The sequence below is a fragment of the Geospiza fortis genome, unplaced genomic scaffold (genome assembly GCF_000277835.1).
Source record: "Geospiza fortis unplaced genomic scaffold, GeoFor_1.0 scaffold412, whole genome shotgun sequence".
In the NCBI taxonomy this organism is placed as follows: domain Eukaryota; kingdom Metazoa; phylum Chordata; class Aves; order Passeriformes; family Thraupidae; genus Geospiza; species Geospiza fortis.
The window spans coordinates 1,072,516-1,136,510 of NW_005054504.1; the positions used below are offsets into that span (position 1 = coordinate 1,072,516).

At 37.3% G+C, this 63,995-nt stretch overlaps 2 protein-coding genes across 6 annotated transcripts; one reads left to right on the plus strand and one right to left on the minus strand.

Annotated features, from left to right (window-relative positions):
* Positions 1-8,741: 8,741 nt before the first annotated feature.
* RBM11 (RNA binding motif protein 11) lies at positions 8,742-14,480 on the plus strand. The gene is given in 7 exon segments (XM_014310261.2): positions 8,742-8,843; positions 10,605-10,767; positions 11,611-11,689; positions 12,405-12,498; positions 14,190-14,260; positions 14,262-14,339; positions 14,341-14,480. Coding segments are annotated over 7 exon segments (720 nt in total). The 3' UTR covers positions 14,474-14,480.
* A 665-nt stretch (positions 14,481-15,145) lies between these two features.
* RPGRIP1L (RPGRIP1 like) lies at positions 15,146-56,535 on the minus strand. Of its 5 annotated transcripts, XR_004082532.1 has the most exons (24): positions 56,448-56,470; positions 54,859-54,892; positions 54,176-54,267; positions 53,265-53,409; positions 50,739-51,037; positions 49,455-49,554; positions 47,922-48,065; positions 46,568-46,673; positions 44,335-44,481; positions 43,162-43,235; positions 38,561-38,700; positions 36,233-36,339; positions 34,561-34,740; positions 33,772-33,889; positions 32,174-32,626; positions 30,980-31,131; positions 29,372-29,455; positions 27,006-27,177; positions 25,767-25,894; positions 22,813-22,996; positions 21,210-21,294; positions 19,127-19,260; positions 16,731-18,431; positions 16,273-16,397 (listed from the first exon to the last, which is right to left on the minus strand). XR_004082532.1 is itself a non-coding variant. In XM_031063416.1 (23 exons), exons 2-22 carry the CDS (start codon positions 54,258-54,260, stop codon positions 18,295-18,297), a joined length of 3,174 nt encoding a protein of 1,057 aa, XP_030919276.1. In that variant the 5' UTR covers positions 54,261-54,267; positions 56,448-56,535; the 3' UTR covers positions 16,292-16,397; positions 18,282-18,294. The 5 variants fall into 5 exon arrangements, 2 of the variants coding, with proteins under 2 accessions (XP_030919277.1, XP_030919276.1); XR_004082531.1 differs by lacking the exon at positions 54,859-54,892 and having other exon boundaries at positions 56,448-56,535; XR_004082533.1 differs by lacking the exon at positions 54,859-54,892 and having other exon boundaries at positions 32,204-32,626; positions 56,448-56,483.
* Between the last annotated feature and the right edge of the window lie 7,460 nt (positions 56,536-63,995).

The window sequence follows — 63,995 nt, forward strand, 5'->3', positions numbered from 1 at the left end:
AAAGCTTCCACCCAGTGGGTCGATTTGTCCACTATTACAAGCACGAATTTGAACCTTCCCACCTTGGTCAACTCAGTAAAATCAACTTGGATTCTCTCAAAAGGTCGGTACGCAATGGGGCAACTCCCCAGGATTGCCTGTCTCACCTTAGTCTTGTTAATTTTCTGGCAGATCAGACATCCCTGTACCTCTTGTTTGGCCAATTCATAAATTCCTCTGCACCCGAAAAACTTCAAAAATTGTTCACCTAGAACCTGAGCCCCCCACTGTGTTCGCTGGTGCAGTCTCCTTAAAATTCTCCTGGTAAAACCTTTAGAGACTAGTTCTCTCCCATCTGGCAATTTCCTCTTACCTTCCTCCAATTTTCCCCCTATTTTCTCATATCTTTCAATATCCTTTTGGGAGGGTTGAAGAGGGTTGTCTGGGACCTCGATCTCTTTGATCTCTGGGGTACTTACCATCATTAACGCCATGCTTTTGGCCTCCTGGTCTACCAAATTGTTTCCCTGCCTGATGCCCCTTCACATGGACAACCGAAATTTCTTCCAGCTCCCTTATCGCTTCCCGAATTTGCCGATCAATTCCCCATGCATCAGTCCCCATCCCCATATGTTGATCAACCCCCTTTCTTCCCAAATTTTCCCAATGGTGTGAACCACCCCAAAGGCATACCTAGAGTCTGCAAAAATTGTTCCCTTTTTTCCCTTCAGTCCTTTCAAGGCTCTCAGATCTGCATACAATTCGCAAGCCTGTGCTGACCAACCTGTGTTCAAAGGGCCTGCCTCTATCACTTTTCCTGTTCTCCCATCCACAGCTGCATATCCTGATTTCCTTTTCCCTTCAATCACCCTGCTTGAGCCGTCTACAAACAATTTTTCCCCTTCGTCCAATTCTTCTTCTTCCAAATCTGGTCTTATTTTTGTCTGCAATTCGACCGCTTCCACACAGTCATGGACTAGCTTTTCCGAGGCTTCCCCAAACAAGAGCTGAGCTGGGTGTTGCGTGGTTGTCTGCAATTCCAAGTCCAGTGAATGAATCAAAACGGCTTCATATTTCAGCAACCTAGCATCCGTGAGCCATTTATCTGCTTTCTGTTGTAGTATACCCTGCATATTATGCAGCATGAATACTACCAACGGTGCTCCGAAAGTTACCTTCTTGGCTTCCTCTACAAACAATGCTACAGCTACAATCACTTGCAAGCACGTCGGCCAGCCCCTGCTTACAGGGTCCAAAAGTCTAGACAAGTAACCCGCAGGTTTACGGACCCCTGCCCAGTCCTGTGTCAGCACACTGTGGGCTGTGCGACTACTCACATCCACAAACAGCTGGAATGGCTGTCTCACGTGAGGGAGGCTCAGCACTGGTTGTGCTGTGAGTGTGTCCTTGACTCCCCTAAATTCCTCCTCATCATCCTTTTCTGTCCATTTGATTCTGTCCATGGTGAGTTTTTCGTACAAAAACTTCACCTTCTCACTGTATCCTTCAATCCATTGCCAGCAATATCCCAGCTACCTGAACAACTGCCTTACTTCTCTTTTTGTCCATTGGGGTGGTAGGGCAATAATCCCCGCCACCCTTTCAGGATCCAACTTCTTTTTCCCTTTGGTTATCCAATGTCCCAAATATCTGACCTTGGGCTCTGTGAACTGCAACTTTGACTTAGACACCTTTAGTCCTTTTCCCCCTAAAAAGTTTAAAAGCTCAATGGTGATTGTCCTCATATCCTCTTCCCTTGGACCTGCAATCAACAAATAGTCTACATAGTGTAGCAATTTTGTTCCCTCCGTTGGTACAAAGTGACTCAGCACTTGTTCGAGCGCTTGCCCGAAAAGTTTTGGAGAATCAACGAAGCCCTGAGGCAACGATGTCCATCTGAGTTCTTGCTTTCTGTTAATTTCTGGGTCTTCCCAGAAATGAAACACAAAGTAATCTCTGCTGTGCTTTGCTAAAGGACAGGTCCAGAAAGCATCTTTCGAATCAATCACACTGTACCACATGTCCTCGGGAGAGATGTTGTTCAGTAGGGTGTAAGGATTTGAGACCATGGGGAACAGTGTCTTAGTCCTTTGATTCACAGCCCTTAAATCCTGCGCTAGCCTGTAGCTACCATCTGTCTTTCGCACTGCCAAAATCGGGGTGTTGTGCCGGGACATGCACAGCTCCAATGTTCCTTTGGAACTCTATGTCCAGTCTCCCGACCTCCCTTTGGACATACCAAACCTTCGGATTAATTTTCTCCTTATCCTGAGTGGCGAGTTGATACAATCTTACCTTGAGCTGGGAATCTTGCACTGCTAAACCGATTTCCAATGCCACCATCAAATCCCTTCCCAGGAAATTGAAGTCTGCATCTTTTATCAATAACATATTTCCTACACACTTTTTAGTTTCCATCTCTATTTCGACATTCTTTATGATCAGAATCTTAAAAGGCTCCCCCTTTGCTCCAATTACCATCATTGCGTCATTGCTCAGAGAGCACCCTCGTGGTAACTGCTGACCATGGTCCGCTCAGCTCCAGAATCTACTAAAACCAAATCTCCTGCCTGTGGGGTCCCACTCTCAATTTTATCAAGGGCTCCCTTGGCGTTCCAGACCCCAAACTGAAAAGCTCCTGACACGCCTAATCTTCCTGAAACATAGTTTCATCTTTGACCTTGTTGGCGCAATTCCTCCGAATGTGCCCTTTTTGCTTGCAGTAGTAGCACTCGAAGTCCTTCTTCTGGTTGTTTGAGCCCTTCCCTTGGGAAGGGTTTTGTTTCTTTGCTGGCGCTGTTTTTGCCGAGTCTCTGACCTGTTCCTGATTCTGTGCCTCCCTCACGGCAGCCACTAGCACTTTCGCCTGAATCTTTTGCTTTTCTTATCTCTTCTCGTGTAGATCTTCTGGGCTTCTTAGAGCAATTCCTGCAGTTCTCTGTCCTACCATCCATCTATCTTTTCCAATTTCTTCCTTATGTCTTCCCATGATTTCACCACAAATTGGGTCTTCAGCAAGACTGCCCCTATCAGAGATTCAGGGTCCGTCCCAGAATACATTCTTAGGCTCTTTCAGAGCCTTTCCAGCCATTCCGTGGGGGTCTTGTCTTTTCTCTGACATTCCCTGAGTACTTTGCTCATGTTCTGTCCCTTCAGCACCAGCTTCCTGATACCTTGTATTATCATATTTCTCAAGTTTATAATTTTCTGTCTCACTTCCTCCATCTGGGTGTTCCAAGATGGCTTCTGGTCCGGCCGCCTCTGATCTCCTCGCTCCCCCTGGGGATTTCTATGCTCCCAGTCCTTGATCGTGGCTTGTCTGATCATTTCTCTCTCCTCGTTGTTGAACAGCAACCTCAGGATTGCATTGAGATCCTTGTACGTGTAGGTGCTGATTCCTAGGAATTCATCTAGTCTTTCTGCCACCCCCAAAGGGTCGCCCATCAGCTTCCCCATCTCTTTCTTGAAAGCCCTCACGTCCCCAGTGTTGATCAACGTGTGTACAAAGCTGATAACTCCCAGTCTTTTCTTCCTCGTCATCACTACCTCCAGTGGTTGCCCTTCTTGTCCTCTGCCTTGTTCGACGGGCTGGAGGAGAGCCTGCTTTCTTTGAGGGAAATATCTGTTTCTCCTCAGTCTTGGGAAGGGTCGGTGGCTGGGGCTGCTTGCATGGGATAGGACGAGCCGATGCCTGCTCATGTGGGAGGAAAGGCACTGCGGCCAGCTCCGGTGGGAGCAGTGGCACCAAAGCCTCTCCCTGCAGGATTGATGCCTCGGGAGGCAACGCGGGCACCTGAAGTACCTGGGCTGGCATGGGCTGGGGTGGAGGGACAAGGTAGGGATGTGGAAGGTTTTCCAGTGGTTCCCACTCCCTGCCCAGGTTTGCTGAGCATCTGAGAGTTCTGATCGGGTATAATCCCGAACAAGCATATTTCCACATCTTAGCGTACTCAATTTCCTCAAAATCCTGCAGGTGGTGATCGACTACATGGTCGTACAGGGATTCGCACATCCATATCTCAAAAGTACCAAACCCTGGCCAAACCACGTATCTTGCTATCTCCTTTCCCGCCCCCCCCATACAAAAATGTATCATCTTTTCCTTGGATTTCCCCACCCTCCTGGGCCTGTCGTCCCAATGTTCCCACATCCACCCTAACAGGCTTCCCTTCAGGATTTCAAGCAAAACCTTCTCAAAACCTTCTCGGGATCTTGGGGAGGTTTTTCCAGGGGCTTTTTCTGGTACTTACTCTTTTTCAGTCTCATTTTCCCAAAAACCCCACTCGCTGTTTTTCTCACCTTGAGTCCTTTGGATGGGATTCTCAACGCATGTCCCAGGTCTGGTCTGGTATCGATTTCCTAAGTCTGTGAAACACCACCAGTCTACTCAGCCGCACAGAGAACCATTCTGTGGGTCTTTCAACTGGTATCGAGCTCTCTTATCTGCTTCTCCAGATCAGAAGGTGGACTGGCTGCCGAAATCTTTCGGGAACGTTCTTTCCCCTCCTGACCCCAACCGTGATCGGCCCCCTGAACTCCCCACGAGTCCCGGGTCCCACATGTAACAAGAAAAAGCACTCGCTTCCCCCTTGACTGACCACTTCCCTTGCGGGAGAGGGGAACTGCGATCTTGGGGTCCACACTCGCTTTGTGATAGAATCGTCTCACACACATGCTTGATCACACCCCACTCAACCACATGGTACTCACGGTTCCTTTTCCCGTGTGGATTCTTTGTGCACATTGATTTTCCGAGTGAAAAAAAGCACCGCAGCCTCAGAGATCCCTCTGTATCGTTCTGAGTTTCTGAAAGCTCTGAGCCCATTTTATCCCTCTTTGGCTGTGGTTCTGGCTTCAGTTCGGTGTTTGATTGGTTTCCCGAACTTCCAATCCCATCAGACTGCTGAAATCTGTGGGGCATCTCCTGACCAGAGAGGGGTCCCCAAACTCCAAATTGAAATCACGTTGGGGTCACCAGAATTGTTATAAATGATCAATCAAAAGCCAAATTATCAAAAACGCGAAAAGATTTATTTCTCTTTTTCTGTGACCAAAATATGGTCCTCAAAACCACCACAGCCAAAGAGACGGCGTCGAGCCCGAGTTCAGCTCTGGGTGAACCTGGATCCGACCTCTATCGCATCGGACCCTCCCCCCTTCACAAGAGCCACTTCTAGTGGGGATGTTTTATACAGTTTATTATGCCTGAGGCAAAGGAGTCCAAGTTTCTTTTGTAACTCTGCATATTCATAGTTGGTTCTTGCACTGTGCAGAGCTGGACAGTCGCTGTTTCCTGGTTGATAGCCAGCGTTGATCGAATCCAAGGAAGTCACGTATTCACATGTATCCTTCCTATGACTTTGCCTATCTTGATTGATGTTATCAACAGGGCGGTGATCGCTCTTAGGTGTCTTGAGTTGATGCTGTGCATTTCATGTGCTCAATTCACATTTATTCCCTGAGGCTGCTGATGAGTCAAGGCTTTTTTACTTTGATCCACAGAGGTGAAATATTCTGTCTAACAAGAACTTGGGCTCAGCTGGCACTTGGCAATGCAGCTCATTAACCAAATCATTGCTCTAATATTTCACCCTGGCACAACTCAAGCCCAGTCTGCCAGAAACAGCTCCTGTAGAGTTGCTATTCTGCTTCCTGTGTTCCTTTGTGCCTGAGACTTCCTTCTGGCTCTATGGTCAATGCAGTTCTCAGCCCAGCCCAGGCCTGTCAAGCAGGGAGATGCAGAGGTGCGAGTGGGCCTCCTGTTGTCTCAGCTGATGCCCTTCAGCAGTGTTTGCAGGTTAATAGGAGCTGGGAGACACCTGCTGCTTCATGCCCAATTGTCTGGGAGGGGCTCAGTGTGCCATCACTACAGAGAACAGAAGATGCTCAGGCTGATGTTCACAACAGCATACGACTGGTAGTGTTAGTGATTGATCTGGTGTTTCTACAAGAAGAAAGTGTGAAAAACACGTTCACTCTTCTGTGAAAATGTAAAGAGTTTAATAAAAGACAATGGGAGACAAAGAGAGTAAAGCAAAGATTACGGCCGGGTGCATCTTAGCACTCAGCCAAGAGCACCCCATCACCTTCGGGGATACCCCTTCAATACCTTTTCCATTACATTAACCTTGTGAAATATGCCAATCACTTGTTTTGAAATTTTAAAATTTTAACAGTAATAAAATGGTCATAAAATAATAATACAAATTAGAGCAATAAGAATTTGGATAATCAGGGTTAGGACAATAAAGGACAATAAAAGAAAGAATACGGACATTCAGATGCTTTCCTAAAAAAGCATGGCTTGCTAACAAAGGATTAACTCTTAAAAGCAATAGCCTGTTGCCTATTCATACATCTCATACATGATTCAAAAACTCTTTTCAAACAAAGGGTGCTTTCTGGTTATAATTCGAATTCCCCCCCTTCATCTTGTAAATCATGTCAGACTCCATGAAGTCTGCAAGGAGACTAGTTTTTCATGGTAAGGAGACAATAATTCTGTCTCTTTTTAATTTTAGTGTCTTGTTGCTATTATGTCTGTGTGAAGAATTTCTTGATTATCTCATCTTTTTCTTGAGCTAGTTAAAAAGTATCTTACCTAACATAGTTTTTATTTTAACATTATATTATAACCTCAAGCTATATTTAACACACTACTTAAGAAAATTAATACAGCAAAACTTTCTAATATAACACATATAGTATTTATTTTAATATTTGCAAAAAGACAATCATAAAATACGCAGTTTTCACAACCTGTTGCATATTCATAGACCCTCATGCATATTCATAAACTAGTTTACATTTTCCAGGAACCATTTAACATGGCCCCTGTTGTATCGCATCTAGCTGTCCCCTCCCCATTGGCATCCCATTGGCCATGGTCCTCTTTCCCCGCCCCCTCTCCCCTGGACAAAACCCCATAGCAGGCAGTCTGGGGTGCTCTTTCTTCACCTGGGTGGCTGCACCGCCTCACGTCCTGTCTCAAGCTAATAAACGGATACCTACACCCACGTGGAGGAAGAGTGCTCCTTGTCTTTTGTCCTTCGTCTGTGCTGGTTCTGTGCTGGGCTTGGATTCGTGCTGGCCGGATTGGATTCATATAAGCCCAGAAACCCACGGAACACAGCAGGCCCCTCCTCGGGTCTGCCTTTTTAGCACATGTGTGTTTCTTGGTTGTGGTTTTGGCTTCTCCTTGTTGCTTCCAATTTGGGCCTTTGTCCATACTTTCTTCGGATGGCAGATGCTGATAGTTGGCATATCAATAGCAGGGTCCTCATTACATATTCACTGGATGTTATCCCGACCAAACAGACAGTTCACCCATAGCTATCAGCTACCACTACTACTATGTCTATGTTTTTGTTAATAGCAGAAATAAAAGCAAAGTTATTTTAGCATTATGCATATAACATGCATCCTAGTAGTTGCGAAAAGCCAACAACATAATATGTATTTATAACAAAAGTTTGGATCAGGAATTCTCGGTGTGCGGTGATCTCTTCTGCCCTGCCCAGGGGCTGCTCCTATGGCTTTGGGTACACTCTTTTCCCCAGCTTTCTGCCTGTGACCGGCTGCCTTTGGAAGCCCATCAGGAGCAAAACTCTCTGTTCATTTGCCCAGCTGTGACTGGACAACTCTAGCAATTTATTCCAGAGATTAGGTCAGTCTGTTGTTCCTCCATGGTTTAAAATCACTCTGCTGTTCAAGCCAATGTTATTAATAAAGTGGACTTTTGTAGGCAGGGTTATGAATTGTTAATGATGTAATTTTATTCTGAATTGTTAATTAATTGAATAGATTGTGATACCTAATTTATGTAGTAAGTTATGAAGTAATAACTTAGAGTTAAATGTACTGTTGTATAAATATGTGACCACTTGAGGGGGGTGGTGGAATGAGTGGGGGAATTTTCTAGAAAGCTACCTCATGAGATTATGACATTAATATGAACTATGATTGGAAGACTAGCCAGCCAATGAAGCCTCAGAATTCTAGAATTACTGTCCAGGAATGCACTATCTTATGGACCAACCACCAACCAGGAAATGACCGATCAACAAGTGGATTGAAAGTGCAGCACCTGGCGTCTTTCTGCGAAACTCGTGTCCAAGGAAGCACCCTGTGTTGCACACAGTTTGTTAGTTTGTATCTCTGACTCTCCACGTAGGCCCCAGGCTTACCCTGAGGTCTCATCTTCAGTTGTCTTGATTTTTAATAAGCAGGCCCAAGCCTTTTAAAAGATCTTGGCCTCCTTTCGCCTGTTCATATCAGCCAACATTGTAACACAGTGCAGAAAGAGGTTTTCTGTAAGGCTGGCATGGATTTCTATCTGATAAAACCCTCTCTTTGCTCCTGAGCTGAGCACTTGCTCTGTTTGCAGCCTATGCTACAGTAAGGGCTCATTGCAATGGTAATAGCAGGAGTGCATGGTGTGAACACACTTGTGAATACTAGTCTGAGAAGGTGGATTGTTTTTCAGGGTTGGTCAGTTTTGCACCAGTCAGCCCTGCTAGAACTTAAGATTCAGTGGCAAAAATACAAGAGAAAACCTTCATGTTTGTATTTACCATCATTACTACACACTGAATGATTAAGTGCAGTGTCACAGATATTGGAGGTGGTGTCACAAACAGATGTGACATCTGCCCTCCTGCATTCCAGTATTGCCAGGAGCCAGCCCAGCCCCTCACACCCAGAGCAGCTTCCCTGCAGCTGGGACACTCTTCTCGTATTCCCGCAGGGCTCCCACAGGCTCTATGTCATCCCTGGGGCGGACCGAGGCGGCGGAGCAGACTCTGCTCGTGGGGAACTTGGAGAGTCGGGTCAGGGAGGAGATCCTTTACGAGCTCTTCCTGCAGGTAGCAGATGGGTACCCTTATATATCAGAAATGCTGTTCTAATGCTCGAGAAGGAAAATTCGACCAATGGGATGTTCGGTTAGAAAAGCTGGACAACATGCTCTCCAAAGGTCTCTTCAAACCCTGACCTTTCAGTGACAGTGTAGAAACACAAAGTAGTTGGACCTGTTTGAAGCCCGTGCTTAATTCCTTCCTGTTTTCAAGATTAAACAGTAGTCTGCTGCATAACTGTAAACTGTAAATCTGAGCTTAAAAAGTTTATCTTCTTAGGGGACATAAGTAATACAAGACAAAATGTAAAAGTGATAAAGATGGTCTTAGAACAGTTTTGCATTATTCTTCTGCATAATCTGCAACAGCCATCCAACTGCCAGCTTTTATCTGGGTCGTTAGGTCATCCCAGTAACTTGTCTTTCCCTTGTTATAAATAAGAAGCTTGACTAGGCCAATATTCAAGCAGCAATCAATTTATTATTTAATATGGTAAAGTATGAGCAATACAGCGCTGGGTACAGTGGGGGAAGTTTTCCCTCCAGTTGCACACCAATAATTGAGGATTACAGGTATTTATAGGGGTACTCATCAGTTTTTTCAGCAGTTTCTATTTCCAATGTTTTTTATTCATCAGCAATATTTGTTCCAAATTATTACATCACAATTCTATACACTATTGTGATTTAGTTTTTCTCAGGATGTGTTTTTAAAGGAGTATTCCCAGATGGTGGTGGTCCAATTTCCAACAGAAGGAAGACGAATCCCATCCGGTGCAGTCCAGCTCCCTAGATGTGGGTCCACCCTTTTAATTGCAGAGACTATAAATCTAATAACAGTGATGTCCAGCTTCCCTTGGTCGAAACCATAAACCCTGGAGGTGGTGTTCATCTTCCTTTCTCAAGCTGTTTTTCTTTGCTTCAATAGGGTGTGAGATAAGCATATTTCCTTTATATATTTTCCAAAGCTATAGTTTCAAGGATACAAGTAATATTCTAAAATTATACTTCAAAAGGTTATTGTTGCAGAGCTCTTTATGGATTAACTATAAGCAAAAAGCAACATCTTTAACACTTTAATTCCAATGCTCCTAAATCAACTAGGGTTAATTTCAAAGGCCTTTTTCCATGCTTCATTTTCCTCAGTTATTATTAGAATTCACAGCTCTCCCACTGTCGGTGCACTCACAAATACACACATCACCTGTTTGTACCTGACATGAAACACAGCTTTGTATTTCACACCCTTGTTTTATCTTGTTTTTATTCCCTTTTGCTGCAACAGCCTATGCTTCTCATTTTAGTCTTGCCCTGTTATTGAAAATATCCAGTTCAATATTCCTGCTATGGCATAGTTCTGAACATACATCCCTGACCTCTAGCTCTTCCCCTCCATCAAATGATGAGCACTCATCTACTGCTGCTTCTAAACTATTAATATTTTTATTTATGAACTGGAAGGTAACTTTCGCTATGGAGTCAGCAAATTATTCTTCCTCTTTGGGAAGCTAATTATTATGGTATGGTATTCTAAAAATAATAAAAATTCTGGTTATGAAAGATTAAACATGAATTGATGCTTGATTCCCTTTTAACATTTCTGGAGCTGATTTTTGTTTGTAGAAGGCTCAAAATTTGAGCTTTGGGAATGTGGAGAGACGTTTTCAAAGTAAGAAACTTACGGTTTCTGACTATGGCTGAAGAGAAATAATTAAATATTCAAAACATAATGAAGTGTCAGTTTCTCCTAAATAATAGGTATTTGTTTCAGGCTGGACCATTAACCAAAGTGATGATTTGTGAGGACAAAGAAGGAAAACCTAAGTCTTTTGGATATGTCTGCTTTAAACACAAAGTATCAGTGCCTTATGCAAAAGCTCTGCTGGATGGAATCTGTTTGTATGGAAGACCAATTACTGTGCAGTATTGGAGGGGTATGTTGTGTAGTCCCAATGGTAAAGTTTAAGTGTAAATGTTTATACTTCTTTAAGAACAGTTTTGAATCCTAAAGCCTTTTACACAGATAAAAAGTTGCAGTTGGAAAATTAATTTTTTTGTTAAGAAACAAAGACTTCTTGTGCTTTTACATAGGGAAGGATCCAGTCTTTGTATTTTTTTTGTTTGCTAAGAGAATACAATAGATTGGTTCAGAACATCATAACTTGCAAGCTGTGTCAGACACTGCTGTATGGAAAACAGCAATCCAGGTTTTCATGCCAGATTACATTTAGGAATTGGGGTGTAACTTTACCTTGCAGTCTGACAGAAAAAATTGATTCACTATGGCCAGCCACTATTGGACTCTTGGATAATTTTTAGACTAAAGCCACAGAGTTATCAGTGCTTTTGTTTTAAAGGTAAGAGATTGTAGTTCATATTATATTCTTAATCAGGCATTGTTTGCAGATATTAAGGACTCACATTCCTTCAGTGCTACTGCTTCCTTCAAAGGCTCTACAGAGCAGTTGCTGGGTTTAAGCAGAATGTCTGTGGTTCTTAAAATCAGAAGCATCTCTTGTGTCTGTAACTGGGTGACGATATTGTTCTTGATTACTTCAACAAGCCTGATTTGTGCTTCTCTAAGTGAATAAATGAGAAATGAACATTTTCAAGCTGTAAGATGATGATATTATCTGCCATAAAATGGCACCATACCTTTGTATACTACCTTATATTTACTAGGAGACTACAGATGACACAAAACACTTTCTGTGGTTTTTAACTGGTGAATGAATTGTCATAACTGAATAGTCTATATGCTCTTGTCTTATTTCCAGGGAGTTCTCCCTCACCACAACTAGACAGTTGTACAGATGGTTTTGAACACCATATTGACTTAGAGTCTTCTGCAGACAGGTAACAAAGATCACCTGTGAATGAACTTTATGATCCTTATGATCATAATTTTTAAAAAATTGTATAAAGAAAGTGAGTTGATGTGGTAGAGCAATTTCAAGGTTTTTCATCAAAACAGCATCTTGCTATTGCATCCTTACCGAGGACTTGGGACAGGTTGCAGTTAATTATAATGTTTGGTTGTTGAGATACTAGATGATTAGTTAGATTCAATTTTCCATACTTTGTTTCTGCAATACCCAGGACCATGAGAACATACTGAACCCTGGGGTTTGTACTAACAATGTTTTCAGTCATTGGGGAACTGAATCTGACGAGTATTTTTTTAACCCCACCAAGTTTACACCTGCATTTTTTGTGTGTATATGCACAAGCAGCTGTCATTTACATATGAATGCACAGTTATAAACCTGTTATAATGGAAGTCTGAACACCCCAGATTCAGTATTTAAGCTGAACTCCCATGGTGAAATCTAGTACCCTTTTGTGCTTGCTCATAAGAGGATTCCTCATTAATTAAACCTTTGGGTATATTTCATTTGTTTTATCTTTATTTTTCATGTAAGTCCTATTGGATATTGCCATTGGATATTACCATTACATCAATTGTCCTCTTGGATATTACCATTACAGCCCAAGAGTTAAGTCTCAGTACTCTGATCAGCAGTATGTGGTGGACATTCATCCTTTGTACATTGGCTTGTTTTTTCTTTAGGCATCAAGACCTTTCTGGAAATCCTCCATTTCCGGTTACTCCTTTGCCAGTGAACAACAGTCTACTTCATGATCACCCTGGCTTTCCAGAGGTGGTGAGTTAGTGTTAGAAGTTAAAAAATTTGGGAGTCTTTAAGAAACTGAATGCATTTTGCATTTCTGCAAAAACCAATGCTTGCTTTCGGTCTCAAAATGTGCTGTAAGCGCAATATTAGGATACTTCAGGATCCTCTAATAACAGGAATTTACCAAACCAAACTATTCCTGCAAGAATATCTTAAATGTATATAGGTTAAGAAAGCTAAAACCAGTGAAGTCTACGAAACTCTCTCCTGCACTGTGTTCCAAATGGTGGGACAAATTGACCTCATTGGACTACAACCATGCAAGCAACAGCGTCTTCACATATAGCTACCTTAGTTCTTCTTAATTCAGAAATGCCCACCAGAAGTTTAAAATGTGTTAAAACCTAATCTAAAACTCAGTGAATCACCAAGTTTGGGAAACAACAGTTTGAGGTTTTCTGGCCAAACCTTCACATGCCTGTGTAGGTCTCTCCTTCATGATTTACTTTCACAGCAATAGATGACAAGAACCCACACTTCACCTCCCCTCTACAAGACTCTGGTGCATCAGACCATTATCACCCTAAATCTCTTGTCTGAGATATTCCACAAAGCAAGGAAACTGGTCTCTTCAGGTGGAAATCTGTTAATCAAACCTACTCCCCAAACACATCATGAAGCTTCTGAATCTGATGAGTCTGTGGACTGATAGGACTGAAGAAACTCAGCCTTTAACGTGAGGTACCAACTTTAATGTGAGGTACGAACTGTGGACAGTCCTGCTCACTGAGTCTGACTGGGGACTGGCCAGCCCTTGGAACTAGAGAAGGGGAGCAGTCTGGATCAGTTACCCTTGTTGGCTGCAGTCTGAGCACAAAAATGGAGAGCATCTATTCTCCACCTGTGGGGTGGGGGCCTGCCCTCCCATCTTCCCACACTGTGCCCTGAGAAGAGTTCACTTGTATGAACTTGCCCATCTCCTCTACTCCCTTTTGAAGGCTCAAGTGCACCACCTTACCCTCTGTGCTTGCTGATGAACCTACTCCTCAGTAACAAGGCAGTAGACCAGCACACACAATCAACTTCACCCCATTTTCTGCTTGCCAGAGAGGATGGTATTCAAGTATGTTTCACATGATAGTTTGTTGAAGCATCAGCAGAAGTCTCTCATCACTAGTATGCCGCAACAAATCTACCTCACCTTACGTTGGCAGGTTGCCAGGCAGGTTGTTCACTTGGGAATCTTTCCATGTCCTTGTTGGAATGCTTTGTTCCACATTGACTTTAAAATTCGTTTAACCAGGTTTGAAGAACGTACAGATGTGTATGCCTTTACAGTACCAACAGGCACTGCAGTTACGAATATTTATCAAATAGAGATGAAGAAATGAAAGGAATACCATCTTTCTTTACCCTATGTGAGGACTACCTGGCAATTTAGCGTTATATCAGGTTGTCTCTGTTCTAACCTTGCCATGACAAATTTGTCTGCTTTTCTGAACTATACTAGTTGTTGTCATAAAACAGCTTTACTCTCAAGCATTCTGTGTTATTTTATAGTTTGTTGGTATTTTAATTGATTCATGATGCATGCAAAATGAAGTTCTTTAAAATTTCCTCCACAATGTAAACAACTCAAGTTTCTATTTCTCTAAATGCACCATGTTCTGGCATAGCAGTATACAGTACAGAGTCCAACGGGTTAACAATTTCTTTATTAGCAGTACCTTCAGACTTATCCTTTTCCTCCCTATCAGAATCAAACTGCACAATTCAAGACTGCACGGAGTTATCCTGAATTTGCCATATCCAAGTGATTGTGAAGTGCACCAAGCAGGATGAAAGAGAAAATGGCAAAGTTGTGACAATGACTAGTACTGAAGAGAATAAAAGGAGACAAAGACAGTGTGGCCAAAACTGGGGAGAAAAAAAACTCCAAGAAAAAGACATATTAATACTGTATATTTTTATTATTATATTTGCTTTCATCTTTGAACTTTATTAAAGAAGGAATGTTCAAGATCCATAGTATTTGTGAAATGCATTATGCATATAAACTTAGAATATCCTGAGTCGGAAGGGTCATGGAGTCCAGCCGGACCCACACCCTCCCTGCTGTCCCCTTTCGCATCCCCTCCCGGCACACCAGGCCCCTGGGGAACAAGTTCTCCCCAAAACCCTACCAGAGCCCACTGAAACCACAAGGTCTGTCTTTTGTGCCCCTTCTACACTGCCACAACTGAAAGGAGTCTGGCTGACTCCACGGTACTTGCAACAGCCCTTTAAGTAGCTGCAAATTTCACGGGCCCAGCTACATCAACCTCTTACCTTTACTTATCCTCAATAAAAAGCATCGATTTGAAATAAATTCACAGAATAGTTAGTTGGTGGTTGGAAAGGAGCTTTGGAGATCATCTAGTCCAATCACGCCACCAATGTAGGGTCACCTGGAGGTGACGCAGGAAGTGTCCAGGTAGGTTTTTGTCTTTAATGTCTCTGGAGAAGGAGACTCCACATCCTCTCTGGGAAGATGTCCCAGTGCTCTGCCACCCTCAATGTAAAGAAGTTCTTCCTCATGTTATCGTGAAGTTTGGTTGTTCATTACCACTGAAGTCAAAGGCTGTCAGCTTGTGTAGCTATTTATACTTTTAAGTAGGTAATCAGAATAATCACTGTCTATAACAAGCAAAACAGAGTTTACTTTATTGATTTTTTTTTGTAGCAGTAGAAGGACTACATTTTTGCAACTTTTTTTCCAGAATCGTTCAGTTCTTGTGACTTTAATACATACGGAAATAATTCTGCATTTAACAAGAATGACAGTTCCATAAAAATGTGAAACAAATAATTGCTAATTGTGTGGAAGACATGTCTTGCACAGTTGCAGCTGTCCTTACTCTTAAAATAATCTAAGCCTAATATAAAAAAGCTCTGAACCAAGGAATAAACCCTAACAAATTGTTTACCACTGAAATCTACAGAAACATTACCTGAGCAAACCACTTTCATAACAATAACATCTATTTTTTGTCAACTGCTTTACAAAATTAGATAAAAATGTGATGGTATATTGCAAAGCATGAAAATCAACGCTAAAATGCTTTGTTATTTTTATTTCTGTGCAAAATGTAAATGGCTGAAACAAATGATAAACATGCCATCCCTAGAATTAAAAAAAAAAACCCAACAAATTAAATTATTAGATAGTGCATTAAGTGCGAAAGCTGCTCCATGTGCTTAGATCTAGCTTTGGCTTCAATTTGGATTGAAGTAATGTAGAAATGCATGTCCTTTTTTCACTATGAGAACAGTCAGGCATTGGAACAGGTTGTGCAGAGAGCAGTTAAACAGTGCCTGTCCTTGGAAGTTTTCAGACCAGGCTGGATATAGCCCTGAGCAACATGGCCTAACATAATACCTAATCCTGCAGTGACTGGACTAAAAACCACCTGAGGTCACTTCTAACAGGAATTATTGTATTCTGACATAGTATTGTGACAGAACTACTGCTAGTAACAATCTACAAGCATTTCTGTTTGAAGGTTCACCATCATTTATTTCCTTAGACAAAATACCCCCAAATGGTATCTGATAATTTACAAGCAAGCTTGCATTTGAAACCAAACTTCATTGGAACTTAGACTCTTACACTATCAAGTGTCGAGAGCCTGAAGTATAATTCAGCAAGGACCTTAAAAAAAAAGAAAACAGACTGAAAAGTGTACAAAACCTTGTATCTGGACATCAAGCATCTTTTTAATATACATTTTACATTAAGTATACTGTGAGAATGATAAAGATCTAATTTTTGTATCTTTACACTGGGAGCTTATTTTTGCATTCCCCATGGACTGAACGCAGTGCATTGAGGGCTTCCACTGTCACTGTGAGCTTTCCAATTACTGCACTGGCATCTTGTGAATCAAAAACTAGAAAGGAAATATAAGAAAACAGCATTAGGTATTCAACTTAAGATTTCACTTTTGTTTTGATAGCTTTCTTTAGTTTTTGGACAGATTAAAGAGCAACTAGCATATGCTAAAAAAAAAGGGAGAGATAAATAAATAATCTTGCAGTTCATGCCCTCAGGTTACTGGAAATTAATCACTCCTAGAAGTAGAATATACACCAATAAATGAATTTGTGTTGAAATTAATTTAGAAAGGAAACTATCAATATAATAATTGTTTAAATGAAATAATTATTTTTCACAATATGTAAATAAAGATTTTCCAAATTCTATTAAACTTATATCTACATACATAGGAATAGTTTTAAGTAAAAATACAGCAATTAATGCTTTTTCTACGCTGTGTATGATGGATGGGTCCAAATCAGCCTCGACAAATCACTCAGTGAACTGTCAACTTCAAGAGCAGACTTCAGGGGACTGTATCCTTTTATCTTAAAAGAAGAGCAGGATAATCATAGTTAATTATATCAGAAGATAGCATTAATTCTATTTTCTCACTTCTTATACTGTCCTATTATCTCTGAGATGTACTGTTAGATGTTTTGACTACAATATTTTTCATCCTTCTTGCTTAGTCATTCACTTGCTTCAAATTTCACATAACCCACTTTGACACAATCAGCAATGAAAAGAACAAAATATAAGAAAGATATATGGTTGCAATCCTCAAAAAGAATAAAGGAAGTTTGGTATCTAACTTAAGAATGACTTTATATTCATGCAGTAGTGTCCCATGAACTTCCCTGTGTCTAGGTTTATTATTTTTCCTTAAACCAATATCCAACTCAGAGAACGTGTACAACACTACTTAGCAATTCTGTTTATTGTGCCCTTACATTTAATCGACATCTGTGTTCAGATCTGAAGAATTAATCCTTTTACAATTACTTCATCTAAGAAAATATACTGATATATTATTTTGCCATGATCTGACATATTTTAACATAAAATTAATTTAAATCATCTGAAACATCTTAATTTTCAGAGAATATAAAAGTTTATATGTTATGGATGCAATGAAAACGCCCAAAAAACTGTACAGCATATGCAGGAAAGGGGAGAAATGCAGAAGGGAAAAAGAATAAAAGTATTTCTAGCTATTATTATCATTTTCATGTATATAATTAACATAAAGTAAAAACTGGTTTAAATTAGTCTGACAGTTAGGGGAAGAAATGCTCCTCACAATATTACAGTAGTTGTCATTACATGGTAATGATTAGCTTACAGTAACTAGTAATAAAACTCAGTCCTTCTGGTCCTAATAACTCTCTCAGATGATGATTAGGAATTTTAAGAGTTTCGTGAAAAGTGACTTTCAAGAATTAAGTCTACCTAACTAATCAATCTTATCAAATGGGAATTATGATAGTGGGAGATATGGTCATAAATTCCAGAACAAAAATCAATCTTCCAGTGAGAGAGAACAAAATACATTTTTGGAAGAGCTTTTGTACTTGGAGAAAAATTATTGGTGGAGAAAAGCTTAGGTTCCTCAGCCACAGCAGGAAATGCACCAAATCTGTATATTATTCTTCCAGAGTATGGAAATTTGATGGTTCTTAGAATTTTCCTTATCGTGTTCCTGTCAATTTGAGTATTTTAGCAACAGTATGGATTCAAATCATGCATGATAATGGGAATGGATAAGACAGCCTATTTTTTTTCCCTCATTATTCAGCTCCCTACTGTGCAAGTACAGGAATTAGACACAACAGTAGAAGTAGTAAAGTTACATTTCCCTGGCATTCTGCTGGGGCTCACTAGAACTCTTGCTATTGCAAAAGGAACCTTGTGAACATGGGTGCTCTGCATCCAATCATTGAACTAGTTCACTTACTGGGAAAGGAGAGTTACTCTTTTATAAGAGAGGTGCTTTCAGCTTCTTCACTGAGCTTCACCCCAAGGGGGAAAGAGGATTGAGAGGAAAACGTAAAGAGAAAAGTGCACCATTGGTAATTGTGCCTCTGCTGCCATGGGGAACAGGAAACTGCGGAAGGAGAATATTATCCTCACAGCTGACAAAAGGACCAAAAAGCCTTCTTGAGTCTTCTTATCAACGTTATAAAAACGCATCCTATGACCTTAGGAAAAGGAAGATTCCACACTTCTTAAGCACATCACCTTGCTCTAATGAGTCACAATGAGTTTGGTCAGTCTGTTACAGAAGGGTGCTCACTAAAACTGATTCCTAATCAAAAACACCAGTATTTCACATTGTATCATACATGTTTCATATGGAGGAAACAAACCTGAGGTACTTGGGGATATAATGTAATTTCAAATAAAATACAGACGTTAGTAATACCAAATTGCTGATGAAAATTTTAATACAAAACAAATTTTTATACAAAATACATATTTATTGTCATACCACAATGAAGGATGTTGTAGAAAAGAAAGAATTATAGCAGTGGACATAGCTTGAAAGTTCTTAGGTTTTATAAACTAATTTCTATGAGGTGAGAATGCTATTTGGTTTGGGGTTTTTTTAAAAAACTTTAGGGAATAATACTAATAGATAGTTTTTGCAGACTTTTGCAAAAAAATGTGGAAGTTATTAGTTAGTATTAAATAATTTCTTATTGAAACAATTACTTGCACAGTAACGCCTGCAAATCAAAGTAGAAATTCAACGAATTTTAGGCTACAGAAGTTTACAAGAAAGTGATCTTTAAAACTTACCATCAATATCTTGCTCAATGATATCTCTTTGCTTCTGGAATATCTCTTTTAAACTGACATAAGCAAACCCAATGTCCTCACATTCAAGATCCTGCTCATCTTCTGGAGGATCACTGACCACTGTAAATTTTAGGCTAAACACACATGCACAAAAAAAAAAAGGTATTTTGCTTTCAAAAAGGGTCAAAAATCAGATTACAAATAATGAAAAAAGAAAAACCACACTATTTTACAAGTTTAACATGCAGAAACACCTTTGGTGTTATGGGCAGAATATTTCCATAAATTTTGTTTCTTGGTGGTCCTCTTGATACAAAAAAATGGGAAACTGGACTACTGATGAACTTCTGCCTTCCTATTTATTCAATACAGAACTGAAATTTCAGCACAAGCCAAACCAGACATTCTGATAACTGCAGGAAACAACCTACTTGTAACACAGGGGACAGTAGTGACATGATGGCACATGTAAGAGATGAATGCTTCTGTTCTGAGAAAAAGCTCACTGCTGTTATTTTACCTTATTCTTACCTCAGGTTTGTAAAATATTTACTATAGTTATCTAAGTATTTATAGGGGAAATTGCAGCACACAGACCAGCTATTGTTTCACTGTGTTGAGGAATCAATCCAGTGCAGGTGGCTCAGGAGCAGCTGCAGGTTGAGCACTGGAGGAGCCCAGCCCAAGGCAAGAGGCTGTGAAGCTACTATCCCTTAGCACAACAAAGGCCCAGGGACCCATGGCCCAGCCAGGGGAGGGACACTCAGAGACATAGGCTGTAGCCAGTAACTCCCAGACTTTGGGTACAGCCAGGTGAGGGACATTTCGGAATGTGGCAGGAGCCGATGACCCCCAGAAGTCCTGTGAGGGTGTGAAAGTCCAGGGGTTCCTTTGCTCAGGGTCCTTACTCTGAGACTCCAACTTGAACTGTTATTGTCTTATTTAATTACTGCACCAAAACCTGATTTTTTTATTATACTGCGCTGGAGTTGGTGAAGGCAACTGGTCTGACTGGGACAGTTGTGGGGGCTGTAGCTGCCAAGGGACCTCAGTCCCAGATCAGGTGGTGAAGTGAAACTGCCACAGTGGTCCTGGATGGTTGGACAGGGAAATTTCCTTAGCAACTAAATTATCTGTCAGGGAAATAAAAAGGAGTATTTTATCCTCATTATTGTTAAATCTTAGTAAAACATGCTTTGGTAGAATATGTTTAGCAACGTTCCTGATATAGATGCTAAATAAGGAATATGGAATGAAGAGAGATCACTCTCTCCTTCTTGGAGTGAATCAGTGATTTCTGAGTAAGATTTACAAATTACTCTGATGCTTCAAATGCAATCAGCAGGTATCCTAGTCTTCTGTAAATTGAATGGATCTTTAAATTAATAGTTGTTCCATTTTAATGAATATTGATATTCAAGAAGAAACAGAATCAAAGTATGTCATTCATTCTCTCCAAGTAATACACATGGCTACCTCAATGAAAAAAAATGAATAAGAACAAATTTGTTACTATAAAATTGAATAAGTCTAATTTCTAGTCTTTCTCATATGTATTCATATAATAGATGTCTGCTACATCCACATATACACACATATACCTTTTTTTATTTTAAATTCTCGGGCCAAGGAACACTTCCTGCAGTTCCTAAGACTTCTTTTAGTATTCTGAATTCAGAACGCAACAAATATACTACTCTACCATTGCACAGATATGTGCTTTTCAAATTCATTACTGATAGACTACTGATGATAGAATCTAGAAACTCTATTTTGTAAAACAAAGTTGTTTAAAAAAAAATCAACAAAAGAAACAACTCCCCAGAATTAAACCATAGCACTAAACAAACATTAGATAAGTTTGTAATATTCCATTCCATATGCACCTACTCAGAGAAGAAATAAGACCAGCAGTAGCCAGATCACAATGCAGGCATCATTCCTAACTGAAACAATTATTTTTTTCTTGTTAGTTATGTATTAACTACTTAGGGTTACCTTGTCAGTAAAGACAAATAAAAAGACAAACCACGAGGATTTTTTACAAAGACCTGTAATAGAGGTTTTTAGCATTAATCTGTACCTGTCAGCAGGCAGATCTGGCTTTAGAAGAATTGACTTGAGATACTCTCTTTCTGCATGATTATCTTCCTTATCCACATTTATCGCTGCAAAGTAAATAAATTAATAAACCTGGTTATCAATTGTTTTTCACCTATTAGAAGAAAAAAACATTTTTTCACCTATTAGAAGAAAAGAACAAAATAAAATAAATGTTTATTTCATTTTCTTTTCTAAGGAAAAACAACGTTAGAATCAAATGTTAGAATCATGATCTAATGGTGTGTCACTGGCAGGTTTATATGAACACTGCCAAAAAAGATAGAAAAGCAGCATCTAAGCACGTCACAGAGCTGCCACTTTCTATTAACGACAATAGCAGCCATGATTTTAAAAGGGTCTTTACTGCTTTGTATTTGAAGTGATTTACTGTATTTTCTTCCACTAAGGAAGCTAGAGATAATGAGAATGTATGGCAAAGTGCTTATCCTTTTTGACAGCCTCAGTAATTCAATCCTCCTTTCCTGCCACAGTATTTCAACAGAAGAAACCTTCAGACCAATGGGCTGGAGAAAATCTGTCATCTATATTCCCTCTCAAGTGGGCAATGCCAACATAGCAGTGGTTGATGTGACATTTCTGATTAATTTCAGTCTTCAACTACACATGGAACAATCCAATAGTCTATGAGTAAGAGGAAGATCTAAATGAGTGATTTATTTGGGAAGTTGCATTCTAAAATCAGGTTTGTAGATGGTAGCAATTTTAAAGATCTGACTAAGACACCATTTCTGCAAAGCCACTTTTATGTAATTATTTTTAAAAGAATGCTTGATTTGAATGTCTGTACTAAGGGTTTGTCACAAATAGCAATAACCCTAACCCTAACCCTGATTCACCCACTACAGAATACTCTCAGCTAAAAGTCCAAGACTGAAGGACTCAGGCTGAATCTTAAATGAAAGAAAATTCTACCAGGAAGAAGAAGTTAATTGAAATATGATGACATAGCTGGGGAAATAATTAACAAGAGAATTTTAAATTATTACAATAGTTTTATGTATACCAGTAGTGTAAATATAAAGTATTAATTGGCAATGTATTAGTATGAAACAAGGATGAAATAGTTCTCCTATTAAAAAGTTGTCATTAAAAGAACACCGAGTATTTGCAAGTAGTGATGAAGTCCAATTACATATTCTCTCTTTTCAACTAAGTTTTAGATGTACAGGTTAGAATGTTTTTCTTTTGCTAAGATGTATCATCATGAACTGATAGAAAAATTAGATCATCATGCTCTTCTAAAAAGAATATATAGATTTTAGTTATGTATAGTCTAATTATGAAATTTATGCACTACCAGCATATTTAAATATGTTGTGATGTTACCATTTTATATACCAGCCTCCTTCAGCATTTCATTGTATACTAGATAATTGCATACTTACCTCATTTCTTAAAAACCACTTTTAGTATTTCCCAAAATATCTGGAAAATAGGCAAATAGAGTTGGCACATAGAGAAATGCAACTATAATATATAGAAAGTAGGCTTTATTGCAGGTATTTTTATAAGACAGATTTTAAGAGAAGAACCAAGCCTGCTCAGAAATACATCAGACTTACCAGTGCTATAGTTATAGTGAATCCTCTGACCACTAGGTGGTTTGGGAAGTGACAGTGGGGTCTCCTCTGCAAGGAAATTGTTTAATCTGCATTCTACAAACAGCTGCTGTATTGTTTCATCTGCTGTTATTCGTGACTCAGTAAGACCAAGTGATGTAATTTTAATCTGGATTTTTTCAACTTCCTATTTAAAAACAAAATATATACATAATACAAATGAATTTTTTTTCTTTAAGTGTTAACACAAAACAAACATACATATATATTTATATGTATGTAAATCATCAGCTTTTTATATGATTAATACTGATTGACGGACATATACAAAATGAGTATCTAAAGCTCCAGGGTCTGTAGCTAAGACTGTTATTGCAAGAGATACTGATTTCCATTCAATGATTAAAACATTTTTGTAGTAGTCATAGTCTGCTGGTTATCTTTAGGTAAAAATGCTATCTGAATCACAAATTCCAGCTGTCATCATTTTTACCTGCACAGCAAAGTGATCCTGTAACTGCTTAAAATACTGTCAGTAATACAAGGTACTGAAGTTTTCCAAATAAAAGAGAATTGTTAGCACCTACTGCAGACTATACTACAAACAATTCAATTAAAATCCATCAAATCACAAAATTGTTAAGTATAAAATGTAATAATGTATTTGTAAAGAATTCAACTTCATATAGTGAACCTTCCTAGTTAAGTCAAACACACCGTACAAAGTTAATTTTAACGTGATAATAAAAGTAATACCCCAGTTGTTCTTCACTGTAGCCTTTTCTTATTATCTTTAACTGAAATTACATTCTTCTATTCCTTATATGAAATGGTTTCATACTGTTCTGCAAAGTCTGGAATATTTATGTACAGATAAATTTTAGTAAGTTTTATTTAGGTGGGCATGTCAGACTCAAGAGAAAGAGTCACAAAGATTTCCTGAAGTTACTCTGGGAAGAAAGAAAAGCCACAATGGTTCCAAAACTGGAATATGTAGGTGAGCATTCAATGATGATATTCTTCAAAGAGCAAAGAGAACACACTGGATACAGAAATGTTAAATTTTTTAAAAACTTACTTCTTTTCAATATATTACTTTCTTTTCATAACTTTATTAAAATATTTCTTCTATAGGGAAATATTTTGACAATTTTAATTTCTAAACTTAAATCGCTTGAAGTACTAAATCACATTCAAAGTACAAGCTTTCTATATTCAGTCAGAATTCCAAATTAATGTTCTTATTTAATATGGAGATAGCTTACTTTTTGCTGAAAAATGATAAAACTAATCAAAATGAAAAGCAATATATCCTATTGTAAAAATATCCACCATACAGAATAATTTCCATTGCTGTCAAGTCCTTTCAGTATTTGATAATGTAATTTTACCCCCTCCTTTCAAAAGACTTTTCTTTTTATTATGTATCCTATGACACTTTAACAAAAAGTCCAAATCTGGATCAATATTTCAATAAGGTTCTTCCACTATTCAGCAGGTTCATGGAAATTCTACCAGGATGAGAGAAAAAAATCCACACCATTCTGTCTCTACTAATAAAGGTTCATGGCTTTAGAATTTTTTTTTTCCTAAAATCAAGTAAGTTAAATGGCTACTGAATGTCATTAAAGTGATGATCTTTGACTTGAATATGCTTTTCATATTCAAATTTATAAATGAAATTAAACAAAATGAAGTATTTTATAATCAATCATACATCATAGACAAGAAGAAAAAATAAAGAAGCAACTGGTATAGTTTGATACTGGAAAATCTGTTAGATATGCCTTATGATCAATATATCTAAGAAATAACTATGAACTGTCTAATTTGCAACATAAAAATAACCCTGGTGTGATCTTAAATTACTTATATAGTGTGGCATTCAATTCATATTTATAAGATAATTACCACAATGATCTCCAAAAATCGCAAAACCTATTTACAGTATTTGAGTATCAGCAGGATAATTATCTCAAAAGATAAAAGGCAGTGATTTCTGATCTTAACCAAACAAAAAAGAATTCAACAGCAATTTTGACATGCTGTATTCTATAACCAACCCAAGAATTCCAGCAAAGTAATATGTATTTTTAAAATTCAAATTTATCACACATTGCCTTAATACTGTACAGCTTTTACTGGTTTTATCTACTGTTCACAAACATGCGCATTGTTACCAAAAAAGAGATCAATGGAGGAACGTTGAAATTTATCAACCTGAAATTAATCTACATACAAAATCCTCTCAGAATTGTTTTTAAATAATTTTGATAAAATAAAATACAGGATGACTAGAAAGGTATAAAGCAACTGTATTATAGTTTGACTTAATAGTGATTACTAGTATTCATTTTAGTTCTCAAAATTACACCTGAAACTGTTTTACATTTTACTTATAAGTAATGCAATCTTCAAAAGTACTTTCTGTATTTTCCTGAAGAACATATAAGCGACAGCATTTCTACAAATCTACTGTAGTTGAAGACATGTACTTCTTAAAGATGTACTTTCTACAGCTTAAAAAAAGGAGCAGTATTTCTTATACATGTTTCTTGTTACTAGTTACTACTTTCTAGTTGTAAGACACCACAGAGCCTTAAAAAGAGCACTTAAAAAAAACCCCCTACCTCTAGGATATCACACTGCAAAACATTTAAACCTGTTAATTTTAAGTACTAGTTTTATGGCTAAGATGGTTCAGTCAATGTTAGATCTAAAAGTGTGAAATTTTTTTTGAGAACTATCCTATTGAAATACTGTTCAAAGTAAGTTTTCCAAATTTATATCATGCTGTGCTATTTTGCGTATACGACTTCTAGTCCTGAATTGCTGGTTTTAAGAATAAGTCAAGAGATTTGATACTGTACATGTACAGCTTCATTGACAACTGATGTTAGATACAGCAAAGCTACTCTTAGAGGACATTAGGCTTAAAATATTTTTCTTAGTCTTACCAAATAATTGCCATGTATACTCTGACTCAGCTGTTTAATATTTGTGGATACTGGACTTGAAATAATACAGTCATCACTATCAGTTTTTATTGATTCAACAGCATCATCCTCTTGATGATCTTCTTGATCTTAAAAAAAAAAAAAAAATCAATGCAGGTAACACCCGCTATATTTTAGACCACCTAAGACTTAATAAGAAATCAGATAGCAATACATTTCCTTTTCTAATATAAAAAGAGTAAGTGCCAGGTAAATCTTCTCTTCCTTTGAAGAAGAGTAACACTGTGAACCAATGACATTTAGAGTCATATAACCTGTATTTTTTCTGGTTTATTAAAAAAATAATGTTTTCCAGATGCAAACTGGTTAATAGAGTAAGTCCTGAAACGAACTAAGTAACTGTTAGCTTTATTTAAGAATATGGTCTGAATATGGTCAGAATATGGTCTGAATTTCCTCTGACTTCCTTTGACATCATGCATATGTAAAAGAAGAATGCACTTTTTTTCTTTTGTAAAAAAGTAGTTTTGTATGCAGGTGCATTACTTTCTGAACACTGCAGAGCATGTTTTTCCATGAAGCAAATTATAAAGACAACTTGTATTCAAAATCAACATTCAACAAGTTTTTCCAATCTTTTAAATGAATTCTTATGCAAAAACTGCCAACAACTAAACATAAAATGTTAGCATTCTGCTTCTGCTTTTATTCTAAACTTGGTATCATGGACTTGGTTATTGCTATAATAAACAGTTTAAGCTTGGAGCTGGACCAGGCTGACCTGGCTTTTATAATCTTTAAATAAATCTAATAACTTTGTGTCACACATGTGATATAGCATCCTAGCCCTCTCAGTCTCTGAAAGGATTCCAGTATCAGCGTTGGCTGTTATCTGCAGACAATAAAAGCATACTCATTAAAAGAGTCTTTGGAACAGCATAGATCCAAGGGAGAATATGAAGACATTTAAAATAGAAGCCAGGTTTCCTCTAATAATTTTACTAATCTAAGTCATATATCAGATTTTTGCAATCAATTACAATATGGTTTCCATTTGGGAAGAAAACACATCTTATCCACCACCCAGCTTCACCTGTAGCCTACGCCAGAATATAATTTATGCCATGAAGTTTCTCATAATGAGGCAGCTTCCACTATTAGTAAGAAATGCTTATGAAAATGGAAAGAGAAAGGTTTTTTCAGAAAATACAGCTACTTATTAATAACCATGAATTCTACCTTCTGGTTCAAATTCTTCAATTATTTCTGTCTCATCTCTAGAAGTAATCAGTGTTTGGTCAGCCAATTGCTCCTCTGACACATGAGAGAGCTCTTCTTTTTCCTGTTGAATTTCTTCAGCCATGTCCGTCACTTTGTCACTCAACAGCTGTTTAGCATTCTGTACCACATGCTACAGAAAAAGAGAAACTTACAGTCTTTATAAAACTCCTTGAAAAGCAGAAGTTACTGAAGTTCAAAACTTGAAGAGTTACGGCCCACATTCATTATCGAGAGCCTTTTAACAACTGTATTGCTTACGCAGTGCAGGAAAGAATGAGAAGGTGTCAACTGCTGTAACATGTAATTCATATACAGCAGAAGGACATATATCTAACTGCATTTGTGAAAACATAACTATTATAATGATTTTGTACCTATCAACATATATACAGCCTGTTTGATTTCCTGTTTCATTTATATTTAATCTTTTTCTACAAGTTCTACAAGACTCAGTCAAAAAACCCCAAAACACACACTGTACCCAAGAACTTTTGATAGCTAAATTTACACACATAGGCCTGCACATAATTTTACCTGTGTGCATGTGAATTGATTTTGGTATGAATGTTACTATCTCAAATCTGTAGTTAGGCCATTATTATAACTGTAGTGAACCCTATGGAACTTCATTTTAAATGTCAAAGTACTTCCGCATTATTTTCAAACACAGATTCCTAAGTTAGGAATAAAACAAGGGGAAGCCTTTAATATGCAGTAGATAATTATTATACAAAAGCAGGTATAGATTTACTGGTGGAAAAGCATTTGGATAGAAAATGCCTCCTTTGCCTCCCTGCATTAGCATCACTGGTTCTTACCCTCTGCTAGAACTTTTACGTATGAGGCTGGACAATTCTCATAAGCAGTTTGGGTGAGACAAACTATTCATCCCGCCTTTTAGTGAGTCTCCTTTTTTATTTGCTTAGGCATGTATCACATTGACAAGAAATTTTATTAAGAGCTAAATTCTCTGCTATTGAGAAAATGAACTGGAACATGAAACAAACTTCCCATTTTAATCTGTCGAACTTCTGTTTTTCTTGCATGGACACTTTCTTGCCATTTCATCACAAGACTTAGACATCAGAGAAGGCCCAGCTGTTTCATTATTTAGGCCTAATAGTACTTTTGTCCTTAACCAGACAATGAGGTTTAGATTTTTTAAAAGGCTAGAGGAGCTGCCACCCAGAACAAAGACTTCTGATGGGGACCAAGTAGCTGTCTCACTTAGAAAATCCTGGCTCAAGAAAAATTGTCAAACTTTGAGAAGCTACTGTTTGGACAGCTGAAGATATTTTGTGTGTACAACTATCTGGCTAACATTTCAGTTTTTCATATCTAAGTTCTCAAGAGATTATATTCACCAACATTTGACTTTTTGTTTTTTAAAGTTGATAAATGCAACAGATCGACTTAATTCTTATTTCCAGTCTATACTCTATAGCTCTCAAAGAAGTTCTAGTCATAGTAAACCAAACAGTAACAGAATCTGCTAATCAAAAATTGATATTAACACTTCAAAGAATAAATCCAATTAAGTAATTTATGAAAGGGAAAAACCCCACAACTAGTTTTTAATTAATGCAATATTATTAATATTATAATTATATGTAATAGATAAATATAACTTTTTATAATTGCCTGTTGAAGAACATACCTTTACTTACCGGATTTACTTGAAAGACTAAACACAACCTATTTTTAGTACCTTGAATGCAAATTATTTCAGAAGAAAATTTACAAAATGCAGCAAATTCATCTGAGTTAGTTCCATGTAGACTGTCTTAGACTCTGGAAGGATGTACAGATGACTGTGTATGCCAAGTTAAGAAGTATCATGATTTTCAGAATGTGTGCAATCTCAGCTGATAAACTTAATTTTAGAGGTGACTCTGAACTGTGTCAAATTGTGTATCCCATTAGCCCAACAGTCAGGATTTGTTTGGATTAAGCTGGTTTCTATAGAGGCACTTATACGCAGTGCAAGTGGTACACAGTAGAAAGACACTTGAATAATGCAGAGAGTTGAGAAACACAGTGTAGAGCGAGCTGATTGGTCTTGTTAGAATCTGCCCTAAGTGGAAATTGAAACTTGTAAACTGTGGAGGATATCAAGCAGTTTTGAGGGAGTCACACAAATATCACTGCATTGCGTCCTCCACCTCTATGCAGTACTACGCTATCATTCATTGCCTGGGACAGTGCAGTATTGTGCTGCTAAAATAATCCAGTGTTCTTAATTATTAGTTCTACAAATTGCCCATATGGAGCTACAAGTAGCCTTTCATGCTTCATTGTGCATAACAGAAATACTTAGAACTTACTGCCATCTGTACTGCACTAAGATCCAGAAAAGAGACTCTCTTGTGTGCTTGAGCTGCACGCTGCTTCATTTTGAGTGTTGGAGTCTGTAATAAACAAATATATTGAAGAACACTTATTGCCATCTTATTTTATAGCAAATTATGAGGAACTCTTAATTTTTTTCAAAGCCAAATCTAGTGGCACCAAATTTAATTCTACTCAGATACAATTTAACAGAATTCATACACAACATACTTCTCAGATTACATCATGGAACCCATGGAGATTTTATATATAATATAAATTTACATTATGGAATAATAGAAAACATTAGAGTTACCCCAGAAATAAAATATTCTAAACAACTCAGGTTAAAAAAAGCCCATTAAAAACTCTAGCATTTTCATTTTTGCATTTCAACCTGTTTGCTTTTATTTCTTAAATGACTGTTGAAGATGTTTGAAAGTCCCTTTTTTTCCTGTGGCCCTAATTTAAATGTGACTGCAAAGTGAATTTTATTTTCAAAATGCTCTTCAATATCCAGCTAAAAAACTCAGTAAAAAACCCATTGTGAAGGAATTTCAATCTCATAATACTCCAATGTTAAGGACGTCAAAACCTTTTTGAACAACTGCTTCACCTACTCTATGTATCCGAAACCTAGTTGGTTTAAAATTCATGAGTATGATCTGCCACTTACAGCTCAAGAAAATGAAATAAAATGTCAAATGTTATAGTGACAATTTCAGTAAAAATAAGTAAGTTTAAGACTTTGCCTCTTCAGACAAGGGATAATTCAACTAGTTCTTGATCTCTTTATATGAAAAACTGCTAACGTGTTTTCCAGTTCAAGAATCTTTAACTTTATTACACTTTGAACATATCAACCCTAGACCTAAGCTATTTGAACTTAAAAAGAAAGAACTGAACAACTAAGAAAGAACAACTAAGAAAGAAAGAACAACAGTTATTTTATCAAAACTCTTGCAGAATGACAGAATGGCTTGGATTGGAAGGGAACTTAAAATTTTGTCACAAACTCCCTGCCATGGGCAGGGACACCTTCCACTATACCAGGTGCTCCAAGCCCTATCCAACCTCGTCTCGGACACTTCGAGGGATGGGGAAGCCCCAGCTTCTCTGGGCAACCTGTACCAGTTGAAGGAACACCTGGAGTAGTGTCAGGAGAGGGAGAGGTTGGACATCAGGAACAGGTTCTCTGCACAGAGGGTGGTTGGGCACTGAACAAGCTCCCCAGGGAACGGTCATGGTCCCAAGGCAGTCAGAGCTCCGGGAGCATTTGGACAATTAGGATTGTCCCAATTTGCATTTGGAGCATTTGGAATTGTTGAGGTGTCTGCGCAGGGCCAGGAGGTCAACTCATTCATTCTGCTGAGTGCCTTCTAACTTAGCCTATTCTATGATTCTATGAAGAATTTCTGCCTTCTAATATAAATCAACTTTCCTCAAATTTGAAGTCATTCCCCCTTGTCCTGTGCTCTCGTAAAAAGCTTCTCTCCAGCCTTCTTGTAGGCTTCCTTAGATACTGGAAGGCTGCAATTAGGTCACCCTGAAGCTTCTCTTCTCCATGAAGTAATTCTCTCTATCAAGTACAGACCCAAACATACCTTGGATGGTTGTTCATGCTCCCTAAAACTGGGCATTATATATCCCAGATCCTTTGACCTCTGTTTGTAGGGAAGAACAGCTTGGTCCACAGAAACTTGTAACCTGATCCAATATTCTACGGTACCATAATTTTGAATGTGTCCTGTTTTTCCTAAGGAATAAATGGGGGATTGCATTAATTTTCTTTTCAACACTGAGGTATGTTACTCAAAAGCTAGGAAAACCCACAAATGCAAGATTTGCAGAACAGCCACAAATTAAAGATTGAGCCTATGCATTACACCAGTGCTTGTGATGTGACATCTGTAGTTCATGTTAGAAACAGAAACAATTCCTCAGGCTCCCACTGTATGATCCAAAATCAAAACACAGCCATTTTTCTCTACTTAAATATTTACTACAAAGCCAAATCAAAGTTCAATATTTTTATCTCCTTAAGGCAAATAAAGGTTAGGACACTTTTGTTTGTTAACAGTTAGAAGCAGTATGCAATTTAAATTACTGGCAAAGGTACCACTTTACAATGCCTTATTAAACCAGATTCTCTACAACAGTAGGCAGTTAAGAGGTCACTGAATATGCTGATCTGACAAAATGTTTCTAGAAGAAAAAGTAAGCTGCAAAGAACATTCAAGACATCTTAGAAGTGTCTTGTCCAGGATACCTTAAATTTATTTTAATATAATGAATATGAATTTGCCTAAAATAATCCACAAAATGTAAATAAACACCCTCCTAGATTATGCTACTATATATATATTGTTAATCATAATCACCATCATTTGTACCTTTTTCACCATTATATGGCAAACTTTATCTTACCAATTTAGATTAAACCATTTCTTCCTTTGTTTATGGATAAGGAAAGAGAGGATATACTTAGGACATTCAGCCCAGATACAAAGCACTGATGGGCAAAGTGGGGGTGCCTCCTTTTTTGGTTTTTTTCCCTCTTGCCCTGTGGCTATATGCTATTATGGGCAAAATTGCACCCATCCCAGCTTTCCACAAATGTTGGCAGAAGCACAAAAACATGCTGCACATCCAACAGAAAATAGTATTCTTGTAAACACTTTTTTTTTTCCTTTTGAAACAGTAATGCACAAATTCATTTTTGGTCAAATATGCATTATTTACCACTTGCAATACAGTGACACATAATCAAACAGAATACTTTGTGAGATCTTAACTACCAACTATATTTGCTGTGTTGTAGATCTTGCCTTCCTTTTCCAAGATTTCATGGAACTTAAGCTGACAAGAGGCAATTGTTTCATAATCTATGCCATACGCACGATGAACCTCCAGTGTGATGTTGTTTTCCTGTATATAGTGAAAGAAGCTATCATCAGATTGCACAAGAAACTGAGAAGTGAAGTCATATGATGGGGTCTTCCCATGAACTACTGGGGTTATCTGAAGTTCAAAGTCATAGAATGCGTAAGTACAAAAGGTTGCAGGTTCCCAGTCACCAAAAGTGTGCATAGCTTCAGAAGAGAAGATCACTTTGCTGATATGAATTTCAAAAAGGTTCTCTCCTCTTTCTAAATGAACAGTTTCAACAAATCCACCCACTGGATCATTCGGCAATACTTCTTGTCTGGACTTAAGTGTTTTTGTACCATACACAATGTCTCTTAGTTGCGCTGCAACAGATAAAATAGAGTTATAATACGATTGTCTTTTTAAAAACTCAAATACAACTAATGACTGAGAAGAAAGGATGAAATTCAATTATATTAACAATGTTACTTTCATAAAGGCATTATCAAAAATAATTCATACGCTGAAGGCCCACTGAGCACACTGGCAACAATCAAGAGTGTTTCTTCAATGGATCTGCCTCAGTATGCATAGACACAGGCCTCTAACAGTTATTATCAGGTTACAAGGGAGTGAGGAAGGTAAAATTCAGAAGTCTTATGCAATATTCAAAGTAAGTATCACTATGCAAATGTAGCAGAGATTTAAGATGCACATTTTTGTAGGGTTGATCTAAATTTGCCAGAGAAACAAATAATACATCTGACTTTTAACATATGGTGCATCTTGAGTGGATAGAACTATCAGCAAAGACCTTCACATGTTTCCCAGCTTCAGGTGATAAGTGGTTAATAAGTGGTTAACACAGGTTGGATGGGGCTCTGAGTAGTCTTCTAGTGGAAGGTGTCCTGCCCCTCGAAGGGGTTTGGAATAAGATGGATTCCAGCCCAAGCCATTCTGGAATTGTATGCTTCTAAGAAATCAAAATACATGCTTACAGAATTAGGACATAAACCATGATGCAATAGATGCAACTTGGAGACAAAATGTGAAAATTGTTTCAACATCAGAGTTTGTAAAATATCCTATTTGAGGCTTCCTATGCTCCTTTTACACAGTGAAGCCACTAAAAAAATACTTGAAATTCATCCTGTTTAAATACTATGTCAGTATATTATAACAAGGCTTGGGGAATTTTAGTAACACAAAGTGATTCTGTAATGATAGTACCGTAAAGTAAAAGGTTGACCATAAAAGTATGATTTATCAAAAAAAACAAGTTTGGTAATTTTATTCTTATTCAGCAATAGCTGCAGTATAAAAACCACTTTGTTGGATTTGGTTTAATTAATAACTGTCATTTAAGTCAATGAAAATTAACTGGAATAGATACCTTTCCATGAAAGAACTGACCTTTCTAGTAGTTTTAGGAATGGAAAAGTGTTTCACCTGGAGAATAAATTTAAAACAGTAATTTGGAAGAGATAAAATATAAAAAAAATTAGTGAAGAACATAATTTAAAGATACCTTCTAGTTTTCTGATACGTGCAGCTCTAATATCGAGAAGATGGGTATACTGTTCCAATTTGAGCTCATAATCTTTCTGTAGACTTTCCATCTTTCTTGTCATTGTTTCTACTTCAGTCTGAAAAACAATTGCAAGTAAAAAGAACTTCTGAGGATTGTCTGTACTGATGTTGTAAATGTTTTTGGCTACAAGTTAAAATACAGTTAGATTTGAGGAAAGAACATTTAGAGTATGCAAAAATAGCAGTTTTTTACTTATCAATACAACAAATCAGTTCTAATGTCAGCAAAACCTAAAAACATCAATAGGAAAAACAGAGTAGCTTTTATTTAGGGCAATATACCCAACAGTTTCTTTAATGATTTTGTTATTTTAAATGCTAATTAATTGAATGAAAAGTCAAAATATGATCTGCACTAGTCTAACAGTGGAAGTAGAAAGAAGACAGAGAAAGCAGAGTGGAGGTATGGGAAAGGAAGCTTATTTGATAAGCACATTTTCTTGTGAAGACCTAGTAGAAGCTCAGAGATAACGCTCAGAGATAATGCTTAGAGAGAAGGAACAGTCTGAGGGTTAAGGGCAGGATGAGCTAAAAACTACAATTTAGTCACCTGGATCGCACATTTTTTAAACAATACCTTAAGCAACAACAGATTTTATGTTTGGTTCCCTATGCACAGACTGGCTTTGTTGCTGAATTTGCAAGTTTTAATTATTACAAGTGTCAGAGCTACAAAGGTTAAAATGTTATTATCAGGTTATTTCCCACTGTGAGTAGAGTTTAGTACCTGGTAATTTTTGCTAATTTTGTGCTGCACAAGTAACAAATTCCTTGTCTTCTCAAGTTCTTGCACAGTTTCCGCATGTGTTAACTGCAGCTCCTGCATGGAGTATTCTACATCTTTATGGATATCATCTTCCACTTTTTCAAAGAACAGAAGGTTCACATTCTTTTGTTGCTTTCGATCCTGGAGCACATTAGAAAAATTACAAGAAAATATTTTTGCAAAAGATTTGCATGTATTTGTGCATGGCTTAATGCAACATTGGCATATACGTTTGGTACAACAGTAAGGCATTAAGCAGAACTTTATAAACTTTAAGCACATGGTAACACAAAAATAGGAATGAGGTAGACTAGAATGTGTCAGGATTGTTTTCAGCAATGTAATCTCATGATTATCAGGAACCAATTAAAATGTATCAGATATTCAGAAGCAATCACTCCTGTCACTCCAATGAAAATACAAACAGATATATTTGCCTTTCTCATAATTAATAATCCTGCCTCCATAAATATACAAACCCCGAATTATTATTCTCAAGTCTACATTCCTTCTGTTATTAATACTGGGGAGTTAGTTTTCATTGAGGTTTTCTGTATTTGTGGGGTTTTAAAAAATTATCATTATATAATCATCATTACAGTAAACACTTCCTCAAGAAAATAAAACATAAATTACCCAAACAGTGGAAACATTGCAAAATTATTTGTTCACTGATTTCTTCCTCTCACTCCATTTTTAATTTGTGCAAAAGAAAAAAGAATAGAGTATTTTCTGAGTATTTTTGTTTTTCTGTTTTAATAATCAAAGTTAAGTTCCTAAGATAAGTTCCTGTGGTATTGCTATACCACATACTGGAATTTCCATGCTTATGGTATACTTGCATCAATTACAGAATTCATAAACAAAATTGGTTTTAGTAAACATTATAGGGATCACAAGATGGTATGATAAGTCATTTAACTGAGAGAAACTAAGTTTTTTTAAATGGCTGTGAAACTGATTTAATTCTCCTTTGTTGTTATAATGAACTATTTACATAAATTAAGATTTAATTCTTGCAATCTTTTCATCTTCACTTCTGATTAACTGTAACTAAAAAATGACAAGACCAGTAGTTCATGCCTCATTTGAGCTTGAGGCATTACTACTGAAAGATGCTCAAATAATTCAGCCCTTGAAAATTCCAGGTGTGTAGAAAGCATACAATGGTCAGCCAAGGGTTTAACAAAAGAAGAAAAAACCCAACAAAACCAACAAACCAACAAAAACACCCTGCACAAATGAGAAAATAAGAGAATGCAAAATATGGAATTCTAGAATGGTTTGGGTTGAAAGGGATCCTAAATATTATTTAGTTCCAACCCCACACTCTTTGTAAGATACCTTTATAAGTAAGAGGGTTTCATTGAATTCTGCCACACCAACATCAGTTTCCTGACATTTAATGGAAAGGTGTTACCAGATGTGAATTGAAGAAATACATTCAGCATAACAAGATAACAAGATAACATTCTCACTAGACATGATATTTTGCTTGATAGCATGAATAAATAAACACTTATTTTTCTATATTCTTTGACTAGAAGAAAGTATCAAGAAGTATCTGCACTATGCATAAAAGTAAATCATAGAGTGGTTTTTTCCTCATATTTGAAACAAAAATACAGTTCACCTTGGTTAAAAACTTCACTTGATTTTTCAGATCATCTAGTTGTTGTTTTTGTTCCAGGTAGCGCAACTGCAGGTCTTTGTTGTCTTGCATCAGCTTTTCCTTTTGGTCTTGATATAGAAGAACAAAATATTACACTTAATTAAACATAGTTAAGAAAATTACAAACTTGATTTTTTCATATTCATATATACATGAAAACTTCATTGCAAAATGCAGAAACTAATGTATTTTATATGGGGAAATTTTCGTGTCCTTGTTCTGGTTGGGACAGGGTTAATTTTTGCAAGACGTCAACTTTTACTGACACAATCAATACTTCTCTATTGAGACAATAATAAAAAAATTGTACTTATTAAATAGTGTACTCTCTAGAACAGTAGTACAAACAAGTATAACAAATGCAGCAATTAATGAGATTTTATTAATGTAAAATAAAAAGTACTTAGACATAACTAAGTAAATACATACACTGTATGAATTTATGAGTGACAACAATCCTTGCTATAGGAATTGTTTCAACTTGGAATTTGTATTAGCTTATCTCAGTCTTTTAAAACCTGTATGAAACACTACTGTTAGTAAGCTTCAATGAACATGAACCAAACAGCTATTGTAATTTATGACTGAGAATCTGGGAAAAACACAGGTATAAAAGTCTAAAGGAAATGAGGCTGGTGGAAGGGTGATCTAGCTTCTGAAAGTACTATATTAAAAAAACCCCATAAAATATAGAGTGTTACTTTATTTTCTATCTAAATACATTTCTTTCAACTATTACAAAGCACATTATGATGTTATGGCCAGAAAAATACTACTAAAACAATCAGATCAAATTACAGGATCATTGTAAAAGGGAAATACAGAAGGAGGACATAGAAAATGTCAAGATGATGTAGGTCTCCTGTAGCATTAAGAATTTTCAAGGCTTCACTTATTTTACCATCTTTCTTAGACATGGAAAAGCTTAGGAAAAAGACTCATATGCCAAACCACAAAGGGTAGACAAGAAATTATTTCTACACTAGTTCTAGGCAGTACTTTAAGACAAGCATTAATTTCAATTCTTTATTGAACTTCAAAGAGGAATGTACAGCAAAGTCAGATACTCTGAAATATGTGACTGAAGAAAGTTATACTGCCTATGTTTTGTGAAAGACGGAGCTGTAATCAAATCCTATACACAGAGGCCTAGAAGGATATTAGAACATCTACTCCAGCTGCAGCAAGTCATTTCAATAGAAATCGGAAGTGTAGTACTCCGGTGTTTCAGTTTAGGAGTACAACAAGCTACCTGAGGAAGGGATGGTAAACATCTGACAGTTAAACATAATGGCCACAGGAAGGAAAGAAGACGGAATGCCAGTTTTTTCATAATCATGCTACAAGTAACAACTGTTAGTATGTCGTAGCTTCATAATAACGTAGCTTAAGGCATCTTTATTTTAGTATCAATTAAGGCTAATTTTGCAAACACTTACTGTGATCAAATAAAATATTTAAATATTCAATCTGGTATGTGAAGTCAGCAGAGCTACTGAGAATCCTAATGGTACGCATGTGCTGAACTCAACCCATCATCATAAGAATTATTCACAAGAAGTTGGCCCACTTCATTCTATGAAATTGTTCGCAGAAATACACGTCTTAAAAATACACATTTGAAGAATCAACTCTGAACTAAGTATCTTCACTTTCTGTCTGTGCTTGTCTTTTGTAAACTTCATATTGCTACAGTAACCAGTGCTGAGATTAAAATAAAGATTGCAAGGTCAGTATTCACTAAGAAGTTGTCCTACAGTATGAAAAAAACACATATGAAATAATCTGTTCATTAGATTAAAAGAAAACTGTTATTTTACATGTACAATGCTGTAAATAAAAATTAGTATATACTGAAAATAAAAACAAATCTGAATTAATGAAAGACAAACATTGCCAAGGGCCTAAATGGGCTTCACATAGCTTTGTACAGTGAACAGAATAGTGGTTTATAATTTGAGAGAGACTGTCAGAGGGGTCTCTTTTCCACAAGAACTTTCAGTGTAGAGAAGAGAAGAAATACTGAATAAAGAGTAAATATGAAAACCCAACAGATGAAGAATAAATGCAGCTGAAATTATATGGGCCTCATTCAGCTCATTCTGTATTGGGTCATATTTTGCACTTAATAGATAGTCATAACTTAGGTGTATTTAGCAAATGTATACTTAAAATGCAGCTTTGAAAACACCAGCAACAGAGATTCCACTTTTCTGGGCAGTATATCTCAACTCCAATATGGGTATAATCTCACATTTTGAGAAAATACTAGTTTTCTCATAAATATACCTCTTTCTACTTTGATCTTGTCAAGGATTTCATTTTTGTCTGCTAGATCATTTTTGATAGCTGCCTCTAGTTTAGCAATTTGCAGTTTCAGTTGCTGTTCCTTTGATTTCCATTGCTGTTCATGAGGCAGACTGAAGACACTGCAATAAAACACGTTATATGAAAAACTTTTAGAAATCAGCTTCAGCAGAAAATAATCAAGAAGAAAACCTTTTAGCAGCACAGAGACCACTGTCATTGTGGCTGAGGAATCACGTAAACATGTTGGTCGACTGCTCTTGAAACCCAGGTGGCTCTCTCAGGATGCAATTAAAAACCATGAAAGATTTGCGGATAAGCAAAGGAACTGACCTTAATTTACAGCTCCAAAGTTAAAAAAAGTTGGTAGCACGCAACATTTGTGGGATTAGGAAAGCAACTGAGATGCATATCTCAGAACAATCCACAACAGAAAAATTCAGCAAGTGACAACTACGAAACTAGGGTTTCTTTGTGTACAAACCCTCTTAATGTAGAGAATTGGAATCATCCACCTGATTTCTTTTAAATTTGTGAGACATGCAGAACCTCAAGTCAGTTGCCTGGTCAAAGAAATGTTGACCACAAAGTGACAACAGTTTTCTCATACTCTAAAACAACAATTCTGCTACTGCTTAAGAAGTGCATATAAAGTCATCTTTCTCCTACTTGAAGAAATAAAAAAAAAAAAAAAGGTGGGAAAAGAAATTAGAATAACTATTTTGCCTTTAATATTATTTATTATAAACTGCCAATCTATTTGCAAGGACTGCAGGGGTACAGAATCAGAACTGCTGAAACCATAACAAAATGTGTAATTCAGACTGAAATAAAAATAATTATATTACATAATTTACAGTATAATTCCTTACAGGTAAAAAAAAGAAGCAATGTAATGTGCTTTCTTAGCCAGTGAGTACTATGCTCTTCATATTACTGTTGTTCAATTCTTGCATTCTTATTGACTGGAAAAATGTCCATCTTAACAAATCATAAACCAGTTTTATTCATTTACATATTCTGTGAAAAATCATAAACTATGGGGTTTTCTTTAAACAAAGCCATCAGTTCCTCAACTCTTTCCTTTGCAGACGTTCACCAGGTAACAAATATTATATTTTATATACATGTATTAAAATGTGTTAAATGTATTAAAAAAATCTTCTGGAATCCATTTTGCAGCCCATCTCTCCCAGACATCTATGTAACAAGCCTCAACAACAACAACAACAACCACAATAACAACAACAACAACAACAACAACAAAAAAAAAAGAAGAAGAAGAAGAATTTGTTATTGCAGAAGGGACAGCCCACAGAGCCTTGTAGACTGTACCTGTAGACTCAAAGAGAATGACTGCTCTGATGGGTGACTACATGCAGTGATTCTGAGTACGTGTAAGTGCAGTTACATCAAAAATATTTGAAGAATGACCTTAAAGGAAAAAAAGACTATTACAGCATGAACTGTAGACTCTGAAGTATATGGCAAGGGTTTATATTCTGGATTTGTGCTCTTCTTAAAAACTATTTTATTTCCCTGTATTTTGTCATTTCTTCATAGTATACCTAAACTCTTTTAATACATTTCTCCAGGCACAGAACATCTTACACTTTGACACATTGTCTTTTACAGCATGCATGAACTTAAGGAATGCTTCTAAGTCCTGCAGTAAAATAAGATTTATTTTACTCTCCTATAATTTTGAACCTAATATGCAGAGAATATAATGCACTACACCCACTATCATTCCACAGTACTGCCTAGGTATAGAAAAGATACAGTGTGTTCTCTAACTGCTTAAAGCCTCATTGGTCCCATAAGGAAAGAACAAAGCATATCAAAAAAGGTATCAAATACCCTTAGTTTTCACAATTCTGAAAGTGTTTTCACATTTCAATGACAACTGTATGTGCATTTGCTAGCTTTAGGTACAATAATTTCACATAAAGATGTAGCTACATCTAATGCAGTTTTTTGGAAGACTATACTGTCAGTGAAACCTTTAAGAGTTACTATGATGGCAGTTCAAGATCTCAGTATTTAAATGAAGAAGATTTCAGAAGACAGGTTTCCTCCAAGCCTATGTAATGCTAATGATTATATTTAATGTTTGATGCTTAATGATTATGCTTAATGTAATGTTTTAGTTTGAATTGAGTCCACTTGTGTTGTTTTTTCATTTGAATTTAAGATTCACGTGGAAAATCTGTCACATCTATGGTATTTCACCAGAGTAAAAGCCATGTGAATAAACTATAATGGTCAACCACATTGGGCACCGTTCATTTTGAAAGAATTTAGGCATTGTCAGGTTTGCATTACAAGGTCATATGAAAACCACTCTTCCAAACCCTTTATCAAAATGTATTGTTTTCTTGGACAAAGAGTAAATAATAAGAGTCAACTGACAAATTCATACTTGTTCTTTGCAAACTTTTCAGGCCCAGTTCTGCAGTCCTGTCTTTGGCAAAATTGCTATCAACTTCCCAAAAATAACAACAGCAAAGGATGGATTTGTGCCTCTTTTCCTCTATTAAAAAGATTTATTAATGATCTAGCACCTGTGGGCACTTCCTACCCACCACTAGCAAAAAGTAAGCTGCAGTAGAGTTCCATTGTGAAAATAAGAAAAAGCTAGCCATTAAACAGTGGTTATAATGAAATGATCCATTTCTCTAATTTCTTGTTACTCAATGTGCTGGTTTTGGCTGAGGCACAGGTACTTTTTGTTCCTAGTGGTTGGTATGGGGCTGTGTTTTGGATTTGTGCTGAACACAGCAATGATAATACAGAGATGCTTTTGTTACTGCTGAGCAGGGCTTGGAGATAACCAAGGCCTTTTCTGGTTTTCAAACTGCTGTCCTGGGGAAAGGGCTGGGGGAGTGTGGGAAACTGGGAGGCAACACAGCTGGGAGAGCAGATCAAAGGAATATTTTCTTGTAGATAAAGTGAGAAGAAGGAGGAGAAAGGGAGGACATTTGGTGTGATGGTGTTTGCCCTCCCAAGTCACTGTAATGTGTGATGGGGTCCTGAAGGCATGGAACAACTGCCTGCCCCTGGGAAGCCAGGAATGAGTTCCTTGTTTTGCTTTCCTTGCGTGCACAGCTTCTATTTTCCCTATTAAACTGTCTTTATCTCACTGCACAATTTTTCTAGGTTTTACTCTTTAAATTCTCTCCCCAGTCCACTGGTGGGGAAGTGAGCAAGGGCTGTGAGGGGCTTGGTGGCTGGCTGGAGTAAAACCACAATATGGAATGATGAAACATGAATCAACATTTAAATGGGACTATATGAAAAGGCAGATCATTTTAGATAAAAGAACAGCCGTATTGTAGGTTACTACATAGTAACAGAAGCATATTTAATTTTATTTAAACATCTTAAATTCTCTATGACTTAAGTAGAACAGGAATATCATAAGTTGATTTCTTAGTAAGTATTACTTTTCTGAATAATGACAAAAGAGAGAAAGAAATCATAATCGGAAATATTTATAACATGATCAAATTTTGGAGAAATCTACAAAGAACTTAAGCGACAGACAACTGATCAACTGCCCCTATACAAATCTCTGAGTATTGTGATAATACAACTGTTACATCTCATAAGTAAAAAACTATTTTAAGTTATTTGTACTCACCATTTTTCACTTCTATAATTTTTAATTTCACCACAAACAGTACAGGAAGTATAAGAAATATTGTAAGAATTCTATAAACAAAAATTGGTATCACTCACATTGTGTTTAGTCATTGGTATTCTTTTGACAGACATCACACTGACAAGCCAAACACTTTAAGAGGAGAAATAATTTCAATACAAGAAAATATGTCAAGCATTTTACATATTTTCTGAGGCAGTTATTAACTCTAAGACACCTGTCTTATTATATAACCCTCTTTACTGCAATAAAATCACAGTTTCACAATAAAGGAAAAGTCATTTGAAGGTCATTTTTTTCTTTCATATGCTTGTGGCAATTGGCTAGAATTACTTATTTCTGTATCAGTAGAAGTGAAATGATAGCTATTACAACAGAAACAAACCACGCCTCAAAAATAATTAGTGAAAAAGCTAAATATCAGACTTTATATAGGTTCACTGTGAAGTGCTGGAAGAACTTTTATCCCATTGACAAAAATTCAAACACCTCTTTGTTAAAAAAAACCCCAAGAAACAATCCTAAAACCCAAAATAAATCCAAATTAATATATATCTACCTAGAAGTATCCTTCTTTCAACAATAACTCTAAAGAAAATAATGAGAAATTCAACTAAAAATTCTTTCATTTATGTTCAAAATAAAGTGACTCCTACTTATTTTTAATTACGCTTTTAAAAGTAGTGTCCTATTGTTTCAAGAGTATTAGAACAAGTTGGTCCATTTAAAAAGGGCAGATGAAATACAGGCAGAGCACCATGAATGTTTCCATATACACTTACTGATATGATAAACTGGAGCACAAACATATTTACATGTGTGCACAAACACCCAATAGGCACATTCCAGCACTTAGTGTATGAAGTTCTATTCAACAGGACAGGATCCTAATTTTTTATATACAGAATCCATAACTTACCTGTTATGCAGCTTATCACAGTTTTCCTTCAAGAGTTTGTTCTCGTTTTCTAGATCATTTATTCTTTCCTGTAACTAAAACGAAGAAGGAAGTTTTATTTGATGCACAGCACAAAAGCAAATTACAATGAATGTGTGAAGAAAGATAGTTAATTATTTGTAGGCATTGTCAAGCTATTATTTGTTCTTTTTATACAAAATCAGCATCAAAGAATATTCTGTGTTGGAAGGGATACAAGGATCATCAAGTCCAATTTAAAGTGAATGGTCCATTTGGGGATGAAAACCACAACCTTGGCAGTATTAGCATCCTGCTCTAACCATAAGAGCCAATCTCAGGGTATACATGCAAAATAATATAAAAATCTAAAAGTCTAAGTGTATTACTGACATGATAAACAACACATTCTTGTTTTCAAAACATTCACTAAAGCAAGACATAACTTTAAAGCTATGAGATAGCAAGAAGATACTTTCATGCATTACAATATTTTAAAGGTTTGGAGGAAGTATCTGTGAGTTACTTCTTGGTAAACCTGGTTCATGCAAAATACATTTAAAATAGGTAAACCAGGTGGTGAAACTAAATTTACTACAAAATGTAACAGAAAAACAAGTAAGACTGCAGACTCTTACTCCTCATGCATTGAAGAGAATGAGAAATAAACCACTTGATTTTTAGCCCTAAGTGTGGATGACATCCACAGAGAGCCTCTAGACAAAGAAACAGAAGTAATTGATTTGAACTGCTAAATCAGATATAACACTATAGTGTACTGGAATGAAATCAGGTTGAAAGAATACTAAAAAACTATTATCAATAAATTAAGTATAATTTTCTTTCAGCTAACAAACCATTTGCTCATTATCAGAATTGACATGGAATCCTATATCTTAACCTCAAATATTGTCCAAATACTGGTGCAGTGACTATGTGGCACAGGGATCAAGTGTGATTGATATTCTACCAAATGCAAAGCAGCAGCCACTGTCTTTTTCTTTTTAATGGGATAAAAGTATATATATCACTAGTATATATATCACCACGTCAGTCTTCTAAATGTGTTTGAAACATCTATTCACATTTTCACAATTAAAAGGTATCTCATCATTAACTCTTCCCTTATCTGTATGTACTTCAAGCAGATGCAAGATCTCTGGAACACAATCTCACCTCTTCTGTCCTTCTGTTTGAAATAGTTACCATCTGCAATTCTTTTTGAAGATGAAAGCACTTTAACCGCTCCTCTTTAAGCTGAACATTCAGTTCATCACCTTTTGCTAATAAAGCATCATGGTTGGTCTTCAAGTTCTTTAGGTTCTGTGAAAAGGAAGGAAGGAATATCAAAATCAGACCTTGTAGAAGGTTCCCACATTGTGTATTTCAACACGAGGCTCTCAAGGCGCTATTGAGTAGATGTTCTCAATGTCATCAGCAGGACACATTCTTGAACTAAGTAACTAAAAGTAACTTTCTCTTCCCATGGCCAGCAGAAGGTGACCTGGCTGCCCTCATGAATATCAAATCCTCAGTTTCCTCATGATGAAAATGACAAAGAAATAAATCTGTAAAGCAATAAAAAAATTTTGCAGTGTTTACAGTGGTTGTACATGCTAACCAAAAACCACTGCAGCAGCAAGCAGAAATCAGTGTCATCCACATCTATGTTAATCATAGAGCTTGCCACAGCTCTCTTAACCCTTATATTTATATATACATATAAAAACACACACATATAAATCTTTATACTTATAGATACACATATACACACAATTGTAGATATATGATTCTCTTGCAACCCTCATACATTCAGCTCTATTTCCCAGCTAGAAGAAATTTAATAAGGGACTTCTGATTTCCATCATATTTTCATTTACTTTGATGGTACATTTAACCAATTTTAAAATTAAATGGAAGATGCCAATGGAGCCACTATTCCAGAATATTAGTTAATATTATACTGCCTACAATCCTGTAATTAGGCCTCATTCATTAAAAATTCACATGTAAATCACATTCAAGTTATGTTTTGAGACAAACTAGTTGAAAACCCAATCTCCTGTTTCATAAAGTGACTAGATGATAATTTATGCCAAATACATATGTGAATATAGTTAATGTTTAATGCTTTTAGACAGAAAGAAGTTAGCTTCATTTTTTTCCATACAGCATTCCTACAAAGTAGTTAAATGGAGAAGCTAAATGTTAATCCTGTAAAAATCGTTTACGTTCACATGCAGTCTGAACAGACTGGAAATTAACAAAAAAACTAGGAAAAATCAGTCACCAACTTGATCTTCAGTTTTTTGTATTCATTTCTCAGGAAGACAAAAATCACAGAGAATAAAAAAATATTAGCAGGCAGTCTAACAAAAAGAAATAGAGTTATTTTTATAGCTATTTTTATAACTAGTTATTTATAGTTATAAACAGAGAGAATTTAACTCTAAATTCTAGAGTAAACTCTCTCTGTTTTAGCTTTCTTAAAGAGAAAGAAGACAAAATGCCATGTTAAACCTTTTCTCAGTTTGGCAGATAAGATACAGGAGTTACACTGAAGAGGGGGAAGGAGGCAAAGCAAAACAAAATGCAGAAACAGAAAAACATGGTCAAAAAAGGAATCAAAGAAAAATCTAATGGCACAAGTGTTACTTAGCATGCTAACAATAAGCACACAGGTGTTTTTAAGGACGCTCAGTGCTTCCACTTCTTAAGGCTGGATACATAATAAAGCTCTATTGCAGGTAGGATTCCCGCTTACAGGAAGTCTCCAATTTCCAAGGTATTATCATACCACCTTTGTATGTATATGAAGTTTTCCATATACATACAGGAAAAAAAGCAGAAAAAAAGTGGTATAATTAAAACCTACAGATAATCTACTATGGAATTGCAGGTTCTGGAGATATTTTCATAAAATTGCTCTTCTTATAAGGAAAATTATTACTTAAAGTGGCCCTATAAAATAATTTCCAAGAACATACGAGCAGAGGTTAAATCCTAACAGAACAGAAGAGCCAAACTGCCCAAACTTCAGCAAAGAGTAATAAAGTGAAGGGGGCTTGGTAGGCTTTTTCGGTAAATCAGTACATCTAAGTCAAAGTCCTCTCTTTAAATGATTTGGGATCTCTTTCCATAGCCAGACAACTCAGTTCATTCTTCATAATCTGCTTGGTATGACTTTGCAGATGAAATCGCTATGACCTGCTAGACCCTGCTGAAAAAAAGAGTGATTAAGACTAAAAATCCCTACTCCATCTGGAGTAGTTTGAGTGAAATCTAGGATGTGGTTCATTTTAATGCACTCAGTATTGACTTAGAATCAAGAACTGTGTATAATTTGTATTCTGTTTAGCATGCTTATGTGATAAGAGCATAGAAATGTTACTGATCAAATTGCAATTACCTCTTCAAGCTGCAGAAATTTTCCTTCCATTGCTGAAAGAGCATTGCTTTTCTCAGCCAGCTGTTTATGGACCTTGATCATTTCCACATTGTCCTGAATGTTTAGCCTTCAAAATTAAAAACAAATGCATCATAAACACATACTTTGAAGATGTAGCGTATAATAGCCAAATTAATTTGTTCTTCTATAATTCACACTAGAGAGTTTAGGTAAATAAACATTTTACTGTTTGATGACACAGCAACTTCTATCAATACATATACATCTTTGTTTATTGTATAAAGCTGTATATGACAGAAAAAGAAAACAATCCTATGCCTAAAGAGATTGTTTTACCTCTCTCCCACCATCCAAAATATTTGGTGCCAGTAGAACACCATTTTGTGAAGTTTCCACCTATCAAACACTGCAAAGAAAATGAGAGCTAGCAATTTAGACTATAACATCTTAAGTCTGGTATTCAAACAAGCTGCCAGTGTGTCTTAATTACATGAAAATAATTTAATATCTATGCAGATATTCTTACAATTCTAAGATTAATTTGAGCCTGTACTGTTTATTAGAAAGGATGCTCAAAATCATTCAAAATTTTAAAAAATATTTACTTAAGTGTTTTTCCTTACTTCAAACGGTGCAACTAAACCCGATTATTTCTACAAGTATGACAGGAGAAACCAGTTGGGATTTTTATTAATATAAATTACGATAAAATCAGAATAGATTTTCAATATCTGAAAAGGCAATTTCTCTTTCAATATTTGTTTATTTTAGACACACAGGACAAATTGTCACAATGCCATGCTGGAGCAAGTGAAGGGGCTACAAAGCTTAGACATCTGGAAAACAGCTGAGTATGAGAATAAAGTAATGTTGCTCTCTAATACTAAAACAGTGTTAGAGACTTTCATTTATCTCAACATTTTCTGCAACAGCAGAGCCAGTATTTTTCTACTATTTGTAGACTCCAAATTATTGAGTACTAGTGAACATTAGATTGTCCACTATGAACCTACACCTAAAATTTGATAAGAATTAAAGTGAAGGAAAAATAGGTGATTAAAATATTATGACTTGAACTTCCACTGAGCCTGTATCAGCTGGAAAAGAATTCTCTAAAATGGTAATTATGAACTTTTTAAGAAAAAACATCATAACTTATCATTGTAACTATTTCCTTGCTTAGAATTATCCATGCTATTTGGAAAACATTTTATGGCTTGGTTTCACCAATCGGACAAAAATTAGTAAGGCCCATATTTCTTTACAGAAGTAGTAACTTCCACAGCTACCTACAAACATTATGATATAACTCTTCTAATGTTTCCACCACAGTGATTTTAATTTTTCACAATACCTTTGGCTTGCTGTACCCTGCTCTTTCAGCCGTAAGGTGGATTCTTCAATTTCCTTTTCTTTCCTTCTTAGTTGACTCCCAAGAATCTCTCTGGCACGGTCTAGTTCCTCAATTTGGTTCTTTTGGGACTCAATGACAGTCTCCCTGCAAGTACAAGCATTCTACATTCTAAAACCAGCTATATATTTTTTCAAAGAAAAAAAAAAAGAGTACTCAACTAAGCCAAACATTTAAGTGTTCAGCAAAATCTGTATTTCTTATTAACATACCTTACAAGAGAGGCTTATGAGTTTAAATTTCTATGAAAGTTCAACAGTAACTCTCAAAATAAATGTTTCTGTGGACTGAATAATGCTTAGCAGAACCTCACTACGATGCTGTTCACGGTTTCTTATACTCTATATTAGAAGCATCCTCCTTCTCATCCATTAGCACCAATGGTTTCTCAAAAGCAAAACACCATTACCAGCTATCACAAAATTAGATCTTCAATGGATGGAGCACTGAAAGTAATTTTTAAGCTTTTATTCTGAAATGGAAGACTCTAAACACAAAAAAAATCAAAAAATAAAATCAAAATATGTGTTTTAAACTGTGGAATTTATCCAACGAATGCATTAAAAAGTAATTTATAGGAATATTTCCATACAATTGTTTCTTATTATTCCAGTTAATTATTGCATTTATAAAATTTCAAGTGCAAAATAAATGATTGCACATTAATCCATGTACTTCTAAACTTAGCTTGCCCATTAATTGGAAATCTAGCATTGCCAGAGAAGGTAATCGATAATCTGATTTAAGTAAATCACTGTGAAAATAAACTAACAGCTTTTAGAAAACCCAGGTTCTAGACACAATTCAGAGAAGAAAAATATTCTAATCAGACTTCAATATCTTTAAATTACATGCTAACTACCTTTTCTATGTAACTCCTCTCTATTTCTCATGCTGTCTCTACATCAAGGATGTTCTAAAGGTTTCCTAAGCTTCAATTTCAATTGAAAAGTGCAGGTGCATTACAAACCACACTTCAAAATGCAGAAGTGAATCAGAATAATTTTACATAACTATTCCAATACTGTGCTTTTTGTGCTTATCCATAAAATCTGTCTGCCTCTAGGAATGAAAATTAAATGCATTAGCAAAACACATTCACATAGTTACCACTTGCCTGGTGGTGCACATTATAGGACTTACGTTGGCAAAAAGTTTGCAGCTAGGGTTCTTTCTTCTTTTGTCAGCTTTGACCCATAACAAACAAGGCAGGCATTGCATGCTAGCAAAGAAAGCCTCACCACTGGAGACCAGTTTTAACTTGTAGCCAAGTTCTTATGTACCTACATTTTGCATTCTAAATACTTGATTTCCTGTTCTCCTTAACATTCTGCATGGTTACCAGTGTTGTTACTGTCAGAACGAACCGTTTTATTTTCTGAACAGAAAACTTCTTAAAATACTTTTTTTTTCTTCAAGAAAACCTTAAGTTTAAGAACTATAATGACAAAAAAAGAAGTAATATGAAAATCATACAAATTTCTGATTTCAGCTCTTGAATCCTCGAGCAGACTCTGTCCATCTTTGGGAAGCACAAGGGCAGATGATCTCACTTCTAAACTCTGAAATCTCCTTCCTGAATACAAAAACAAAGATAAATTTTTGATTTGTTGAATGAGAAACCTCTTAACAAGCCAACTATCTTAATACAGCACAAATAATTGCAACTTCTATATAGATGTCAAAAGAAGTATTTTTACATCAAAATCACATAGAAATAATCATAATATGCACAACATAAGCTGCTGTGAAGTCCGAAGGATGGGCGATGCCAAACAGTGTTAAAGCAAACTGTTAAAAACACGTCCTGAAAGATTTTTAGAAGATTTTACTTTCAAAGAGAACAAAGATCGTGTCTTCAAACAAAATAAATATCAGTATTATTAGACAGAAACATGAACTTGTAATCACTTTTTCTCATCATTTTCTTTGCAAAACCCCAAGTGACCTTCACCCAGACATGCAATTGTTAGGACTGTATTTTAGTAGCAGCGCAGATAATTTCATTGTGTTGTTTAGAAGCATCCTAAGCCCATGGTGAAGAAAAGAAGTGAGAAGGTAATTAAGGAAGAATTATTACTTTAGGAGCAAATGCAAAGGTTTCTCCACATTTTTCTCCTACTCTTAGCAAGAAGAAATTATCCAAGTTTTGTGGTGGGACCAAATACATTTCATTTCAAAGACATCATTAAGGCAGCCATCCTTCAGTCCTCAGAACTGCATCACTTAGGTTTAAGGTACAATGATACCAGCAGTTTCCCAAAATATCTGAAAAATGTACCTACTTTGCTGCATTAACTCGACCTATTTAGAATTTTGATCTGTACGTGTTATTTTAAGGTACTGGTAATTGCAATATAGATATAGATAGATATAGATATAGATACATATGCGCGTGTGTGTGTATATGCTCAGAAATTTTTTTTTGTTTATTTTTGTTCAACTCAAGGTACTTCTTACATGATTGCACTCAAAGATAGCAAGTATCTCCAGAACATTCATACCTCACTAGCTTTCAATGGCGTTTTTAAATCAGCCAAATAAAAAGCAGATACAGGAAGCTCTACTTATTATTTGTAGAGTTTTCTTGTCTCTTAATACCTTAGAGACAGCTAAACTATCCTTATTTTTTCCAGGCATTTAATTTTTCAATAATTGCTCTGCATATTTTCTGATCTGCACTAAAAATGTTTTGAAATTCAGAATCGTGGTTTCAAGTGCAATGAGAGAGTCAGTTGTTTTAATAAATGTGAATTATACCCTTCTTGGTGTGCTCTGGCATGCCAGCAGTCTCACTCTCTTTTTTGAGACCAGTGTTCACACGAGACTGAATGGAGCTGTACAGACAAGGCCTATGGCCTTGAATCTGGAGCTGCTGTTTAGTTGAAATGAGTTTGTTGCGGAGGCTCTCATTTTGTTTCTCAAGCTCACAAACTTTTTCTCGCAAATGCTCAATCATTTCTTCCAGCTCCAGAGCCTGACCCAGCCGCTTGGGTCCACAGCCAGCCTGGTCACATTTTCTTTTATCATTAACGAGCCGTATTAACTTGGTGGTCATTCTGGGGAAATCAATTGAAAAAAAAGAAAAACAATGTGAAAAGTTAGCATGAAAAGTATTCTGTTGAAAGGAACATAACCACTGTGGAGACGTCACCATAGAACCTTGATAATAAATTTCAGATTTTGATATAACTATTGTTGCCTTGGACAAACTCCTTGAAGATAACTGATACCACTGAGCAGCAATCTGCATTACAGCACTGACAAATAACAGTTTCCTAAGGCTAATAATTTAAGGTTAGTGAAGGAAGGACACCTTTACATTGTATTTTTACCTAAGCGGACTATGAGTACACCCACCTGGTGTAAGTGGATGATGAGTGGCATTTCCTGCGCACAGAAACATAGGAACTGCCATTTGAAACAACGAAACAATTCATTTCATCTACAACCTTGTATTTGACAACAACCTGACAGAAAAGATGGAAACTATGTAATGCTGGTCAACTGGACAGTGGCTCACTGAAAAATGAGTCAAAAGAAAATAATGTTTTGGATTCTAAAGTATGAAATAGGCACTATTTTCAACTACCCTTTGATGAATTCATTAGCTCCTTGCGGGAATCCATAAAATCAGAGGGTTTTGGGAAAGCTGCAAAAGGCAGGCATCAGAGACAGCAGAACTATAATTAGAGCTAAGCAGTTGCCATAAGATTGGTCAACAGAAAAATTATGTAAGAAGTAGAAAATTAAGGACAAATAGAACAATGGTCTGTGTATTAATGCTTGTCTAGAATAACTCCCTAAGCTGTAGAAAAGTATACCTAGCGAGATATTAGGAAGTTCTAAGCTTGATAATGGAACTCTGTGCATTGTCTTTTAAGGCTCACAAGCAGGTATTGTATTTGAAATAAGCAAGCATTGTTTTAACCGAAGCTACATGTGCTTATAGTGGCTGGATGGAACTACTGTCAGTATGCTTTTGTTTAGTGTGATTGCTCAAAAAAGTTTTAAAGTAAGTTGTAACATTAAGTTCTTGGTCTGCTGCCTGGGATGTGAGCTGCTGGCATCTTCCCATTGTCATAACCATGTAATGAGACTGATACTGGAAAATAAAACAGCTCAAGACACATTCCTAGCAGTCCTGTCCTGTTTGTGATTTGTACATAGCCCCCGGCCAGCGATAGCTCCTCACCAGAAACTGGCTTAGATGCAGAAAGACACTGTTAACAACTGGCACAATGCAAACACAGTCACAGCATTAAACCTTTCTGCAATATTGTAATACTACAAACAGCTCTTCACAGTCCAGATCAGTTTGCCACCACACAAAGTCCTGTCAAAGATTAGCACACAAATCCTGGCATACTGAGTAACAATCAGCCTGAAGTTGCTTGTATATTTGTGGGTAAACTGGGTACTGTGCTCCCCATACTATTTGGGACTTCTTCCCTGAAATTATCTATTACGTTTAATATCCACATGTTTCATGGTGTCAGTGGTTGGAGACAGGGACAACACATACCCTGACATCCATGTGGCAAAAGAGTGCGCTTATTCCTCAAGCCTCTCTTTATGAAGTGGTTTGAAAAACCCAGTCTGGATAGCTCATTGGTCTGATCTTTGACACTGCCCAAGCTCCCGGACCAGCGAGTGTCTGCAGCTTAGGATGGAACGTAATTGCCTGAGGTTCCTGTCAGTCAACACAGGGGCCAAGTTTATGGAGCCAGCAGTGCTTCTTCTCTATAGCCGAATTAACTTCCCAGTACAAGCCAGCTTGTACTGGTGACATAATGTGACAGCTATCTACTGAATAAAGGAGTGATGATTATAAAGACATTTTAGTGCTAATTCACCAATAAAAAGCTAGATGCTATTCAACTTCTTGAAAGACAGACTGGCACCAAAAAGGGGCAGAATCTCTCTGGATAGATCATTCTGATTCTAGAATGAAAAGCCTGAAGAACCATTAGGCTTCTACAGCCTGCTCTCCAATTCCCAGAACACTCCACCAGCACAGCTGGGAATCCAAGGTATCATCTCTGATGTAGTAGACAGCAGCGTACCTCTGTACAGGGAGAATTAATAGGGATAGAAAAAAAAATCTCACATACTCAGAGACAACAGATTGTAGAAATCAATACAAAAATAATGTCCAGTGGCTGATTTTTGGTACTGTATCAAAAAGTGCTCTGAGAGAAATCAGCATGATTTTTAATTTGTTGATGATGCTTTAAAGAGACAAAAAGGTACTGTGAATTAAAATAAAAATATTAAACCCCATACCTTTTAATTTTCTCCTCTTGCTTATTGGCATACTGTTTGAGTAGGATGTGGTCTTCACGTAGACGAAGAAATCTGTCTTCCAGTTCCTCTCGACTGATTCTTGATATGACTTGTCGAGCTTTTATAGTCTGTATAGATGATGATTCTACCCAAACCAAGGCAATTTTAAATTACTTTCAATACATTAAACAACAACATAATTCAAAGTCTAAATCACTTTCAAATTCTGAAAAAAAATTAATGAAAATTTTCAAGTAAAATGTATTTTACACTTGTTTCAGTCTATTGATTATTTTCCTCAGACTTATGGGCAGGTTAATCACTTCCTTTTTCCTTTCTCTAAGAGACTTAAAAAAAAAACATAGTTCAAATGATGCAGCAAACTGATGACTTACCAGGCAATGCAAAGGTAACAATTTAGCAAGCAACTAGGAATGGGCAAACATAACTAAAAGATAGGATGAACATTACCATTGAGATATTTTCTAATGTTTCAAAGTGAACATACTCTCTTGAAGCTTGAAAGAATTAACTAACAGTTGTGAAAATGAACTCAAATACAAGACTAAGCCCAGTAGTCTCATTCTAATAGCAGCTGAGTAACATATAAGAATTGCATAGTACTTTTGGCTCCCATTTTCAAATGGATCTGACCTTGTCCTCAGTTCAGCAAAAAAGCATTCTCTTTCCTTCTGGAAGGATGAATGTTATAGTTTGATGAGTTTTCCAGTTTTTAGCATCTCACAGCAACTTCTCTTTTACAACAACCTACTTGAACACAGAATGAGTCACCGTACCTTTCAAAATTTAACCCAGATTTTGATCTTCATTTTGTGAAACATTTTTAGAAAAAAGCTAAGGAAGCCACCGAGCAAAGTCTGCAATTGCAATAAATAGCATCTAGTACAAACCTTCTAATCCTTCAATTCCAGCTGGAATAAGGACCGTATCTCTCACAGCCAGGTTCCCCACAGTTTCATCAGCTGAAACAGGCATGGCTTAACTAGGAATAACAAAATTCAAATGCTTCTCCATCTGCAATTTTAAACTGTGAGACTAGAATGAACTACAAAACATCATATAAAATGATGGCAAAAGTAATGACAGATTCATTGGAATGACTGACTCGTGTATTGCTGTAAATGTTCCTATCTCGACCGAATTCCTCAGAGGACAATCAAAACCTTCAAGTTTAACATTATGCCATTTTTAATCCATGCACAAAATATGGCTTATTTGGTTATGCAGTAGCTAGCTCCAATTGTATTTAAGGCATGCAGAATATATGAGCTTTTAAAGTTCTAGATTGTCTTCAGCAATCTTTGGGTTAAGGCCATATTTCCAAGTGGATGTGGGAGGAGGATCTGATGGGGTTTCTTCTGTGTCTTTGTTTTTGGGGTGTTTTATTTAGTTGGGTTTTTTGGGGGGTGTTTTTGTTTTGTTTTTGTTTTGTGGGTTTTGGGTTTTTTTAAATTCTTCATTTTAAGTCATGCCGAAGCTTAAGGCATCAACTGGTAGATGAATGACATCCTTCACATTCTGAATGGGACTCTAAAATGAGGTGCTGGGGCTTATGGAGTCATTTCAGTATTACCTGCCAAGCTCTTGATCTTCTTTCAATCATTGTCCTAAGAAAAATTACTTTTTAAAATAGAGACATTCCTAGGAATGATATTCATAAATCCAAACACATTTCTTTTTTAAGACAACAGAAAGATCAGCTACATAACAAAGTGAGATTAGGAAAGTATTAATTAGAGTATTAATCACTGTAATATATGAAGATACTGCTGTTTTTTTCTTGTCTTCCAGTGCAGAAAAGTAAATGTTGGCCAGAGAATTAAGGAATGCTGAAACAACATGAAAAGAAGGAACATGAAGTTCTTAGGATGGCCTTTCCCCTCCACATTGTTACCCCCTTCAGATGATATAAATCCTTAGTGAATCCAAAAATATCTAGGAATCTACTGGCATATTAACAGTGATGTTAAAAAGACGCAACAGAAGACAGAAGTGACATAGTATAATCCGCAGACATTCCATGAAATATCTCTTAATTTTTTCATCAAAACTACTGCCTATGTGATGCCTTTCTTCTACCAGCAAATCCGCCTATCATAAACTAGTCTCCATATGGCTTTGTCCTAAAGGAACAAAAAGGATTAATGGAAGTTCAGTTTCCAACAAGTCAGTCTTGCTTTCAATATTTTTCATCACTAAAATTTAGAATAAAATAACAATACCTGGACAGATCCAGATGCTATGCTGAACCTTAAAAATTTTAATCAGATATTATTTCTAAGAAAAGTAACCATACAGTCATTTCAGCACTTTTGTTAATCAAAAATAAGTGAAAAGAACTTCACATACAAAGAGAGGAAAATTTTCCACATCTCTAGAATTAGCCTATAAGAACTTCCAGTAAGATATAAAGAAGAATTTTATTGTTACTGGAGTTCAAGAAACTTTAACTTTCTTATATACTGCAGTACTTAATGTTTCTATCACCATCTGACAAATTACAAAACACTGCACATGACTTTGCTGAGTTATGCGAGACCAGCCTGTAACGAGATGAATGCTTAAAACTAGAGAATCAAACCTCATGCTTTAGGTCCAAATTTTTATGTAGGTCACAGAAGCAAACTGTTGCACCAGCATCGTTCCAAAGTAGCAAAACTAAAGATGGATTGCCTAAATTTTTAAAAGTACTCAGCCAGTGGGGTAGGAAGCACTTCTAGGGAAGGAGGTTCTACGGAAATCTTAAAAATTACGACATCTAATTGTTTCAATGTGGATATAGAATTTCACGAGTCTTGTACATCACCAAAATGATGTTGTTCTTGCTATTTTCCCATACTCGGGCGGCGTAACACACCTCCCGCTAGAACCCAGTGGCCAACTCCCGCTTTTTACGTACAAAATAGACACTGCAACCGAAAAGGCCTCTTGGGCTGCTCTGAATAAAGCGGTGAGGCACTGCTTTTCCCACGGGCATTGAGCTGCGCGCCAGTGGCCTCAAGGGCCTGACATTATCGCTTCACGAGCTCCGCCGCAGGCTGGCTCCCCGGCTGGGCACAGCCCACTACAGGGAGAGGTGCCACATCCCCCCGAGCATCTGCGGCCGCGCCGCCCTCCCCGCGCCGCGCCGCGCCCGGAGGAAGAACAGCCGCTCCCACTCACCGCCCCGCCGGCCCGGCGCGATCCCCGACCCACCGCAACTGCCGAGGGACAAACGTCTCCGTCCGTTTCCGGGGTCGCGCGCCCCGCTGCCTGCTGGGAGTTGGAGTTCAGGCCGAGGCCAAGCGCCGCCGCCCCACACTCGCTCCGGCGTCTGCCCGCGCAGTGCTCGGGGAGCAGAGAAGGGGAGCGGCAGCGAGAGCTGAAGGTACTGCTTCAAATGTGCAGTATGCAAACGTTTTCTTGAATGCTGCTCTTGATGGCTGTTGTACCTCTGCTGGGTTTGTTTACAAAATAGCAGTCCAGAAAAGCAGCAAGTGGTTCCTTTGAAAGTAATTTTAGTGATATTAATGAAAGGAAGGCTAATTCTATAAAAATATTAGAAAAAGTTTTCTAAGATTGCAATCAGATACACCTGTACAGGGTATACTGTGTTTGGTATTGCTATTAATTTGCTATTCAACATTAAAAGTGTTTCACTATGGGGTAAGTGTTGGGAGGAAAAGGTTAAAAACCGATTGGTAACAACAAAGTTGTTTCTAGAATTGTTTTCCCTCAAAGACCAACCTTGTCCCTGAGAGATCCTAAAATTATTCAGTGTGGAAATTTTAGTTATTTGTGTTTGCTTTAGGTTGTTTTCTCTCAGCTAAGAGAAATGGAATTCACTCAAAGAAGATAACAGGATGTTAAAGACTTAAGTGCATTTCCCTCATATGCTTAAGCCTACTTGTGATGAGGGGGGAGGTGGGGGAAGAGGGATAAAGAAGCTTAGAGATTGTAAAATCACAGCCCTGTGAAGCAGTGTGCCTGGTGCCAGGCCTGATGTTGCATTAAAGCGGTGCACAGGCCTGTTGCATGCACTTTCTGCCCTTGCTAAGATAGAATAAGCTTAGCAGTGTCTGTGTCTGATGTTTTGCCAGCGTGGTGATGGAATAAATCTATTCTTTATACTTCAGGTATGGATTTTGGCCATCTTGGTTACCTGCATATATTTTGGCTCCCACAGCACGGGAAAGATCTGATCTAAGTCTGCAACTAAGGATTTTAATGGAAAATAGCTTCAGAGCCTGTTGGCAGTAGTAAGATTCTTAACTCTTTAAGGACAACCTGGTTATTTTGTAATTGGTCTTGCTTTGGTATAGTTATATGCAGTTAAATGCTGTCTATCAAAATCCCAGAGATTGGCTTTTGATTTGTAATTTTGCAGTATGTTTCTTATATGTGGTAAGCTGGTCTCATTCTCTCAAATTTTCATGTGTATAATGGGTTTTCATTTATGCTGTTATAGCAGAACAATTCTGTTCCAAGTACACATATTAGAAATTCTTTAGAGTGCAGGGCTATGTGGTGGTTTAATTTGAAATTGGGTAGAAATACTAATTTTGTGTAGTGATTTTGGTTTGTTAATTTGAGATTTTGTTAATTTTGAGATTTTTTAGGTAATATATTGTTATAGATACATATTATAATATTGGCTCTTTGAAAATATTAAAATGAGTATGTGTTATGTTGGAAAGTTATGCTGTATTAATCTCCTTTAAGTAGTGCTGTATTAATCTCTTTTGAATAGTGTGGTAAGTATAGTTCTTAGGCTATAGCATAATATTAAAATAGAAACTATGTGATGTAAGATACTTTTTGTAACTAGCTCAAGGAATGGAAAAGATAATCAAGAAATTCTTTGCATTATCCTATCTGGATAGAGATAACAGCGAACAGACACCAAGATTCCAAGACAACAAGTATTGCTTCCTTATCGGGAAAGCCCAGACTTTGAGGAACCAAGAAAACTGATTTACAAGATGGGGGGAGGAAGCTAAAATTAAGCAGAAATACCGTTGTGTGAAAGGAATGTTTGAATCATGTATGAGATACATGAATATGCAATAGGCTATTGCTTTAAGGGTAATCCTTTGTTAACAAGGTGTGCTTTGTGGTAGAGTGCCAGGCACCCGGACATCCATAATTCTTTGCTTTTGATTGTTTCTTATTGTCCTAATTTTTATTACTATTTTCATTACTATTAAACTTCTAAAATTTTAACAGAAATGAATGGCATTTTTCGCACATATTAGAGAGTGTTATAAATGATCAAATCGGTAGCCAAATTTATAAGAAAATTTAACAATTATTTATTAGATCATTAATGAAATAAACAGAGCACAAGACTTTCTCCTTTTAATGCCTTTTTTAAAAGTGATTGGCTGAAGATTGGGAAGCCCAACGGGCCTGCAGTCTCTGTGTTCTTTCCCAGCATGGCTCAGAGGACGAGGACAGCTTTGTGCAGCTTTGTCCACTAGGAGCAGAGATAGGGGTCTAGATCCTCACAGGAGCATCTGGGTTGAGACCTGAGTCTGTCTGGCTTTCCACTGCTTCCCGGCTCCAGGTTCCGGCTCCAGATGACTTCCGTAGTCAGGGCGAGGGGCTCAAAGGTTTTTCAGCATCTCTGCAGGGCCAGCACTCCGCTCCTCACGTCCAGGCGTCACTCCAATCTCTGAACTCTGCATTGGCTCGTTGTTTTTGGGGTACCCCGGCGAGTCCGACATTTCCCTTGGTACGCTGCTTCCGAAATCTGCATAGTCTAATGCTCCCCCCTCCCACGGTTCGTCCCCTCTCCCACCTTCCGAGAAGGAGGGCCATCAACCCAGCCCCGCTAGGGTCGTTGGTGACACAAACAAGAACTATTAATCTAACGACTTGTAATTAACATAAAAAGTAACACTGCCGCAGCCACACTGGTCTGACAGGTTTCTGTAACTTTTTCTACAAAAAAAATCGGCAGAACTTTATTTATAACAGTTAACAAAATAGAATTAAAAAAAAAAAACACCACAGCCTCGGGCAGCGTCGAACCTGGGATCGGCGCTGGGGGAACTTGGATCCGACCGACAAAGTGTCAGTGTCTCCCCAGTGGTTCACACCGAATGCTTCAAGCAGTCAGCTTATATACAGTTTATTCTGCCTGAGGCAGGGATGACTGAACGTTTCTTTGTGTCTCTTCAGATGTAGAACTGGGCCATACACATGCAGGAATAGACAAAGGTAGGTACAGGTGTCCAGACGGATGTCTGAGCACCTCGGCAGAGCCTGTATTCGTATGTAGCAGAGTGACAGGGTTCTTGAGTACGGTAGATGTAATCTTCCCAGGTGCAGGTCCCCATGAGTGATTTAGACATTCCAAGGAAACTAGCAATCATGGCCCAGGAAGGTTTCTTTCATACGTTAACAGACTTGATATTATCTTAATATTGTCCAGGAACTAATTGAATAAACATAAGACTCTGCTCCCAGCCAGGGTGGTCACAGACATACCTTAGATTCTACAATATTTTATACACATATATAGCATGAATTATCTCTGCCATATACTACAAAGAGCGTGGTGGGTTTGTAGTTGGTTAATTACTAATGTTATGATTAGAAAAAGCTGCCTATTTTTTAAAAAATGTTGCAGAGGTAACAGGTTTAGCCAGTTGCTGCCAGTGTGGAGTTCTAACTGTTTGTTATTGTAATCACCTGTCGTTTTCGTTAATTACCTGTCATTGATGGTTAAGAATTCCCCCTTTTGTCTAGTGACACCCTGCTGTTTCCTGGAGGATGGCACCCAGACGGTGAAGAGGAGGAGGCATCGAGTCGACATGCAAATGACATCGGATCCATCATGCAATGGGAGGGACCCCTCACCAAACCTAGCCAAAAACCCCTAAAACAACAAGCCGACACAAAATTGATGAATCAAAGCAATGTCTTGATGTGAGGAACAGAATCTAGTAGCCACCAAGATCCTTTTTACCCCTCACCCTAACCTAAGATGTCAGCTGGACAGAAGACCTCGAATGTTGGCCAGAAAAGCATGGGAATTTCCAGAAGCTCTCGTGAGAAGGGAATGCCTAGCCCTGCCCACAGACCACTGGACAAAGCTGCACTTTTCCTCCTTTGACTCACTCTGGGAGCAGCGGCGGTGTGAGTGTGGACCCATCCGTTTTCCCCACCCACCGTTGGTTTTCCCCACCCGACCTGATTGCTTTTAATAAAGGATTAAAAAGGAGGTCTCCTGCTGATGTATTATGGAGACTTCTATCAGAATAAAATAGGGGTTTTGTGTATTATTTTATGAATAATAGCCACCTGAGGAAATTTGTAATTGTGAAGTTTTTTTTAATTTTTATAAGAAGTTTTTTTAATAGTTGTGTTTATGGGTTATGTTAACTTATGGGGTATTGTTTTAAAGATGAGTTGTTTAAAGGTAAAAGTTTATATTACTTATTTTAAAAATGAATTTTATTTTTGGGAATAGAGGTGTTTTTTTTCTTGAGTGTATAGGATTTTTTGTTTGTTTAATTTCTGATAGGATTATAGTTATTTTAATATTTGTCTATTTTTGTATGGAGGTTTTTGTTTGATATTTAATTGAATTTTTTTAAAATGGTTTTTATGTGTTATAGGGAATTTTGTTATAGTTGTTATAAGAGGATTTATTTCAAGATTAAGGTGTCTTTTTATTTATTGTCCAGCTACTGGACAACATTAAGATTAAGATATCAAGATTAAGGTGTCTATTTATTTATTGTCCAGGTACTGCCTGGAGCTGAGCCCTGGCTGCCCCACAGCCCCAGCCCCAGCCCGCACCTCCCCACGAGCCCCAAGCCCATGCTCACAGTCCTGCAGTTCCATGCCTGGTCCTGCCGCTTCCCACCATGAAGAAACACCACTTCATCCTGACTTCCTTGTTTTCCCTGTCCTGGAAGCTGGGGATACAAAGAACCTGCAGCTGAATCAGCTGGCAAATTTTCATGATAAATGCCTTCTGCTACTACTTGCCTTAACCATATTCCTCCACATTCCACCTCAACCAATTGTTTCCCAACATACCAGCACCATCTGTCCCCTGTTGCTGAGACCCCTTCTTAACTCCCCTTATTGCTCCTCGGGCATGGGGAGTTGTCCTTAATTGTCCTTAATTATCTCTGGGAGAAGGTGCAAACTATCTCAACATTCTTCCAAGGGATTCTTAAGAGATTTTTCTGGATCATTATCCCTTTTGCCAGAACCCGTTGCTGGCTTTACCTATGCAACCCTCTATGGGTGCCCTCTCCGGTTTACTCTCCAAAAATCCCACTGATTGGTGACATTTTCAGTGGTCCTTCCCTGTGGACTCTTCATGGACCCTCTAGTCCACTACTCGTCTGTCTCGAGTGGGCACTATTGGGTACTCAGCCAATTGCCCAGTGCTGGCTGCCACCGAAGGGAACTGATCACCAAAGCTGACTGAGGGGTGCCTTGGGCTCCCACTCACTGCCATGAGATGAGGACCCCGAATGAGTGCTCATTTTCTTAGGAAAATTAATCCCTGATGGCAGAGGTTTTTGTCCCAAAAAGAGACAGAGGAGTCCCGTAACTTTATTGGAATAAGTGGAGAGGCCATGGGCCATTTCCCATGGGGTCTTTCAAGTGGTTGAGGGATGCAGCCCCCTTTTTATCCTAAGTTTCCCACTGCATCACCCTCTTCTTTGCCCCATTGCCTGAGGTAATCAGATAGTACAGACTTCCCGAATCACCTACTCTATGCCCCACTCTAATATGCACTCTCCCTTCGCTATATAAAAGAAAGAAAAAGAAACTTCCTAATTCTCTGTTCTCTTGCTCTGGCTTCAGGAATTTAACACAGCTTTGGCTGAGCAACAGCCAATAGGAGTTTCTCCTATTACTTCACTAGCCAAAGGTGGAAAAAAAATGGACGTAATAAATCCTTGTCATAACGAACTACGGAGCTCAAGAAAAAGGAGAGAGAGAATAAGATCAAGGCCATTGAATGCAGAAAAGGAGTATTTATTCCTGGGACATGGGGAGTTAGACCTGAGCAGTGGGAACAAATAAAGCGAAAGTGGGAGGAGAAGAACCAAAGGAGACGGAATAGGAGAAGAGAACAAAGAGCAAGAGGCACAATCAGCTTGGATTTTTTCCCTAATCTCATAGGGGAAGTGTTCTTTGCCGATGTTAAGGATGAAGAATAGTCTTAAATTAGTTATGTGGGTTTTTGGAGGTTTCTCTCTGTTCCTTATGATATGTGGCAACATCTGTAGTGCAGATGGCATCGACAGAATATGTGGCTTACTTGTGCCAATGCTACTGGGGTGGATTTCTTTTGTTTATCCTTAACCATGCCAGGAGATGTTTCTGCACATGTTTAATTGGCATCCCAATAAGTAACCTTACTGGTTTTGCAAAATGGGTAGGAGTTGGGGGAAAACCATAGGTGGAAGCAAATAAACCAAACATTAAGGATCGCTGGTGTAACATAGCCAGTGGTGTTACAAAACTGGACATATGCTAAAGGTTGGGGATTAAGGCAAATGGCGAGGGCATCCAAGCAGGTATAATAACACAATCACAGAAAGAAAGTGGACTAGAGCTCCAAGAATTAGATTGGTTAGGATCAGTACCTGGAAATTATTGCCTGTTTTTCAACCACTTTTAAACCCACAATCAACTTATATGAGCAATGTCCTAGTCCCATGACCCAAAAATAATAGTGTCATCCTCAATCCCAATTCTCCATAGTATCAGAAAGTGACCAAATGTTGCCACAATTGGACTTATCCTGGAAGTGCTGGTGCAAATGTGACTGCAAGAAAGCTTCCACCAGGTGTCTTTTTAATCTGTGAGGATAGGGCATGGCCCACAATTCCAAGTAATTTGGTTGGTGGTCCTTGTTACTTAGGAAAAATAACCATGTTTTCTGCTAGCATGCACGAAATGCTGAATCAGACTATTTGGAGGGCACGACATAGCAAGAGAACTGAAAGAGCAATCACAAGCTTAAGACCTGATTGTGACAATCGTGTAGAGTTTTGGGGCTCTCCAGCACAAATCATTCCTTACTACAGGTGTTGCTGCTGCTCAAGCTTTGGCTACGCTTAAATAAGTTGGAATGATGGACAGTCAAACAACAAAAGGTAACTTCAGCTATTTTAAATCAGATGCTCACTGACATAGATACTATTAGACATGGCACACTGCAAAATAGAGCTGCAATAGGTTTGTTGTTGTTGGCACATGGGCACAAGTGTGAGGAGTTTAAAGGAATGTGTTGTATGAACCTCTCTGACCGTTCTGCAGCCATTCACAGGAAGCTCAAACAACGACAAGATAACATGAAGAAATTGATTGGGAATGACTAGGGTTTGGATGAATGGTTTGAGGGATGGGGAAGAACTGGATGGTTGAAAGATATCATAAAGGGAGTTTTGTTATTAGTAGTAGTCATTATTATATTGCTTTGTGTTATTCCATGCATCATGAAACTGGTGACCTGCTTGGTAGAAAATAGGATGGAAGGGGTCTGGCTGGTTCAAGAAGAAGGGGGAAAGTTTAATCTTTTCCTGATTGTATTGGTGGCTATACATTAGTCATGAATAGAGGGGAATGAGGTTTAGGGATATGTTGCAGGTAAGCAGATTGGTAGCTCTGGTTGCATTTCCATTGTGTAAGAAGAACTCCGATTAGTTTTGGACCTTTCATAGACTTCTGACTAGATTAGCATTTGTCTTT

Coding starts and splice junctions, on each gene's coding strand:
- RPGRIP1L (XM_031063416.1), bottom strand. CDS start 54,260: ATGCCTGTTTCAGCTGATGAAACTGTGGGGAACCTGGCTGTGAGAGAT. Junction 44,482..46,567: donor AATTTCTGCAGCTTGAAGAG/GTAATTGCAATT, acceptor TCCTTTTCACAG/AACCTAAAGAACTTGAAGAC. Junction 18,432..19,126: donor CATTGAGCAAGATATTGATG/GTAAGTTTTAAA, acceptor CTCCTTCCGCAG/TTTCCTGTTCCCCATGGCAG.